Source organism: Clarias gariepinus, chromosome 10 (assembly GCF_024256425.1).
Source record: "Clarias gariepinus isolate MV-2021 ecotype Netherlands chromosome 10, CGAR_prim_01v2, whole genome shotgun sequence".
NCBI lineage: Eukaryota > Metazoa > Chordata > Actinopteri > Siluriformes > Clariidae > Clarias > Clarias gariepinus.
This window is the reverse complement of record NC_071109.1, coordinates 4862839-4913830: the sequence shown is the minus strand read 5'-3', so window position 1 is coordinate 4913830 and position 50992 is coordinate 4862839. Positions and strand designations below refer to the sequence as shown.

General features: G+C 37.9%; 2 protein-coding genes and 1 gene segment (V, D, J or C); all 3 read left to right on the top strand.

The window, feature by feature from the left end:
- The first annotated feature begins 10181 nt into the window (after nt 1-10181).
- Nucleotides 10182-12443, top strand: LOC128532301 (uncharacterized). Of its 3 annotated transcripts, none has more exons than XM_053506548.1 (6): nt 10182-10370; nt 10557-10931; nt 11093-11209; nt 11357-11446; nt 11536-11573; nt 11928-12443. In XM_053506548.1, exons 1-6 carry the CDS (start codon nt 10328-10330, stop codon nt 12072-12074), a joined length of 810 nt encoding a protein of 269 aa, XP_053362523.1. In that variant the 5' UTR covers nt 10182-10327; the 3' UTR covers nt 12075-12443. The 3 variants fall into 3 exon arrangements, with proteins under 3 accessions (XP_053362523.1, XP_053362524.1, XP_053362525.1); XM_053506549.1 differs by having other exon boundaries at nt 10184-10370; nt 11932-12443; XM_053506550.1 differs by lacking the exons at nt 11357-11446; nt 11536-11573 and having other exon boundaries at nt 10186-10370; nt 11928-12070.
- Nucleotides 12444-29848: 17405 nt separating this feature from the next.
- LOC128532304 (uncharacterized) lies at nt 29849-32243 on the top strand. Of its 4 annotated transcripts, none has more exons than XM_053506554.1 (7): nt 29849-29957; nt 30171-30221; nt 30705-31085; nt 31244-31360; nt 31507-31602; nt 31700-31737; nt 31973-32243. In XM_053506554.1, the coding sequence occupies exons 3-7, from the start codon at nt 30983-30985 to the stop codon at nt 32087-32089; spliced, it is 471 nt and encodes a 156-aa protein (XP_053362529.1). In that variant the 5' UTR covers nt 29849-29957; nt 30171-30221; nt 30705-30982; the 3' UTR covers nt 32090-32243. The 4 variants fall into 4 exon arrangements, with proteins under 4 accessions (XP_053362529.1, XP_053362528.1, XP_053362526.1 ...); XM_053506553.1 differs by having other exon boundaries at nt 30171-30340; XM_053506551.1 differs by lacking the exon at nt 30171-30221 and having other exon boundaries at nt 29861-29957.
- Nucleotides 32244-44679: 12436 nt separating this feature from the next.
- On the top strand, nt 44680-46535 carry LOC128532302 (T cell receptor alpha variable 13-1-like). The segment is given in 6 exon segments: nt 44680-44748; nt 44947-45330; nt 45545-45661; nt 45852-45871; nt 45974-46011; nt 46437-46535. Coding segments are annotated over 5 exon segments (567 nt in total).
- Nucleotides 46536-50992: the final 4457 nt, after the last annotated feature.

Sequence of the window (50992 nt, the reverse complement as noted above, 5' to 3'; positions counted from 1 at the left end):
GTAGATGGGAGTAATGAAAAAGTTAACAAAGTAATATTTTAAGGACAACAATCATGATTAAACACAATTAAAAGATATATTATTGTCACAGTGTGCGCATGTGGTGGGCATGCATCTCAATCTGTTTTCACTCCTCGTTTATTTCGTAGGCTCCCTATGTAGCCAGCCCCCCTTCTGCAGGTGCTGTGGGAGATTTTTATCTTCTACTGTTGATACTGCTTAAACAAAAGCTGTAATTCAAATTATAATAGTATCAAAAAACAAGACTCAGAAGTCGGTTAATCTGTAAATAGAGTTTATTGCCGCTACAAAGCCCAAGTGACCCAACACAATGCCAGTTTAAGAACAGGCTAAGGAGCCAACTGTTTCAAGAACGGGCAAAGAGCAATACAATGCACACACATTTTATAAGTGTGGGTTGAGGAAGGAACTCAACTGTCTCCTTCCTAGGTTTTTTCTTTTTTCTTACTTCTGGTGACCAACTTTGGTCATGGTTCCATTTTCTTGGTTTCTAATTTTTCATACTGTATACAGTACATATAATATTATATCATTATATGGCTTTTTAAAATTATTTAATGCTTTCTCTTCAACGGTCTGTATCTTTTTATTCATGCAGCTAATTAAACAGTACTTTGCACTAACCATAAGTGTATTGTGGTTATCTGGTTGTTCCTTGATAATAGATAATAAGTGCCTCTCAGGTACTCTTCACGTCCCACCGCCAGGGGGGAAAAGGCGGCTGAGTGGATCACGTTAGGGCCCCTGATCCCAGCTAGGAAAGCCGCCCAGCTGATGGATGTCATAAGGCACGCCTAGAGAGAGCTGGGAGGGGGTGGTCTTGGCCCATGTCAGTGGGAGAAGTTGTCTTAAGGAGCGTGCAGGAGCGCTACCTCTGCATGCTCCCATCGGTTACTCTGACTGCTGGCAGCTTTCGCCAGCCGTGTGGCCGCATGCCGGTTGGGCACTGCCTTCGGACCCACAAGGGCACCTTCACTTCTTTCCTCCACTTTCTAACCATCCTCCCTTTTTAAACCCTTTTCCTTCCACATTTTTAAAAATAAACTCAAACTAAAATTAACTTTTTTTTCCTTTAAGACCTTGCCTCGTGGGTATGTGTCAATTCAATCCAATTTTATTTATATAGCGCCTTTACCATTGGTCATTGTCTTAAAGCAGCCTCACAAAATGAACAGAAAATTTATGGAAGTGTGTAAGAGTGAGAACATGTGTTTAGAATGTGTGTCTGTGGTACCACCCTTACAAAAAGATTGAACCTGTTAAAGTCCGATGCACAATAAACATGTTTTAATCTAAAATGTCTGTGGTTTGATCATTCCTGTAATTTCATAATTAGGTCTGACAAATTAAGCATATAATTTGTGACATTCCCACTATACACCACACACCTTACCCTGCATGTCTCAGGTTTTGTATTCCTTTTGTACTCTATTAGAACAAAGAAAATTACAATGTCTGCATTGAGTTTAATCAAACGCAAAAGTAAATAAAAATTGCTATTTATATTCACGGCAACATTGTGTATGTATGACGGCTTCAGCTTACACTCGTACTGCCGAAGCTCAGAATCAAGTTACACAATAAAACAGAAATAAATAGATTTAAAAATATATACACACATAAAAATAAAAACTAATGAAGAAGAAAAACAAAACGGTAATAATAATAATAATAATAATAATAATATGCTAAAGCACAGTCAGATGAGAATCATTATTCATACAAAAGAAGGAGAGAAGAAAATAAAATAAAAAAAATAAAAATCCTAAATATAAAGTGTGATTGTGGTGCATGTATGATTGTGAATCTCTATTTATCTCTTATGATTGGCATCAGATTGATAATTGATGTCTTTACACAGCTGTAAATGTTACAGAATTATGCAAATTATTTTATAAAAATTATAATATTGTAACTTGTAGAGAACAAAGTAGAGTCAGCTTTGCTAATCCCTTTTTTCTCTTTTCTGCTGATTGTGTCCAGCATTGAATAACTGAAATAAAGTTGCTTAAATCGTGTGCACTTTCGCTTTGTAAAGATAATATAAACAGCTTGATTTCAGTGATAAACAGTGTTAACTTTTGCAAAGCTGGCGAAATGTAATATCAATAATAGTATCCCAGTACTCTGTAGTACTCCACAGCTAGGGAGGCGACCTGTTTGGCCTCTTTAGTTTTACTAAACTGAAATATACACTCGCTTGATGTGAGCAGTTAAATTTTTATGCTCTGATCACAAAAAACAACAACAACAAATACAAAAACGTAGCATATGTTACCGGTTTCATTATCATTTATTTAGGGCTCAGTTAGAGCATCGTTAAATTGGGCCGGATATTAAAATGTTATGTTGATAACATGTCTTCAGGCAATTTTAAATCGGGAGACGTCGGCAGAGGTTGGTAGCTAATTTAAAAAAAAATAAAGCCTGCAGAGACAGTTATGGATATATTGTTTAATTAATTTCAGACATTAATCAGTTAATAATACTTAATTATCCATGTTATCTTATATAACTTTTAATCACTTTTAATTATTATTATTATTATTAGTAGTAGTAGTAGTAGTAGTTTCAGATTGAAATGACGATCATCATATAATGAAAGGCAAGCTTTAGTACAGACAAGCTGATTTTAGATTAGAATTAAAATAAACAATGAGGTGTTTGTGTAGGCATGTGTGTGTTAAGGTAAACCACATTTTCCATTCTATCATAGCATCCTTGTCATTGAATCTCTTTGCAACACCAAAATACTAATGTAGAAATATGTGGGGTAGGTGTAGGCAGATCACAATACCACGTGTCTAAGTTTTTTTTTTAAACAACCAATCACACCATATGCTGAGGCTTGATCAGCACAGACAGCTTATAGTAGAAATTCAATCCATGCTTCAACAACATTCATATTCTGTTGATAAATAAGTTGCACACACTGTAAGATTTCTGACAAATACAAAAATGACTGGATTATGGATTTTAATTATGATTCTCAGCACCATGTGTAAGTAATATAAGCAATTATTTAAATTTAGTTTGATAAATTTAAAAAGCAAAAAAATCTAAATAACTTTGTATAGAGTAGTAACTCAAATATCGATCTTTTAATGTGATCTCTTGGGTTTTTATATTTAACACCATTTGAAATTAAATTAATTACTAAATTACTTGCAATTCAAATGTATTGTATTTTCTAGATACAGTCCAAACTGGTAGGCGCTGGGTTACTGCACAATCCCTTATAGAGTCACCAGTTTATCAGCCTGATAAAGAGCTCAGTGTGGATATCGGAGACTCGGCTACTCTGCGGTGTTGTATTTCTGAAAGTACAATTGGGATAATTGATTGGTTTAAACAACTAAAGAGAAAACAACCTCAGATTATGGTCACAATATATAAAAGTGCTGGAGAAACATTTCATACTGGATTCCAGGATTCTAATTTTCTAATAGAAAGATTTTCAAATTGCTTCAATATGATTATTTTAAAAACCAATCAGTCTGATGAAGCCATGTACTACTGTGCACTGACGAGACCAAACCTTGTGTTTGGAGATGGGACTTATTTAAAAATTAAAGGTATGATTTTGTGTTAAATCGATTAAGCCACTGGTTTAATATAGTAATATTTGTTCTTTTAAATAGCAACTTTGACCTAGACAAATAAAAGTGAGTAGTGAAATGCTAACTATTTTCTTTAAAAAAACTGAAATACAGACTGGTTGTATCAGTGATTCATGATAAATGCATGTTACTTTTGCATCAGAAACATCAAAACCAGCTCTGTTTAATAATTCAGTGATATGTGAAGAAACAACGCATGGCAACAGTACTAACATGAACACACAAGAGAAAACGGGTAATGTATAATCCATAAATAGGAAAATTTTATTAATTTATTTCTAAAAGAAAATATCAAATTTTTTTTCTTTCTTTTTTTTTTTTTGGTAAATGTAAATGTCCGGTGGTGAAAAACGGTATCAGAAATGACTTGATTTCTATGTTTAACAGTGCTCGGTTTAGGAACAGCTTTGGGCTTGTGTATACTTTTCATTTTCTGTCTCACTTTTTTAATACTGAAGAGAAGAAAAAGTGATAAAAGTAAGTAATTTTTTAATTAGGTTAATTAATAATGTATAAAATTATTTAATATTGGTTCTATCAAATGGACTAATAGATATGTTTTGTTATTAACAGCAAATTCTCTTACAGAGGATTCTCCAGGAGCAAGGCAGGTAGGTGTGCAGTAAACATTTATATTACTGTATTGTATACTACAGTACCATTTATTCATGCATGAGTCTAAACACTAATTTTGCTACTTATGTATATATTTAAAATGTTTGCCACATTTATATGCTGCATATTATAATATTCTAGACATAATTTAATATTAGTTTGCAAAGAGTTGGACAATTCCAATTGGTATAGTGCAGTTACTCATATTGTATGGTTATACAATTTTAATTCTTGCATATAATAATAATAATAATAATAATAATAATAATAATAATAATAAATGGTTATTATTATTATTATTATTATTATTATTTATAACATTTTTTTTCTTTTAGGAATCTGACACTGAAACACCCAATTATGCAGCTTTGAAATTCACCAAATCCAAAGCTGAAAAAAGAAAAACTGTCCCATCAGATGAAGACTCCTTGTGTGTGTACTCTGATGTGAAAAAGACTGTAAGATGCAACATAAATGATTTATAACACATCAACATCTTACACGGCAAAAACACTTTAACTTTTTTATTAAGTCAAAATATCTTTACTATATGCTTATTTATTTTATGTTTTTCGTGACTAAATAAAAATAAGCAAATAAATTGAAGTCTGGAATTAATTAATAAGAATAAATATATAAAAATATATAATAAGAATAAATAAATAAAAAAAAGAATATTTAAAAATATGTCAAGAGTTTTTTTTCCCAGCATATCTAAACCTTTATGGTACAAGTTTGAAGTCCTGATATTTTCCAGTTGTAATACTTGTAAATACTTATACAGTATTTGATTTAACTTGTAAAAAAACAGCATGATTTCAGATTTTGTGGCCTCCTTTTGTATGACTCTGACTTTGTTGAAGACAATAATAATGAACATAAATGTGAATTGTAACAAAAAATACATTTAAAATATACTGAAAATTTTTAGTTTATATAAAAATCATTTTGCATGATTGGTGTTTTTTTTCAAAAAGGTTATGGGTTGACCCTAAAATAAAAAGGTTGCCCACTGTGGTATTCACAATGACTGGAGGTCATGCCTTATTTTATCTCCCACCTCTGTGCACAGGTTTACAGCTCTATCGAAAAGACATTTATAATTATGCCTATAAATTGATTATTTTAGATGGCCAGATAGTAGTGGCAGGTTTTCAGTTACAGAATACAGTTGGGGGTTATTACATTGAGAATAAAAATAAAGCAATTGAAGCTGATGTCTTTATCCTAATCCATAATTTGTAGAAAAACTGCTGAAGTTAAAATGAACCTTAACTGAAAACAGATTCAAAAAAGGAAACTACATTATCTGGGTGACACATAAACTGCAATGCTTATGGTTGCACGACAGGTAAACCTGAGGTCAAGCACAGCACTACAGTCTAAGCAGACAGAACTGCAGCCACTTTCATACGCGATGGCTAGTTGATGCTGCCGAGAAGGTAATTGGAAGATATGCATGAAACCTAGGCACATGGCAACAAAGGCCTCGTAGACCTAGCATGCAGCGTGTGGACGTACCAGGTGTAGAGCATGCTGCTATGGTATAGGGTCAAGAGAAAAGAGTGTGTGAAGAGACAAGAGTGTGTAAAAGTTAAAGAGAAAACATTGTGTGAAAAAAGTGAAAAGAGCATGTTAAAGGGAATATGAAAACACAATAGAGAAACGACAAAAATGAGAAAAAATGTAAGAAAAAAAAAGAAAAGACAAATATTTTGTGATGAAATCAGAAAATTGAAATATATTTATTTTCTGGTTTAAGACAACACTACATTATATTAAAAGGAAGAGTCTTTCTGGCAGTCTGCACAAGCACCTCTACATAATTTTCCCTTGTTTGCTCATCCTTGGGCTTTCACATCTAAATTCACTAAACGTTTCGCATTTTTCGATCAAAAGTGGGACTCCAAGCAGAAAACTGTGGGAACAAGAGCATCTAGCCAATCCAATTCACCAAAACAGACTAAACTATAATCAAAAGGCTTGAATAAACAACCATGGTATGAGTCTAGTTGTAAAGAATATGACTGTATGTGAGTCCTGAACACTAATTGGAAGCCTACTTGGGGGCTTCTTGAATTCAATTTTTTGGCATGGTGTAGAGACAAACAGTAGGTCTAATCTCAGCAATCAGGAGGAAAAAGAAGTCTATCCAGGCAACATTATTAACAAGTTCTTTATATGAAAGCCAGAAGTGTTCAATCACAAGTCTTTTAGTTATTTAGGATATTAACACAAAACTTGATTAAACAAGTATGAGCTCTCAGTTTATTTGCCCATTCTTCAACCCTTATTATAAAAAGTACCAGGAAAGAGTCTAAACCTTTTGATTAGCTGGGCATGGTGGATGATACAAGGCCAAAAAGGTACTCAGGTATTATGCATGACTATTAAATCCTTTATAAATGAATAAGTATTTTATAAGTAAAACACATCTGGACTAACTAGAGCTTGTTTATAAACCTGCTGGAATATACAGACACAAATAAATTACAGTAATTAAACATCCACATAAAATAATCAACATGTACAGGTACCTGTAGTGACATTATATTTTGTGTCTCAGCTGACATAAGGCTTATCGTTCAAAATATGTGTTTTACTCCTGCACTTGAGGCTGTTGGAAGGTCATTCAGGGTAAAGAATCAGAAAACTTGTTTAAAATATTTTAATTGTCAGGGAAAACCCCTGAAGAGTGCTTTGCCCCCATTGTTTTTGTGCATGAACATTGTCGTATAAACATTATGTATATGGACATTGTTTATAAATGATATTGTGGAGTGTACTGGAGCAGGAGGAGTGAGATCCCGCAAAGTACCCTGGAGAGAGACTGGAAAGGTTCCTGTTCTTGATACAGTATGATTCACGCCCCTTAGGACATATCATGACGTTGTTCCACGTGACATGGCCCCCAGCAATGACCATAAGAATCGAACCAGGGGGTCCAGATGCAGTGTTGTCCAGGATGAGGGGAACCCCAGACTAGGTCTTGAAGCAGGCCAGAGGACTGAGCTTAGGAGTGACTGCAGGAGCTTCTGGAAGAGGATGCAGCACTTGAGGAGCAGCTTGTTCACCTGGAGGCACATGGGCAAACCTCCAATACCCAGTCTCAGCAACAGATATGTGCCCTATTTTTAGAGCCAAGCACTGTTAGCCCAGTTAGCCCTGGTAGCACAGTTTTGTGTGTTATATTTACCCTGAAGAAACTGTTGACTTTGTTTGCGCCATTAGCGTGTTTTGTGCTGTTAACCCTGTAGAGGACCCTGTTAGTGCTCTCAACCTGGATGCAGGCCCTGTTAGCTCTGTTAGCGCTCTTGAAGATCCTGTCTGTTCTGATAGCCATGAGTGCTCAGTGACTTCGACTTTCTTACTAGGGTTAAAAACACTGTCCTTGTTCCAGATAACCTGGAGGACCCTGAGAGGCCTTTAGAGAGTCCTGCACCACCTAAGCCACTCCTCGGCCCCCTGAGCCATGCCCCTTGCCACCTGAGCCATGCCTTGCATTGCCTGAACCATGCCCTAAATACATTGAAGACCTCATCCCTGCCCCACCTGAGGACATTATACTCGATCTGATAAGATCCTGTGTGAGAGAGCGAACAAGGTTGCGAACTCTGTGCTGACTTTGCAACCTGGGCACAAGGACTTTGTGTGTACTCTGTGGTCCAAGAATATTGAACCATGGTTCCATTTCTATGCCGAACCCCCACCCTGCCTTATGGACACTGTGTCAGAAAGTGTGACAAAAGATTTTAGGGGGCTGTCCTGCACCAATGGTGGTGCTCCAGAGTAGTGCCTTTTGGGGGGTTATGTCAGGGAAAACCCATAGAGGGCATGTTTAATCATGGGTGTATAAAGAGGCCTTGGATTAGTGTTTGAGTTGTCTTGCATCTGTTGTTAGTTAGTTGCTGAGTCTCTTATTATATATAAGTTTGGTTATTTTTCAATTTAGAAAAAATGTCTGTGTCTACTTACAATTATAGTTTAGAGAATCTAAACTGGTTAAAACCAAAAGGTCAATGGCACTGTGTGTAAAAATATATATAACAGAGTTCTCATCGGTGTGGCAGAATAATGACTAGTTTAAAGATTTCAGCCTCCTGAAAGTTTAACTGAGGAAATAATTATCCTTCGCACATCAATATACTTACTGGTTGGTTCCAACACACTTGCTGACCGGGAGAAAACACACACACACACACACACACACACACACACACACACACAAAAAGAACGAACCATTCATGAACGACCCATCACTAACACACACACACACCCACTCACACACACACACACACACACACACACACACACACACACACACACACACACACATAAACACGCACACACACACATAAACACGCACACAAACACACAAACATACTGTATACACACACATTTACATTTATGCATACCGTATAATAGTGTCTGAATGATTTTGGTCTCTTAATTATTCACAGAAATCCCGGGCGATGCTGTAACCTCTCGCAGCCGGAGGTCTCGAGAGAGCTGATTGGCCGAGCTCTCTCAGAAGGGAGGGATGACAAGTACTTAGTGCTCCCACATTAATCACGGCTGTACAGCCAATCAGGAGTGCCTGTGAGCTCACGCAAGCGGAAGGGACGGATAGCACTGTCTTTTGAGTGTGTTACTCCGCCCCCAATGGTGAATGAGCGGTTCGAAAAGATGCGGTCGACTGGCATCGCGTAGTTCGGAGGAAACAAGTGATAGTCTTTGGCCCTCCCGACTGAGTGGTAGTAGTAGCTTAATGTGGGAGCCCCCTAGTGATGGGGAGGAATTGGACACGGCTAAATTAGGGAGAAAATCGGGGAAAAATCCCAAAAAATAAAATAAAAATGCCCTGAGTAAACACATTGCATACAGTACCTAGAAAAAGAGGAAAGAGGAAGAGGAGGGGTAACAAAGAAAGAGAAGCTTTGGCAATGTAACTTTGTCTAGGTGAAAATGTAGGAATACCTTACCAAAATATAACAGACATTTCAAGTCAAAGTTGACAACTCATGGAGAATACTGATAAACCTATGTACAGTAGGGGAAATAAAATACATTTTACTTTGTGTCTTTGATACCAGCTTAATTAGATCAATTATTGGTAGAAGAAATGGATGGAAGACAGGTTTTTCTATAGCCACTTAACATTCTGAATACTTGGTGGAGACAATTATGTGGCATTAAACATTACAGCTATTGCAGCTATTGCATGCCACCTGGCCATGCAACTGCTAATTTGTCCAAAAGATTCAAGATTCATAGAACTTTATTAATCCTAGAGGGAAATTGCTTACTCTTGGTTACAGTTGCTCACAGTTGTTATCCAGTAGAAAGGAAACTTAATAAATAACTAAAAAAAAAGAAAAAAAAAGAGTGAGTGTATGAAAATGGCTGTAATTTCTGAATGGTACAGTAAACGCCACACTTTTGTCAAACTGCTTCCTTTAAAGCTGAAAGTCCTGACTTTGGTCACATCTTAAGTGTTTTATTTTAAATTCAATATGCGGGTGCAAAATGGCAAAAAACATCAACTTTGTTCCAAAAATTATGGACCTGAATGTATATGCTGTTTTTCATTTTAGCAATGATACACCACCTAAATACACTATAATATATGTGTTAGACAGGTTTTCACTTGCATCCTATACAGCTGCTATAAATATTAATTTAGTTTTCACAGTTTTCACAGTAGTTTATAAGCTTCTATAAAATTATGAGGGCAGCTACATACTGTATAGAACAATAAACAAAGACATGTTTGCGTAGGCACACTAAACCACAGAGTACCACTAAACCACATTTTCCATTGTCATAACATCTTATATATCTCTGTGCAACAGCAAAACTAAATGTGTGGGGCTTATGTAACTGTATGTAACAATACCACACGCTTACTTAGCATATCTGTTTTTTTTTTAAAATACAACCAATCATGTTCTGAGTTGTGCTCAGTACAGACCCACTATATTTTAGGTAGAAAATCAAACCATACTGCAAACGCATTCATGTTCTGCTGAAACTTCACAGACAAACACTGTAGAATTCATAGGAAATTAAAAATGACTGGTTTCTGGATTTTTGGTTTGATTTTCAGCACCATGTGTAAGTAATATGAACTAATTTTCCCCCTTTTGCTTGATATATTTAGAAAAAAAAAGAAGAAATCTTGTATATTATAAATCTTTTTTTCTGCGAGCTATATAGTATGCAGTAGTTACCCCAATATTAATGCTTTAACGTGATATTTAATACATTTATTTACTTTATTAATACATTTCTTTTTTTAAGATACTCTCCATCCTGACAGACACTGGGTTACAGCACAATCCCTCATACAACCACCAGTTTATCAGCCTGATAAAGAGCTCAGTGTGGATATGGGAGGCTCGGCTACTCTGCGGTGTTGTATTTCTGAAAAAGTTGAAATAATTGCCTGGATTAAGCAACCAAACGGAAAAAAACCTCGGACTATAGTTACAGTGCATACAACTTCTGGACAGGAGTTTTATAGTGGATCCACTAAGTCTTTTAAAATAGAAAGATCTTCAAACTGCATCAATTTGATCATTTTAAATATCATGCATTCTGATTTAGCCATGTACTACTGTGCACTGACGAAACCCAACCTTGTGTTTGCAGATGGAACTTATTTAAAACTTAAAGGTAGGATTTCCACACTGATTAAGGTACTGTACTGGTCTACTGTAGTAATATATTTTCTCATTACTATTGGTGTGTATAACTTAAAAGATATATATTTAAGTCATGAAATAACACTAAGACCCAAACCTTTTATTCAGTAAAACATTAAAATTTGTTTATAGGTGAGCATGTGACCATTGCATCAGAAACATCTAAACCAACCCCGCTTCATAATTCAGTGGTGTATGAACTGACACTGCCTGGAAACAACACTAACATAAACACTCAAGAGATAACAGGTAAAATGTTATTGATAGCTAAATTATCATCATTTAATTCCTAATGCCTAAAAACACCTAAAAAACTGAAATTAAACTTAAGTATGTAAATGTAAAATGACAAATAACTGCATCAGAAATGACTAAATTAATCTCTATGTTCGATAGTACTCTGGTTGGGAGCGGCTTTGGGCTTGTGTGTACTTCTGATTTTCGGTCTTGCCTATTTTATACTGAGGAGAAGGAAATTTGATAAAAGTATGTGCATTTGTGATTACATAAATAAAAAAGAAAAACACTTACCTGTAGTTCTATATAAAAGACTAATGGATGTGTTTCTGTAATAGTAAATGCATCTATTGAAAACTCTCCAGAGATGAGGCAGGTACTGTATGTGTGCAGTAAATTGTAAATTTATTAAATGTATGGATTGGTCTGGTTGTTTTTAGAAAATAATTAGAAAATTCATTTCTGCTTCTTATATATGTCAAATAATAATAATGCATTAATATTCTGCTCGTTATAATGTTTACAGTATAAGATATATAATTATTTTTAAAAGATTTCTGTTTAGTTGATGTGTATAATGCGGTTATCTCTATTATATGGTTATTACTGGTCATTATTATTATATTGTTTAGTTATGATGATGATGATATTCTTTTTATTATTATTTATTTATCATTAACATATTATTCATAATTTTCATCTTCTTTTTTTATTATTTTTTATATTTCAGGAAGCTGAAACTACAACAGTCAATTATGCAGCTTTGAATTTCTCAAAGCAGAGATCCAAAGCTGAAAAAAGAAACACTGGCTTATCAGATGTGTGTGTGTATTCCGATGTAAAGAACACTTCAAGGTTTAACATTAATGATTTATAATATGTGACACTATTACACTGCAAAAACATTAAGAATATTCTAGCAAGTGAAGAGTATTCTAATACTGTCTTGAGTATTCTAATGTAGTCCATGTTTTTGATTACAAGATAAAAGGAGCAATTCACATCTAAAAATAAAATAATGTAAAACATTTTTTGCAATGTGCCTAAATGTCTATCCCAGAGATTTTAATTAACTACACATGAATACAATAACTCCTGACGTGCGTTTCCACAATTATTTCTTTATATTTCAACTTTCAATAATTATGAACTTGTGGAAAAATACTGTACAACATTCAGAATTTGTGGCGTAGTTTGTATGATTTTGACTTTTGTTAATGAATCAATAAATGTAAAGTGCAATGACTTTAAATATAATTATGAAAATGTTGGAATTTATTAAAAATGAATTTTTATTTATCTGTGTGATTTAAAGATTTCGACAGTTGTGGGTTGTGACATTAACATTAACTGGGGAAGAGTCTACTTATCTACCACTGTGTTCATATTTACGGCAGTAGTGAAAGAACACGACCCATGACCCTGTACAGGATAAGCTAAAGACAATGAGTGAGTGAGCGAGTAGTTTTAATATAGCGGTACAGTACAGCCTGTTGTTCAATTATTACTGCACACAAATTGAACTATACACAAATTTATAAGCAAGTAAAAACTATGATCTTGCACTTTTTTATACATCAAAATGTGATAAACTAAGACTACTATAAGTTTCATTATTGAAAAAAAAAATCTGCTAAATGTTTGGTAATGCACTGTATTCACACAGGTCTAAAAACATTACAAAAGTAGTGCTGATTTATTGAGGAAAGTAAAAGTGCAAAAATAACATTATATGATGAATTAATCAACTGTTATATTTGCTTCCGAGGGCCGAGTATTTGTGAGTTTTACAATGTGGTAACAGAAGAAGCTGTTAGAGGGTTTGGTGTTTGTGGCTTAAATGATGCAGTACTACTTTTTAGATGCTAGTAGGCAGAAGAGACTGTGCTTAAGTTGGAAAGAAACTTTGGTTTTACAGTAATCTTGCTAAAAGGTTTAGTGATGTACCTGTGATGCTATAGATGGGCTTTTTTGTTTATTCTTTATATCGTATTACTGGTGACATAATAGACTTTCCTGACTCTTGAGACAGAATAGAACTTGTTGGGTTTTCTAGGTCAGGGAGAAAGTGTTGGTGTGGATGGTAGACCTTAAGCAATGTGCATACAAAAAAAGGTTGTATTGTGGATTAGTGTTAATTTTGTCAGCTACTTTTAATTTTAGTCTGAGTCTTATCCTATTTTTGTTTTATTCAGGTGTCTGATTTCAGGTACAAGTCTCAGTCATGTCACCTGCAGAAATTCTTTGATCTTTATTATTATTACTTACTTACTTATTATTACTTTTCTTGTTCCTTGGCTGTATTGAGCATGCTTGAGACAAAAAAATTTGAAAACCAATCCAAAACCTTACGGAACGTCGCGCAGTCATTTGCGATGGCTCGGGGTGCCTATTACCACATCAGCTTGCACATCTCACCTTGAGTCAAACTGCATAGGAGAGATAGGGGTATAATGAATGAACACTGTATCGCAGTGGATTGTGACAAAAATTAAATGTTGACAAAACTAAAGACATGTTTTATAAATTTTTATTTTTTTAAACCACATTTAAGTCCCGTCTTTTTTCGTCAATGATATTACATGCTGATTTTGTCATTGTCACTGTTCATTAATATTCATGATGTCTCGTCATCGTCTCATCTTACTCACAGGAAAAAAAGATCACCAACGAATATTTTTTGTCAAAATTAACACTACTGTGGATGTTTTCAGCTGATGACTGTCCAAAGATTTATAGCGCATGTTCTATTTTCTGTTTCCTGAAGGAATACTAATACTCGATATTCCTTGGTTTCTTTGAGTTTTTTTTTGTTCTCAGTACCAGCCTGCCAAAATGAACACCTTTCCCTTCTAAGCTGTTATAAAATTTATTACTATCATTTATTACTACACATATCAAGGCTCGATGCCCAAGCCAGTGCCCAAACCCCAGCCACTGGATGCAGTGCCAGTCCCAAGCCCAGATAAAATGGGAGGATTGCGTCAGGAAGGGCATCCGGTGTAAAACCTGTACCAAGCTTGTATGCTGACTGAGTGGTCCGCAACCAGCAACCCCTTGCTGGGAGCAGACGTTAGACCAAGAACAATAAATATAATTTTATCAGCAAAGTTTATAATGGTGTGGTGCTGTGTTTGTACAGCCATGACAAACTGAGCACACTTCCTTATGGGGCTGTGGTGATTGTGTTAATTGTATGTTTTTACATGCTGGTGAAATTTGAAAAGGAAAGTTCTTAGATTGGCATGTTTAACATTAACAATAATAAAAAAAGCGCTTTTAGTGCACTGTGTAATTCATTTACCAAATGTTAGGTCATTTACAATGATCAGTCATAACATTGCAAAGCAAAACCTCATGCCCAGTATTGTATAGACTTCCCTTCTGACACATGAGCAGCTTTGGTCCCTCAGGGCATGACTCAACACAACCTCTGGAGATGCATTAGCGATCTACTGTACATTGGCAGTAGATCCTTTGGACAGTGTGCGTTGTGGGGTGGGGCCTCTGTGGATCTGACTTGTTTGTCCAGCGCATCCAATCGGATTGGGGTCATACAACATCCAAACGTATGTCCAGTTTCATAGTACAGATCTTGGAACTTAAATTTCTTTATTTCCCTATTAGATTCTTTTCAATATAATGTTAATGTATATTGCAGTTATCCAGTATCTTTATTACTTGAAGGAGTTTTTTGGTGGTCATTGTTCGGCAAACTACTTTATGTGCATTTAATAGCCTAAGCAATAGCAGTTGAAGTTCCTCCCAGGCCATCAGCTTAGTTAAAGAAAGGAGAAAAATCTAACCAATTCCAGCATAATGAGCTCATGGCATAGACAATGAGATAATATGTTGATAAATACTGGGTAAAGATTGTTTTAAAATGTTCCTGGGATATGCAGTTAGTTAATATTTTGCCATCCAAACAATAAAATCCAGACATTCCAATATAATCCATTAAAGCCAGTGGTGCTAACTGTTTACCCAGGCGCTTCAGTTCGAGTATCCACCGCCAAAGAAATCTTGGAAGAAAAGAAAAGAAATATTCTTAAGACTAGAAGCCCCGCCAGTGTCACCTACTGTTAACGCGGTTTACCGGTCATTTGACCGCCTATTGTTTTGAATGGGAAGCTGTCGCTGACACACAATGATCGCTAGATGGCGCTTTCACCCAAAGCAAATAGTTGAGCTCCAACATGAACTTGCACTTGGGTAATGCGCCATTCATGCCCGCGTTGATAATCAGCGTTTTTTTTTTCATATTCAACTGAGAAAACCTACTACAGAGTCTCTAAGGGGAGTCACTAAGTCTCTACTTATAAGATAAATTATTTTATAACGTTTTGAGAAAATTCATTAGGTCGTTCATTCTATTTGAAGCTTCTGAACTGTTGGACGTTTTTTTAGTGTGACAGTGCTTTAGATGGAGCAGATCTATGCTTAAATAATGTAATGACCCTTCTTGAGGATATAAAGCTTTATTATTGAGTTTGAATAAATCAGATCTACCACAGCAGATAATAAACTATGCCATGTCATAACTGAAGCAAACACCATGATTATGCCTCATTTCGTTCGGTGTTGCTAGGCAACGGACAACGCGCCTATTTGGGAATGTGGAAATGTGGAAAAGATGTGTGGCCTCTCAATGAGAACTAACCCAAAGATTTTGGTAACTACACTGGGTGTAACATCTGCATAGTGACACTAAACAGCTGAACAACTTCAATTTTCTGTTTACCTTATAGAATGAACAAACGGATGAATTTTCGCAAAACGTTAAAAAATTATATATAATGACCCCCTGGGCCATATGTCGATTTTCTTAAAGAATTTGGACATCTGCTATCAGACCTATTGGTTAACTCTGACAAAGTGTTGATAGTAGAAGACTTTAACATTTATTTAGATGATGCTAACGACACTTTAGCCCTCGCATTTATGGATGCTAAATGCAGACGATCTAGATGAAGTGACTAGCAGCATGGCCACTATTTTTACCAGTACATTAGACACTGTTGCTCCCATCAGATTGAAAAAAGTTTGAGATAAAACACTTGCACCTTGGTACAATAGTCATACTCGCGCCCTAAAGAGAGCAACCCTAACCTTTAGCGAAAATAGAGAAAAACTAAATTAGTTTTTCGAATTGTGTTTAAAGACAGTATGTGCAGCTATAGACATGCTCTAAAAACTGCTAGGACCGTGCATCTTAGCCAACTAATAACAAGAAACCAAAACAATCCCAAGTTCTTATTTAGTACAGTGGCTCGCCTAACAAAACCTAAGATGCCTGCAGAGAGTACTCCACAACATTTTAGTAGTGAAAACTTTATGGACTTCTTTAATGAAAAAATCCATAGCATCAGTAAGAAAATAATGGAGGTTCAACCTCTAATAGCATCTCATGATCTAGTTCAGCCTAAAGTTTCACATTTAGTTTTTTAGTGCTTTACAGGTATAGGACAGGAAGAGCTTTATAAACTTATCACCTCAGCTAAATCAACAACGTGCCTGTTAGACCCAATCCCAACCAGATTTTTAAAAGAAGTGATGCATATGGTTGGAGAGCCACTTTTAAACATTATTAATTTCTCATTATATCAAGGTCACGTCCCTAAACCTTGGCAGTTATTAAGCCGCTTTTTAAAAAATCTAATTTGGAAGTGAATGAAATAACAAATTATAGACCGATTTCAAACCTTCCCTTTATATCAAAAATATTAGAAAAAGTAGTATCAGCTCAAATATGCACATTCTTACAGGAAAACAACATTCTTTAAGAATTTCGGTCAGGTTTCAAGCCCCATCATAGTACAGAAACTGCACTAGTTAAGATTGCTAATGACAAATGACTTGAGATGAGGCTGCATCTCAATACTAGTCTTGCTTGATCTTAGTGCTGCATTCGACACTATAGATTATAATATTCTCATAGATCGCTTACAAAATCACATAGGTATTCAGGGACAGGCATTAAAATGGTTTAGATCATACCTGTCTGATCGATACCATTTTGTAGATCTAAATGGAGAACCGTCTGGCATAATGCCAGTGAAATATGAAAACTGGGTCAGTTTTAGGACCTCTGCTGTTCTCAATATACATACTTCCCTTGGATAACACCATTAGAAGACATAGGATTAGTTTCCATTGTTATGCTGATGATACCCAATTATATATGTCAACAAAACCAGACGAAATACCTAAGTTGTCTAGATTAACCGAGTGTGTCCAGGACATAAAAAATTGGATGACCAATAACTTTCTTTTACTAAACTCAGACAAGACAGAGATATTACTCATCGGCCCAAAAATCAGCACACAACAGCTTTCACAATTCAGCCTGCGTTTAGAAGGATGTACTGTTACTACCAGCTCAACAGTAAAAGACCTGGGCGTAATATTAGACAGTAACTTGTCCTTTGAAAATCATATTTCCAATATCACAAAAACAGCCTTTTTCCATCTTGAAAATATTGCCAAACTTAGGAGCATCATATCCGTACCTGATGCAGAAAAGCTAGTTCATGCATTCATGACCTCCAGACTGGACTATTGTAATGCATTACTAGGTGGTTGTCCTGCATCCTCAATAAACAAGCTTCAGTTAGTCCAAAATGCAGCCGCCAGAGTTCTCACCAAATCCAGAAAATATGATCATATAACCCCAATATTATCATCCCTGCACTGTCTACCTGTTCAGTTTAGAATTAATTACAAAATAGTATTACTTACATACAATGCTTTAAATGGTTTAGCTCCCACATACCTAACCAGTCTTCTGATACGCTACAATCCACCACGCTTCTTAAGATCACAAAACTCTGGACTTCTTGTAATTCCCAGAATTTCAAAATCTACAAAAGGGGGTAGGGCTTTTTCATATTTAGCTCCAAAACTTTGGAATAGCCTTCCAGACAGTGTTCGGGGCTCAGACACAGTTTCCCAGCATAAAAGTAGACTCAAGACGCATCTCTTTAATCATCCTATAACTTCATACTTCAGTACATCTATCCTGAATGGCAACTACGCTAATTCTCTCCATCTGTTCTGTACTTTTCTACTCATCCCGAGGCATCTGGAGATTGTACCAGCTTCAGTAAACAAAGGCCAACCCTGCGAGGATCCTGAGGCATCCAGAGAAAGACCAGCTTCTGCTTTATGTTGGCTGGAGCTACACATCCTGCTCCTGTGCTCCCAGTGATCCAGACCCCATCTGCCCTCTGCACCTACTGACTCATCCCTATGCTGAACTGGACTTCATGTTAATTTAAAGAATTTCTGTTATATTGCACTTTCAGCTGCATAACACACATGATGTTATATCATCTCTATCTGTTATCACCCAAATGAGGATGGGTTCTCTGTTGAGTCTGGTTCCTCTCAAGGTTTCGTCCTATTGCCATCTCAGGGAGTTTTTTTTCTTGCCACTGTCGCCGTCACTCTTGGCTTGCTCATCAGAGACATTTTATTCATTCATCTCATTATTATCTAGACACATTTTTCTCACACATACACAATTTATTTTTATTATTATTATTATTATTATTATTATTAATTAATTAATTTATTTATTTAAATTATTATAATTTTTTAAAAAACGGAATTTCGTTTATTTTTGTGAAACTGCTTTGAGACAATGACTATTGTTAAAAGCGCTATATAAATAAAATTGAATTGAATTGAATATACTAAACTGTGCAACTGTCAGCGATTTCACGTAAATAAGAGCAAAATAGCTTTATACTGGCTTTTACTGGTGCAATTTTGAAAATGTAAGCATGCAGGTTAATTAAGCTCACATATCTAGGAAAAGTCATAAAAGGAGGGTTCTGGAATTTGATCGAGTGTGAAGTATTTTTTTTCCCCATTGCGGTCAAATGACCGGTGCACTGCGCTTCTAGTGTTAAAGAGAAAAGTATCATTTATTTAGGAAAAATAGGGAAGGAAACGTGCAGTTCCGGCATCAGTTCCCACATGGCTGGCGAAAGGCGGCGGTGGGCAGAGTAGCATAGGCGGGAGTCTCTCCTGGACATCCATCGGCTGAGCTGCTTTGTCGGCTGGGATTTGGAGCCTTAACGCGATCCTCTCTGCGGCCATTTTCTCTTTGGCAGCAGAGATGCAAGTCGGGCTCTACGCGAAAGTGAAGGTGCCGTGGGAGCTTAAGCAGTTCTTTCCCACCTCTTTTAAAGTCCCTGGGGTACGTCATATCGCACCGCTCGCTTGCCACTCTCTCATACTCCACCGCACGTCTCTTGACTTGCTTTTATAATGCTGAGCAACCCCGAGATCCTATTAATGTTAATTATCGGCAGCTGGCCAAAATAGACGGCCCCGTCCCTTCGAGCACCTGCAGAAGGTATATATAATAGATTTGGGTGCACGCCCAACACACGCGCCCTCAGTGACAGCCAGACAGAGATCTTTAGCAACAGCAGCACTTAACCAATTATTTACCTGTTGATACTGTGGTTGCCACAGCTCCAGAAATCCCACATACAGTTAAAAGTTTGGACACACCTAAATCAATGTTTTTTCTCCATGCAGATCTCCTCCAGAGCAGTGATGTTTTGGGGTTGTCGCTGGGCAACACGGACTTTCAACTCCCTCCAAAGATTTTCTATGGGGTCGAGATCTGAAAACTGGCTAGGCCACTTCAGGACCTTGAAATGCTTCTTATGAAGCTACTCCTTTGTTGCCTGGGTGGTGTGTCTGGGATCATTGCCCTTGCTGATGGAACACTGTAAACCCTAATGCTCAAAGTAATTGAACATATTGAGTACTGTTAACTTAAATAATTACAATTAGTTTACATTAATAGACCTTAATGAGTATTTAGAACTTTTTAGTATTTATGAGCGTGTAGAAATTACCGTTTTTAAGTTAGCTGAACAAATTTGTCATTTTAAGTCTGTAAGTACTTAAGTAACAGTAACTGTCACCTTAAAGTTCCACAAACTTAAAATCTTTCAGACTAGCGATTTTGTGTCTGATGTCATGAGGGAAATAGGGCACTGGTGGCTCAGTGGTAGGTGTTTCACGTTCGATTCCCATCAACTGGATGAAGTGCCTGTCCTGATCAACTGGATGAAGTCCTAGTCCTCTTTGTTGCCTCTTTGTAGGTGACCAAAAAACTGATTTTCCACCATAATTTGCAAATAAATTATTTAAAACTCCTACAATATGATTTTCTGGATTTTTTTTTCTTATTTTGTCTCTCATAGTTGAGATATATGCTGTAAACCCAAATAAGTTGGCAAAACTCAAAAAGATGAGGTAATCATTTACACCAGGAATATTATCCAGTTGTTGGGAATTGAACCCAGGCCTTTCGCATAGCTGGCAAAACACCTACCACTTGGCCACGAGTGCCCTCTTGCCCTGATAACATCAGAGACAAAATTGCTAGACTGAAAGATTTTATGTGGTGAAGCTTTAAGGTGACAGTTACTGTTACTTAAGTACTTACAGATACTTAAAATATCAAATTTGTTCAGGTGACTTGAAGGATGCCATTTCTACAAACTCATAAATACCAAAAAGTTTAAATACTCATCAAGGTCTGTTAATTTAAACTAATTGCAATTATTTAAGTTAACAGTACTCAATATGTTTAATTACAAATTACAAATTACATCACAATATCAACTGTTTAAAGGAGATTATTGCATATATTGGACGCCTTCAGCATTGTTTTACAGTGTAGGAAAAAATAAAAATCAGAAAAAAAATGGAATTAGAAAGAGTGTCCAAACTTTTGACTGGTAGCGCACCCCTTATTTTTATTACACAGACTGCTAATATAAAATATTACATATAAGGGGGACATTTTTTTAGTACTCTACGTAACATGAACCTGTTAACTGAAGAATTATGGATATTTTCTTATAAAGAAAAATGATGGATGTCAGCAGCCATGTATTAATAACTTTGGGCATAACTAGGAAAAAGTTCAGAGTTCGGAACTTTTATGAGGGGGAATTGTTGGAAAACATGCATCTCTACACCCACTGAGCAGTTGGGGAATGCTATGTGAATAGACGCTCTCAGCGCGCCACACTGATCAAAGACCGCTTTCGTCTGTTGACATTTTCTTTCTCACGCTGTCATGCTCTTTACCACGCTGGTTTGTTTTCCCACGCTGTATCTCTCCTAACATGCCCCCGGACCTTCTGATTTCTTTCAGCTTATAGGGAGGCGCAGCGCGCAAGCTTGCCGCTAGATTATTGTGTGTTTTTGCTGCAGTTTTCTCGCGTTCAGTTCATGATTCTTTTTACGTTACCGACCTTGCTTTGTTTCTCGTTTTTGCCTCTCGTCTCACGTTTTGGATTTATAACTGCACTCGGGTTTAATGGCTTAGAACTTTTGCTTTCGTTTCTCGACTACGGCTCTGCTTCGTGTTTGTTTTGGCTCGTCGCCCCTGCTGGCGAATTACATTGTTTTGGACTTCCGCTCTCGTCCCTCGACTTCGACCCAGCTTAGCCCCTGTTTTGGCCCGACGCTCTCTGCTGATGGATTGCACGGTTTTGAACTCTCCCTTTTGTCCTTCAACTATGACACCACCTCTCATCTCTTCTCGCCGCACAGCTCGCCCAACGCCTCACATAACCACCTGCTTCTCTGCACCTGGATCCATCTCTCCACCTGCTCATTTTGCCCTTCGTGACAGAATAATCTAGCCAAGTTATGGATCCAGCAGAGTACGACAGGATGAGAGTGGCTCTGGAGAACCAGGGGACTCTTCTCAGGAAGCAGCAGCAAGAGCTCCTCACCACCAGGCAAACTCTCGCCAGCATCACCACAAAGATGCAACAACTCCAGTTATACTCAGCACGATCCACAAGCTCTGAAGCCCAGCGCGAACCACGCTTGCCAGCCCCACCCACCTATGGAGGCAAGCCAGGTACATGCAGATCTTTTCTTGCCCAGTGCTCACTGATTTTTGAGCTAAAAGCCTCCACCTTCTTCTCAGAACAGTCGCGGATGGCCTACGTCATCACCCTCCTTAAAGGCAGAGCCAGGAAGTGGGGCACTTAATGGACTCATGGACCTCGCCGGCCGGATCGACGCGCGTCTCCGTTCAAGGCAGACCTCCAGAGAACTACCCTCTGCTCGTAGACCCTCTCCTCCCCGGACATCTCAAGAAACTTCTCCTCTGAAACGTCTCGGGTTTCATTGCTGTAACCCTGTTCCCTGAAAAAGCGGGAACGAGATGCTGCGCGAAAGCGCTATGGGAAACGATTCCTCGTGACCAGTTGTGAAGCACGTGTGTGTCAAACACGCCAAATATTTTGGCATGTATAACCTCAGACAGGTGACGTCAACCGATGAGGTGCGCCTGGAGGTTATAAATAGGCATGAACCGGAAACCTTCAGGTCAATTTTGTCTGAAGGATGTCCGGTCACGCATGCAGTGCGGCATTGGAGCGCAGCATCTGGTTCCCGCTTTTTCAGGGAACAGGGTTACAGCAAAGTAACCCGAGACGTTCCCTTTCAAAAGCTACACTTGATGCTGCGCGAAAGCGCTATGGGAACGAGAATACCCACTCCGCCGCACTGCAAGTGTCTGGACCCCCGGGGTTGTGTAGTGTGCGCACAGTACCCCCAAGGAGTCTTAGACATCATTCTGGGATTCTGACTCGAGGCCCAGTGAGCCTGGCATCCAACCATGAAGCCTGACAGATGTCTTGCGGAAAGGCAACCTGTCACATGACGTACTGGAAGCCCCTCTTGCCAGAGCAGTTGATGAGTCAAGCTTCCTGGTCGAATGGGCCCTAATCACTAGAGGCAAAGTGTGCAACGCGCCTCCTAGGCTTGGGCACTAGTCTTTATTGCCCGACTCGTGTAATAGCAGCTGCCCTTCGGCCGCGGCCCCAGGACGTATGAAACCCTGCTCTAATTTACGGCCCTGGCTTAATGCAGAGGTGCGCTGTAAATTGAAGAGCATGAGCTGGACACAGCGAATGAAGTCTTTACTGCCCCGGAGCTAGCGGCGGAGGGCAGAAGGCTTCGGCTGTGGAAGATAGTTGGGCTGGAATGTAAAAGATCCCGAGGGACAGATTTTCTCCTGTCCTCCTAGGCTAGGGCACTAGCATCTCTAACCCGACTCGTCTAATGGCGGCTGCCCCTCGGCTGCGGCCCCAAGACATATGAAATCTGCTCTGATTTACGCCACTGGCTAGTGCGGTGGTGTACTGTAAATCCTAAGGAGCATAAACTAGACACAGTTAATGAAGTCTTACTGCCCCGTAGCTGTAACGGCGGAAAACAGAAGCTTCGAAGACAACTGCAGAAAATAGTTGGGTGAGAATGCAGAATAGCTTTAGCTAGCCAATGGCAAAGCCTAAGCACAATAGAAAGGCTGATGAGGCCCGTGAATAAGCCTGCAACTAAGGGGTGCTTTCCACCAGCCCCCTCAGTCAGGACGTAGGCGAGGAGTGGCTACGTATGTTCTAAGTGCACAAGGGCAAAAGCCTAAAGTCAACTTTCTTGCAGAAGCTCCAGCACTAAAGCGGTTCGGCAGTGGACTGGGTCTGCATGTTTCGCCATGTCCTAGTGTAGTTTTCCACCCTAGGACATGTTAACCTCCTGACTGCTGGAGGAAGTATTTCAGGGCCAGAAATAGGGTCATCGTTTCGGGGCAATTGATGTGCCACACGAGCAAATGACCTCTCCAGATCCCTTGGGCTGGGCGGCCATCTAAGGCCGCACTCCGGCCCCTAAGGTAAAAACGTCTGCCATTAGCAACTTGCGATGACAGGACGGACCTAGAGTGGGACCCAGGGTCAAGGACGAGGGTCTGGACCACATAAAAAGGGTACGAAGCTCCCTGCGCGTAACCCTTATTACCTCTGGGGATTGGCCCTTGGATGAAATCCCCAGGCACTTAGCCACCACAGAAGCAGTAAAAGTTACTTCCTGCTTAGCTTGAACTCCTTTAGAGTGTTCAAAATGGACGCGCGCAGGAGACAGCTGTGCACGCATTGCGGTCGGATCTCACATGACACTCAGAGAACGCTTTCCGTGGCATTGAGACTCGATCCTAAAGAAAACGAGGTAAGCTACGATGACATGTTGATGCCAAGGCGCTAGCTCCATGAAGAGGGTACGAAGCTCTCGGCGCGTAACGCTTGTTGCCTCTCAGTTGCTGGAGGGAGTATTTCAGGGCCAGAAATAGAGTCATCGTTTCGGGGCAATTAATGTGCCACACGAAAAGATGACCTCTCCATAAAGGCGTAACCCTTGTTGCCTTTGGGGATTGGCCCTTAGATGAAATCCCCCGGCACTTAGCCACCACTAAAACCACTCTGGGAGCAGTAAGGTTACCACCTGGCCTAGCTTATACTCCTTTAGAGTGCTGTAGGGAATTCGGCGCACGCAGGAAACAGCTGTGCCCGCATTGCGCTCGGATTCCGCATGACACTCAACTTCATATCTCGTGCAGGAAGGAGAACGCTTTTGGGCGTTAGAACTCCGCCCTGAAGAAAAAGATAGGTGAGCTAGGGCTATGTGTTGGCGCCGGATGGCTTCGTCTGGGAGGGGAACATGCGCTATTGCCCCCTTTGCCAGCCAGCCTGTGATTTGAATTACCAGAGGTGTTCACTGTGGTTTTACGGAGGTGGAAACCCACGCCGTAGAAACACAATGGCTGAATCTTGTAGTCCAGCAGACATGCTTGGCAGTAGCTTCCACGCTGCCAGCTTCTCCAAAGGGGGGGTAGCTTTTCGCTCAGCTAGGCAGAGGAGTGGTGGTGATGGTGGTGGCTGTTAGGTGTTTGGTGTCCTGAAAACACGACAGGAGGGAACCGAGCACCTAACACTTTGTTGGAAACCGCTGTCTCCCGACACACCAGTAGTGGCGGCAATTGAACACAGCCTCGTGCTTAAAGAGATATAGCTGGCAGTAGGTTCCCCGCTGCCAGCCTCTCTAAAAAGTGCACGAACTTTGACACTCTGTCACGGTCCTGAGGCCTTTCTCCTCTCATTTAACATGGTCCTCAGGTCCGTTCTCTTCGTGACGGCTCGTAAAGTGCGGCGAGCTCCACCCCGATCTCCACGCGGAGGTGCTCGGCTCCCCACACTCTCCCTCTAAACCTCCCGCCTCTGGGAGTCCAGAGCTGGTCGGAGCTGGGTGGCCGACAACTCCGCCTGTTGAGCACGGCCGGGAAGGAACCTCCCAAAGGCTTCCTCATGGAGTTTTGCATCCCAAAACTTGTTCATGACTGTTGTGACAGCGTCACCGAACAGTCCGGAAGGCGAGATAGGGGCGTCAAGAAGGAACGCACAGTCCCTGTCTTTGATGCCCGTAAGATTAAGCCACAAATGTCTCTCTGTAGCCACCAAGGCAGCCATGGAGCGGCCAATAGCACGGGCCGTCTGCTTGGTTGCCCTAAGAGACAGGTCTGTGGCTCGGCGTAACTCCAAAAATGCCGCTTCGTTAGCAACCCCGTCAGTGCTCAAGTCATTTAGCAAGTCAGCCTGGTATGCCTGTAAGACCGCCATGGTGTGCAGAGCAGAACCAGCTTGACCTGCTGCCTGAAAAGCCTTCCCCACCAGCGAAGATGTAAATTTGCACGGTTTGGAGGGGAGCATGGGCTTTTCCAGGGAGGATGACGACCCAGGAGAGAGATAGCCCGCAAGCGTCTCTTCTATCTGGGGCATCATCATATAACCATGTGTATTTGCACCCACGACATTAGAATACATCGATGTCTTTGGCACAAACACACAGGATAAATATGGCTTCTCCCATGAACGGGTTAATTCGTCATGGAGATCGCCAAAGAAGGGGAGGGAGCGCTGATGAGGCTCCTGCCTCCGGCCACCTGACAGAAACCTGTCGTCTAATTTCGACCGCTTGGGGGAGTCTTGCTCCCGCGGCCATTCGAGGTGTAGGCGCTCGACAGCGCGTGTCACTACCTCTAATAGCTCCTGAAACGCCTGCTCCTCTCTGGAGGGGCGCTTCGAAGCGACAGTTTCCAGGTCCGCGGAAGCGAGAGAGGAAATTTCTTCAGCTACTTCACAAGAGGCGCCGGCGCGTGCTTGAGAAGTAAGCGGCAACGGCACGCGATTCGGCGAAAGAGCAAAAGAAAGAGAAAACTCGCTCTGCTGTACTTCCGCCAAATCAACACGCGAGCCCCAGGAATGCGCTGCAGCTCGTAGTTCCGATTTAAAGAAGGCAAACCGAGCATGAAGGACTTTAATAGGGAGGAGATCGCAATGCTCACATCCTCCCTCAAGCCCGAGGACAGCGTGCTTTTCCCCCAAACACTCAACACAATAAGTGTGGAAATCGCCGTCCGGGAGACTCCTCTCATACGGATAAACGCATTTCCTGCAGAAATCAGCCATGGTAAGTAAATAAATAGATTTTATTACTTCCCTGAAAGTCTGCTTACACACCGCACACACCACAAGACGGATCCTGAAGAGAAATGATCTGAGGGTGTTTCCGGTTCATGCCTATTTATAACCTCCAGGTGCACCTTATCGGTTGACTGAGGTTATACATGCCAAAATATTTGCCGTGTTTGACACACACGTGCTTCACAAACGGTCACGAGGAATCGTTTCCCATAGCGCTTTCGCGCAGCATCAAGTGTACCTTTTGAAAGGGAACAGTCTGATCTCATGTTCCAGTTCTTGCCTTCTCTCAGCTCTCCCTTCTGCTCCAACTAAGCCTGAGGATCCCCCGACATCTCTAATATTCCCGCCGAATACCACGATCTCAAGTTAGTCTTCAACAGGACTCGGGCCACCTTACTCCCTCCTCACCGACCCTATGACTGTCCTATTGACCTCCTTCCAGGCACCTTCCCTCCAAAGGGCCGTCTTTACTCCGTGACGTGCCAAGAGCAAGGAGCCATGAACGAATACATCACTGGGGCCCTCGCCGCTGGCATCATCCACCCGTCCTCCTCACCCGCAGGAGCGGGGTTTTTCTTCGTCAAAAAGAAAGATGGGTCCCTTCGTCCATGCATAGATTACAAGGGGCTCAATGAAATAACTGTCAGAAACCATTACGCCTTACCACTCATGTCCACAGCCTTCGAGCTTCTTCAGGGAGTCACAATCTTCACTAAGTTAGACCTGCGCAATGCATATTATCTTGTCCGAATTAGGGAGGGTGACGAGAAGAACCGCCTTTAATACCCCGACTGGGCATTATAAATATTTGGAAGTGCCTTTTGGACTCACCAATGCCCCCGCCATTTTCCAGAGCCTGATCAATGACGTACTCAGAGACTTTCTGAACCTTTATGTATTTGTCTATTTAGATGACATCTTGATCTTTCCTCACAACCTGGAGGAGCACTGGTGCCACGTTCACCAAGTATGACAGAGACTTCTCGAAAACAACTTGTACGTCATGGCAGAGAAGTGTGAGTTTCACACGACGACTACCACCTTTCCAGGGTTTGTACCACCTTTCCAGGGTTTCCAGCTGTTTCTCGCAGCCGGAGATGGAACCAGCCAAGGTTCAGGCAGTCTCCAACTGGCCAACCCCAGTCTCGCGATGAGATCTCCAACGATTCCTGGGTTTTGCCAGTTCATTCGAGGGTACTGCTCTGTCACCGCCCCATTAACCTCTCTGACTTCCTCCAAGATGCGCTTCTGTTGGAATAAGAAGGCAGAGAGAGCCTTCGCCAAGCTCAAGAAAAGGTTCAACTCGGTTTCTATACTAAACATCCCCGACCCTTCCCGCCAGTTCGTAGTGGAGGTGGATGCATCCAACACCGGTGCCAGAGGGATCCTGTCCCAAAGGTCGCCACAGGATAACAAGCTGCATCCCTGTTTTTCCCCCCCCATCGTCTGTCCCCGGCCCAGAGGAACTAAGACGTGGGCGATCGAGAGCTACTAGCCATCAAGCTAGCGCTAGAGGAGTGGAGGCACTGGCTGGAGGGAACCGAGTACCCTTTTCTAGCATGGACTGATCACGGAAACCTCTGTCCACACTCACAGGTCCTGGAATGGGGTCTTGGATCCAAGCTGTCCTGTCACCCAGGCTCTGCTCGGACACTCTTTATCCTTCAACAGCGCTTCTGGTGGTCCACGATGGGGGAATACGTTTCCAGCTTTGTGGCAGCCTGCGACATCTGCACCCGCTGCAAATCTAACAACCGCCCACCAGCCGGCCTACTTCAGACCCTTACCTATACCTCACCGCCCCTGGTCGCACATCTTGCTGGATTTGGTCACGGGCCTACCCTCATCCGATGGGAACATCTGTATCATGACTATCGTTGACCGTTTCTCCAAGTCCATCCACCTGGTTCCACCCCCCAAGCTTTTCTCCGCCAAGGAAACTGCTGAGCAGTTAATCCTCAATGTTTTCCATCTCCACAGTCTCCCCACTGACATAGTATCAGATCGTGGCCCTCAGTTCACCTCATGCTTTTGGAGAGCTTTTTGTAAACTCATCGGGGCCACCCCTAGCCTGTCTACCGGCTTTCACCCCCAGTCCAACGGCCAAACGGAACGAAAGAACCAAGCTATGGAAATCGCCCTCCGGTGTATGATCACCCAGGATGTTACTACCTGGAGTTATGTCTATGGACAACTGACTGCATTCAGACCAAAGGGGGCTGAATAATTACGCACACCCCACTTTGCAGTTATTTATTTGTAAAAAATGTTTGGAATCATGTATGATTTTTTTTCCACTTCTTAAGTGTACACCACTTTGTATTGGTCTTTCATGTGGAATTCCAATGAAATTGATTCATGTTTGTGGCTGTAATGTGACAAAATGTGGAAAAGTTCAAGGGGGCAGAATACTTTTGCAAGCCACTGTACAAGTGATATACATTTATGACACCTTGGTATGTCTGGGAGAGTGGTATGGGGTTAGGCGGATGAGGAGAAATGTTTTACAATTGCTTGTCTATGTTAGTAAGCTGTGGTGTACTGAGTGTTTGGGTGTCTTTCTTTTGTGGTGAGCACTGACTTTTTTCAGCAGGTTGTGCTACAGTACATTGGCTTATCTGTGAGATTAAACCAGACAGCCTGACCACAACCCTGGTTGCCCATGATGCTCTCATGAGTTTATTTGAATGTAATTGATAAAGTTAATGTTATGTGGCGTCAATGTTATGGCTGATAGTGTGTAGTTTTTTGTACCAAAATTTTGTACCATGGCATTGTACAATATATTTCTATAATAATACTGTAAATTATTCTTATTCCAGACTTGTCTCGCCAAAAAAAAAAAAAAAAAAAAAATTAAAGGATCTTCATGAGAGATGTCTGTAACTCTTTCTAGTTCACCTGAATTTTGACCTCTGCTGTCAGGCCTTGAGTAGTAAGCAGGAAAAATTTAAATGTATTGTACTCTTCTTTAACTTAGATTATCATTACTCTGTAGATTATCTGATCAGAGTAAACTTATTTAAAAGATGGCAATTAACATAAACCACAGTGAAATGTTAGTGTAGGTTCATGTGAGTGTATACAGTAGGTAAACCACATTTTCCATTTCAGCACATTTTGTACTTCTGTGTGAATATGGAAATATGTGGTATAGTTGTAGGTAGATCAGAATAAGTTGTGCTTCCGTATTGTGTTTGTGGGGCGTGCTCAGTACACACTGCCTATAGTATAAGTATAAATTCAAAGCAAGCTACAAGCACATACATGTTCTTTTTTATGAATGAGATCCAAACACTACAATTTATTTTTTAATATCCACGTTTTTTTTTTTTTAAAGAAATTGGAAATGTCAGGTTTCTGGATTTTATTGATGACCTTCATTGCCATGTGTAAGTTACATATTATTTTCTTTTCATCTTTTGTTGTGTTAATAAAATGCAGTTGTATGTAAATAGAATTCAATATCATTTCTTTAAAAAAATACAAAATAAAAATATTATATTATATGAAAATATATTACAGTATATACACTAACGTTCAAAAGTTTGGGGTCACTTTCTAACTCCATAATCCTGATTTTTATTTCTTTCTATATCGTAAAGGAATGCTGAAGGCGTCCAAAAAATGCATTAATCTCCTTTGAACAGTTATTGGTGAGATGTGTCTGCTACTACTGCTCTGTAAGGCTTCATAACGCCTCTAATCTGAGGTGCTGTTAATTGGTCACTTTTCAGGCTGATAACTCTAAATAAACTTCTCGTCTGCGGCAGAGGTAGGTTTTGGTCTCGCCCTCCTGGGACGGTCTTCATGAGAACAAGTTTCATGATGGTGCTTGACGGATTTTGCAAATGCACTTGATAATACTGTTATTGCAAGAACTATTACAGAAAGGCTAACCTCTGTGTCTTAAAATAACAACTAACTGTTGTTTTTGTTGTTGTTATGTAATTACCTAATTCCATATGTGTTATTTTATTGTTTTGAAATCCCCAGTATTGTTGTAAAATGTAGAAAATAAATCACTAAACAAAAACAGAGAAATTTGCAAGTGACACCAAACTTTTGAACAGTAGTGTATATGTAGTATACCATATGAGTTTAATTTTTAAACCTAATAAATGTATTTGCATTTTTAGATACAGTCCAACTTTTTAGATGCTGGGTCAGTGCACAATCCCTCTCAGAGTCACTAGTTTATCAGCCGGAGAAAGAGATCAGCGTGAACATCAGTGACTCGGCTACTCTGCAGTGTTGTATTTCTAAAACAGACTTTGGTACAATAGCCTTGTTAAAGCTAACAAAAAGAACAAAACCTCAAGTCATAGTATATTTCTATACACGCGCTGGAGAAACTTTTTACAATGAATCCCAGAAGTTACGTTTCAAAATAGAAAGATTTTCAAGCTGTATCAATATGACCATTTTAAGCATTATTAAATCGGATGAAGGCATGTACTACTGCATGATCAACTATCCGTACACTGTGTTTGGCGATGGAACTGATTTAAAAATTAAAGGTAGGATTTAATATACAGTATATTCATATTAGAATAATATACTGCTGTAATATTCAATTTGTAAGACACATATAAAAATAATGAATTAAAATTCTATGTATGCTTTCTTTAAACACTGACTTACAGGCTAAAAAGTCACTCATAATGCATCTTTATAGGTCAAAGTGTAACTAGTGTGTTAGAACAATCTCAACCAGCTCTGCATGGTAATTCAGTGGTGTATGAGGCTACATTGCATGAAAACAACACTAAGATGAACACAAAAGAGAAAGCAGGTATGTAGTTATATATTTAATGAATTATTGAATAATTATTCTGAATTCAAATTCACAATTCCGCTGGAAAATCAGTTGTACTAATAAACATTCAGTGCAGTGAAATAAAAGAATAAAAAAAATAACTAGATCTCTACATCTGACAGTGCCTGGTTTGGGAATAGCTTTGGGCTTTTGCATACTTCTGAATATTTGTCTCATTTATTTCATACTGAGCACAAGGAAAAATAAAATATTTATTCGTAAGTACTTTTCTCATTAGATTACATAAAAATTATTCCATATGTTCAAAATTTCTTTCTGTTAAAAAGACTAATAAGTGTGTTCCTGCATTAATAGTGAATGGTTCTACTGAAAACTGTCCCGAAACAAGACAGGTATGTGTGCATGAAATTATAGCATGGATGTTATACTGTTCTATTCTATAAAGGTAATTGTGTTTTTCTGTAGATACCACTAGATCTCCTTTAGTTGTCCTTGAGTCTGATTAATGTTACTAAATATATAATGATCGTAAGCTAAATTTGTAAGCTAAATGTTTTTGCATTATTATTATTATTATTATTATTATTGATTTTATTATTATTATTATTATTATTGATCTTTTTTCAGGACTCTGAACCTGAAACATTGAATTATGCAGCTTTGCAATTCTCCAGGATGCAAGCCCAAGCCGAAAAAAGGAAAACTGGATCATTGAATGAGTGTGTGTACTCTGATGTGAAATAAATCTGTATGATGTAACAGAAATGATTCATAACACACTGGCACTGTGACAAGACAAAAACCAAAATATTTTGAATATAATATCTGTTTTTTTAAAGCATAAATATTTATGTTATCTGTTTTTTTACAGCTATCAAATAAAATTAAGGTTTCTGTTTGTTGTTCTGGTGTGATATATATTAAACTTGATCAGTGATAGCAAACAGGAAGAGGTTAGGATTGCAATGATAGACACTCAATGTAGTGGAGAGAAATGGAGAACCATATAGTGGTTCTCATATGAAGGCAGCAAAGTCTCAAGAGGTTAAATACAAGTCAAGGATTGTGACTAGATTTGATGGTTAAACTGAATCATAAGACAATAAATATGAAACCTTCCAGAAATAGAAACAATATTAATTAAACATTAATAAGTAATTCAGGTCACACCGCATTTATCTTTCAGCCATTATTCATGACGCATGTAGTTTTTGTTTCATATTATTAATTTTATTAATATTAATTTAAATTATTTGACAATCTAAAGTATGTAGAATTTTACTAAAATATAATAGACTTTACTAAAAATAAATTTTGTAGAGAACACAAACAGCATGGGTGTTATGAAGTCTACATATATCAATTCGCAGCTATTAAAGGACTGGCTTATCTTCTGTGAAATTTCTGACCTGTGAAAATAAATATTAAAAACTAGTAAAGTATTATACTATTAAGTACACTTTGTTGACAGGAAAAGAGTTTTTAGACATAGTTAAAAGATTAAAGCTAAACGTAATCTGATCAGCTTTAATGTAATCAGTGATAATATTTCTGGTTGAAGCCCACGTACTTGTCTGACTGTCTTTCACAGTAACTGTTTGACTACCTTTTTAATACAAATAAATATATTTTTTAATCAAGGTTGACACCTTGTTTACGCTAATTTGTACTTCTTTTGCCGTCAGTCAAATATGTTAGGTGATCGGAGACTACAACATTAAGTTTTATCTTAAAATCACTTCAGCGCATAAAAATTTTCTTATACTGTACAGTACCACTTTAGTAAAAAAAAAAAAATATATATATATGTATATATATATATATATTGATCTGGAGTCATACCTGTTAGGCAGCTGAAAGTTTATTATGACAGAAGAATTTTAAACTTAATATGGAGTCCATTTCATTATTGAAGGGTCTGGTACTTAACTGTAAAAAATTCCAGTGCTGGACTATTAATGGAACCGCCCCAAGTTATGCATCTTAAACAGACCACATGGGGCATCCATGTGATAAAATCTCAAACCAGAAGCACGACACCAGGACGAGACAGGTCCAGAGGGCAGAGGGGGTCTGGATAACTGGGTGCTCAAAATAAGAGAGAAGAGAAGAGAAAAGACACATAACTTCTCAGGCACAGGTTTAATATAGACGTACTGCCAAAGTTATATAATTCAAATTATATAAATTGAATTAAAGACATACAGACATACATTTTTATTAAAACATTAAGATATAATTAAAAAAGTGAGATCAACTCAATGTACAGACAAGACCTTTCTTTTATTTATATAGATAATAAAAAACTTTTTGATATTGTTAATTAATTCATACAGGTACATCTTCTCCCACTTTTCCTGTGTACAGGGTCACGTAGGCCTGGACCCTATGCCAGGAGACTTTGGGCACATGCGCCCACACTACGAATAATTAGGGAATGCCAATTACTGTGGCAGGAGACTGGAGTACCAAACATGAGAAGAACATCACAACTCTGAAAATCAAACCTTTGACCCTAGACCTGACTTGCATAGGCAGCTACAAATATGCTGTTTTTCATTTTGGCACTGAAACACAATAAAAAATACCAACAGATGTCATATACATTTTATACAGCTGCTATAAATTATTGGTTCTTTTTTCAGAACTGTACACAAATAATCAGTTTTTACTCAGTCCCTCATTCTTTACACCTCTTATCAGAGTCATGGGAGGCCTGGAGCTTATAATGGAGGACTCAGGGCTACAAGTCAGGATACACCCTGGATGGGGTGCCCATTCACTGGCAGGCAAAATAGGTTTTTATTATATTTTTTAAATGATTTTGTGTCAAAAGTCAAATGCATTCTCTGGAAGATACTCTTTTTTGTTGGCTATTGTATCTAACCATATCCTCTGTATCCTCTTTACTCACACCAATTAACTTCATGTCCTTTCTCACTGCATCCATAAATCCCCTCTTTGGTCTTTCTCTAAATCTCCTGCCTGGCAGTTCAAGGCCCAGCATACTTCTACCAGTATGCTCACAATCTCTTCTCTGACCTGTCCAAACCACCTCAATATGGCCTCTCTGACTGATGAACCTTTCCATCATTGTCACCCCCAAAGAAAACCTCAACATCTTCATCACTGCTACCTTCAACTCTGCCTCTTATCTATTTTTTCAGTGCCACTGTCTCTAAGCCATAGAGCATTGCTGGTCTCACCACTGTCTTACACCTTTCCTTTCCTTTCCTTTCCGCTGATACTCTTTTATCACATAACACACCTGACACTTTTCTTTACCCATTCCAACCTGCCTGCACACACCTTTTCACCTCCTTTCCACATTCTCTGTTGCTCTGGACCATTGACCCTAAGTACTTAAAATCCTGCACCTTCTTTAACTATGCTCTCTGTAGCCTCACCATTCCACTTGGGTTCTTCTCATTCACACACATGTATTCTGTCTTGCTATGGCTCACCTTTATTCTTCTGCTTTCCAGAGCCTATCTCCACCTCTCTAGATGTTCCTCCACCTGTTCTCTGCTCTTGCTGCAAAGCACAATGTCATGTGCAAACATCATAGTCTATGGAGACTCTTGTCTAACCTCATCTGTCATTCTGTCCATCACCAGAGCAAACAAGAAGGGACTCAGAGCCGATCCTCGATGCAGAGCCACGTCCATCTTGAAACCTTCTGTCACACATACAGCACATCTCACCACTGTCCTACAGAACTCATACGCATCCTGCACCACTCTAACATACTTCTTCATACTTTTTTAACCTTGCTTTCGCGCCTCCTTCCCAGAGCTTCATTGTATGGCTCAATTATATCAGCTTTATTCCTCTGTAGTTGCCACAGCTCTGCATATCTCCCTTGTTCTTAAAAATCAGCACCAATGCACTTCCCCTCCATTCCTCTGGGATCCTCTCACTCCCCAAGATTTGTTAAACAGACTACTTAGAAACTCTACTGGCACCTCTCCTAGGCACTTCCATCAGGAATGTCATCAGGTATGTCATCAGGACCAATTGCCCTACCACTCTTCATCCTCTTTAATGCCCTCCTCACTCTTGATTTTTGCTACCTTCTCCTCCACGGAAATTATTGTGTTACAGCAGCAGCAGGTTACACAAATAGCAGTAGGGGAAAAAAATAGCAATTCAAAATAGGACAAAGAAATTAAATGTGCAACTTGTCAGTATATGTATAAGTGCGTAAAGTGACAGTGAGTTTTGTCATTATTGTCACCTGTAAGCCGTTGTACAGTATGATGGTGAATAGTAGGAATGATTTCCTGAACCGTTATTTGTGATAGCAAAGCTGGATCAGTCTTTTAGAGAATGAACTCCTCTGCCTTAGTATGGGATCATGTAGTGGGTGGGATGGATTTTCCATGATTGAGCAGAGTTTGTTCAGTGTTCTGTTGTCCCTCACTTTCTCTGACCTGTTAAGTTTGTGTCGAATTATGTATTTAGCCTTGCAGATGATTTTATTTATCTCACCTGCATCACTGGCACTCATGCTGCTCCCCCAGCAGCCCACAGCACTATAAATGGCACTAGTCACAACAGACCGATAAAACATTTTCTGCATCCTGCTGCATACATTGAAGGCTCTGAACTTGCACAGGAAATAAAGTCTGCTCAACCCTTTCTTATACACAGCATCAGTGTTTGTTCTTCAGTCCAATCTCAAGTGAACACCCAAGTATAGTTGTCATCTCCTTGTTTTTTATAATGTTTAAAAGCAGATGGTTTCTGGAGCACCATTCCACAAAGCTGTCTAGAAGGCCTCTATACTCTAACTTTTGTCCATCCTTAATACACCCTACAACTCATCAGAGAGTCATCAGAAAACTTCTGCAGGTGGCAGAGTTGTACTGGAAATCTGAGGTGTATAGAGTGAAGAGAAATGGAGAAAGAACAGTCCCCCAAGGTGCTTCTGTTACTGACCACTTCTGTGTTACTTCTTTTCTATCTATTTGTTAAGAATAAATATTTCATAAGTTATGGTATAGTGTAGTTATTATACTTAATAATTATAATAATTATAATAATTTCTTCCTTTCCTTTAGAAAAAAATTACATTATTTTACAATCAAGTTGAATTTTGAGGACAATTAAAATCAACACAGAGATATTGGTGTGGGCACATGTTCGTGCAAAAACAAACTACAGTTTCCATTCTGACATAATTCTGACATTCCCATGTGTCTCTCTGTGCATCAGCAAAATGCAAATATGGAAATATTTGGGGTAGATGTGGGCAGATCAACATGTCATGTGCTTACACTTCATATCATATCATATTCTGGGGCGTGTTCAGTACCTACTGTCTAAAGTATAAGTAGAAATTCAAACACTGATTCAAGCACATTAATATTCTGTTGACGAGTAAGATACAATTACTATAAAGTTTCCTGAGAAATACAAATGTGTACTTTTTGGACTTTAATCTTCAGCACCATGCGTAAGTAACATGAGCAAATTATTCCCATTAATTTAATTATATTCAGGAAAAAAATCATGGAGACTATTACTCTAAACCACGTTGTGTGAAATATATGTAGTACTAACTCTATTTTTTATTATTTTATTTATTCTATTTAATTCTATTTAATATTATAATATAATATTTTTCTTTTATTTTTATATAGTTTATATACCTTTACAATATAATAAAATATAAAGAAATATTTAAAGACATATTTATTCTTAACAAATATTTGTGCATAGTAATGTCTAAGTCACATTTTAAAAAATTTAAACTAACAAGTTTTTTTTTTTTTTTTTTTTACACAGTCCTACCTGGTACACACTGGGTTCCTGCACAATCCCTCACAGAGCCACCAGTTTATCAGCCTGATAAAGAGCTCAGTGTGGATATCGGAGACTCGGCTACTCTGCAATGTTGTAGTTCTGAAAATGAACTTGGGACAATTGTTTGGTTTAAGCAACCAAGCAGGAAAAAACCTCAGATTATAGTTACTATATATAAATATGTTGGAGAGAAGTTTTACAATGAATTGAGTAAATCACGCTACCAAATAAAAAGATCTTCAAACTGCTTTATTATAATAATTTTAAACGTCATTCAGACTGATGAAGCCATGTACTACTGTGCAGTGATGAGACCCAACATTTTGTTTGCAGATGGAACTTATTTAAAGGTTAAAGGTAGGATTTTCACTAACGTTAGTAAAGCTGCTGGATGTTGTAATACTTGTTGTAATATTTTTTTCATTATTATTTTTACCATGTAAACCCAGGAAGACAAATATACAAATTATAAAATAGAACAACGCTCACTTTTTTTTTTTCTCAGCAACACAGAAAAACAACCTTTTTAGTAAGTTTGCTAAATGTTTATAGGTGAGCATGTTACAATTGCAGTAAAAACATCTAAACCATCTCGGTGTAATGAGACAGTGGTGTGTGAACCAACACGGCATGGAAACAAGACTAACATGAACACACAAGAAACAACAGGTGAGAGTTTATAATTAATTCATTAATTATCCTTAATTTATAATGAATAAATCATCCAAATTAAACTGTACTAATATAAAGTATAAGAGTTAAAAAAAATCCCTACATTTAACAGTGCTTTGTTTGTGGACGGCGTTGGGCTTGTGTGCACTGTTGATTTCCTGTCTTACTTACTCAATACTGGGGAAAAGAAAACATGTTAAAAGTAAGTACTTTTGAGCTTAGAAAAAAAAACAGGTGCATTTAGCTACAAAAACAGTCTAATAGAGATGTTTCACTATTAATAGGACAGGCTTGTATAGAAGATTCTCCAGGATCAAGGCAGGTATGTATGTATGCAGAAAGAAAAGTCTGATTAGTAATCTTGCACCCAATTTTTACAATCAATTATATTACAATCAATTATGAGATTTGTCGAGCAAATTCAAGATTTTTTTATTGGAATCCTGCTCTTTTTTTTTTTTTGCTACTGTGTATAATGTGTTGCGCATGTATTATTATTATTTTTTTACTGTTACTATTATTTGTTTTTTAATTTAATATTTTTTATTATTATTCAGCAATCTGAAGAAGAGCCACTAAACTATGCAGCTGTGCAATTTATAAAGAGAAAGCCTGAAAAAAATAAAAATGAGTGTGTATACTCTGATATAAATAAGACTGTATGATATTGAATAAATGAATCATAACACTGCAAAAACAGTGAAAATGTTATAATGTTTTAATAAAATATTTTTAGTATTTTCTCATTTGTTCTATTTTTGATACTTGTGTATTAAATGAATTGTAATTTTTGGCTTGATTTATATTATTCAATTGAAATATGCATATTTTTAGATGTCCAGAAACAGAAGAGTCAGAAAAGAAATAGGGAAGCCTGAAAATAGTCAGATAATTATTTAGGATTCTTTTGTTCACTCATCTCTGTACTTATCTTTGTAACCCTAAAATGATGACAGGATATTTATTATCACAGCTTATAAATGAATTAGGGTCACATAGTGTTGGGAGGTGGGAGGTGCTGGGTTATTAAATCAGTACATAGGGCAAAACGGCATATCGAAAGTGGTGCTAGTAACAAAGCTAAAATACATAAATAACTTTCACCTTAAACTTATACGCTATCAACTTGTGTTCAAAAACATCAAGGTGAAATTAAGATATTAGAGAGAGAATAGGCTGTGGTGTAGAGTTATAGTTGTGCTGTGTTTGTTGGAATTTATCTTGCTGTTTATCTTTATGTTTTAAATATTCTTGATAACGCCCTTGAAATTACAGTCAGTTCAGTTCATTTTTCTTTTTATAGTGCTTTCATGAATGTAAATCTTTTTAAAGTAACTTTACAGAATAAAAAACAATATAAAATTAAAATTTTAATATAACCCCAATGCGCAAGCCAGAGGCATGAGCAGCAAGAGAAAAACCCCCTGAGGTGACAAGAGAAAGAAACCTCAAAAGATACACAATCATCACCTGGGTGACACTGGATACTGTTATTGTAAAGAATTTTACTTGTATGCAATAAAGTCATTAAAGGCTTACTTTTAGGCTTCTTTAATCAAACTGTTCTTAATAGAGACTTGAAAGTAAATTGTTCTTTGCTGTTGGTCTTAGGCTATCCATCTCAGGGTCCTCTTAAACCATCTTTAGGTTGTCTGGTTGGTACAATCCACGGTAAACCCAGGGTTATCTGTCGGCTATACTGTATATGTGAAGCCATTTTCAGCGTCAATAGGTGATTTTCAGGTAATCACAGATTCAAGCAGAATTTTGGTGGGCAGAAGTGGTCAGGATCACTGGTATCATGTAGTCTCATGTAATTGTTATCATGCAACATGTAGCTTGAGAGAAAAGAGAAAACAAGAAATAGCATCCATTTGATATCTGACTCTTTTAAAGTAGATTGTACAAAGTATAAGCAGGGTTCCAGCAAGACTAGACATTACAGCTTAACTAATGTAAAGAGCCAGAAAGAACAGTAACACAGACATCAGCCAGTTCAAGCTTATAAAGTGACCAGCCACTCCACCACAGGAGTTACTGTAGCATGTGGCAGCGGGGAAGAGATAGCATCAAAACATCCCAGTTTACCAAAAAACTAAATACATGAATCTTCCAGATCTACTGTATGCCTTTAAATACCTAAAAGACTATTAACAAAAGGTAAATCAAACAAATATGAACTCCAAATGTCTTTGCCCTGCTGTACCATATTTGAGTGTACCAACAAGCTTTAACCGTTTGACCGTCTGTGGACCTTGTAGGATTACATCTGTCTTACCAGAAATTAAATGGGCAGAACTTATACAGCATTTTTTTTTTTTTTTTACTAATTTTTCAACTTCATTTAAATGGCATCTTTCATCCCTTGGCTGGGATTTCTGTTTCCAAATATTTATCTCTGGAGCAGATTCATTCCAATAGCATACCTTTAACCAAGAAAGAGCAATCAATTGTCATCAAATTCAGCCTAATTTATGCTTTTACACCCATACTTTGTAATCATTAAAAATAAATTATATTGATTGACTGAGCACAGTTTAACTAAAAAAAGAAATTACCCAGTTTTTGTTTCTGAAGAGCCATTTGGAAATATCATTTAAAATGATATTATCATAGGCCTTTTCATCATTACCTCTCATCAGGCCTATCAGCATGGTGTCATCTGTGAACTTGACAGTGCTGTTGAAGGCATAAACAAGTATGCAGGGTAAGAATGGAGTATAAGTTAGGGGACAATGCACATCCTTGAGGCACTGATATTAGCAGAGGTGAGGTTGTCCGGCCAGACAGGTTTTTGTAAAAAATTTCAGCATCCAGTTAGAGAGATATATGCTGATGCCAAGCAGTGTCAGCTTTAACTTTACTTTAGATGAGCTCATTGTGCTAAACGCTGAACTAAATTCAATGAACAGCAACTTGGTATGTGTTTGGGTTGTCCAAGTAGGTCAGGGCACAATGGAGTGCCTTAGAGATGCCTTCTCTGTTGGCCTACTGGCACAGTAACCAAACTGGTATGGATCCAGGGTGACAGGCATGGAGGCTTTATCATGGGTAAGGAACAGCCTTTTAAAGCACTTTGCAATGGTCTCTTTGCAAATGGGTAAGTAAGATGGGACAAAAGGTGAAAGGACTGTCAAATTCAAGAAAACAGATAGATAAAACTGCCTAAATCAAGGACAATTAAAGATGTTCATGAAGACTACCAATTTGAGAGCTTGTAGAGTCCAGGTGGCAAAACAGGACAAAGTCTTAGAAAGACAGCAAGGTCATGACCTAAAAAATAAGTGCCAGAATGCAAAACAACAACAACAAAAACAAACAAACAAAAAAACAACGTAAATGGCACACAATAATCTGGTGGAAAATGTTTGTTTGGGAGCATGTTAAACTGGCAGTTGTGATGAAGTTGAAATTGAAACCAAGGAAGCTTGTAGCAAGAATAAGGTGGCAAAAGGAAGGATTGGAGTGAAATGAGAGTGGAAAGGTATCATGACTTTGTTTGAGATTGAGGTGTAATCTGGTGTGCCATGGCAATACCCTCCCCCTATGAATGCATAGAACTTTGAGTTGATGAGCGGAGGTCATTTTAACATAATATGGGTTGATGACATGAGTGATTGTAAACAGACTGATGAATCTTGGGGAAAGCTTGACTCTTTGGCTGATGTGGTACCAGGGGGGACACTTAAACAATGGCAATTTGCCTTGCACTGAAATGTGCTCCTCATCCAATGTGGTTGGGTGTGAACTCTTTGCCATATCTTTTACAATGACATATAAAAACTTAGGCTGGAGGGACCAAAGTTGATACCCAAGGTAGCATTGTAATGGAGACATTCCAGTGGAGAAGGTGGGGAGAGAGTTGTGGGCAAACTTTACCCAGGGGAGAAATTGGCTCCAAGAAGCTGCATCCAGTAAAGCCATGCACCTCAGTGAGTTCTCGAGTTCTTGATTAATGTGTTCGGTCATGATGAAAAGCTGGATGTGGCAATGATAAGGCTAAAAAGGCCTTTCAGATTTGTGTTGAGAGCTAAGCTCCCCTGTGTGAGTGTATGTCCACCAAGATTAAAAACTTGGGAGATCATACGTTTGGTGTTTTTTTTGCCAGAAGGAAATTTGGTTAACAAGATGAAGTGGGCTGACTTTGACCAGTCAACAACAGTAAGAATGCATGTGTTGTTGTTTTATGGAGGTAACCCTATTACAAAGTCATGGGAAACCTGATCCTGGGGCGATGGGTATTGGGTAGGGGTCTGAGAAGGCCCTTGAGAAGAAGGTTTGTAGCCTTTTTATAGAGCAGATGTTACATGATGCCACAAAGTTCTTGATGTCCTTCTTGATGTCTTGATGTAGTTAGTCACTAAAAATTTAGGTGTAACAAGGATAGGGTGATGGTTGGCCCCAGTGCAATATTTGAGTGCAAATGGAGACTGGAATGAAGAGGAGTCTAGGTGTGACCTTATTTGGGCCTAGCTCCTGTTTAAGGAATTGTAAGACAAGGTTCTCCACTTAGAGTTGGGGTGCAGCCATGAGACATTGGTAGGATGTTCTTAAAGGTGGCATGTCCTGAGGCGATATGGAGAACTATTGGAAGAGGGCATCGGGTTTAGCATTCTTGAAGCCCTTCTCTAGTCTCAAGAAGAAGAGTGACCAGCATGCCTGACCTGACTTCAGCAGTCGTCAGGGATACCTAAGGGTTCTATGATCTGTCCAGATGAGAAAAGGATGTTAAACTCCCTCCAGCCAGTGTCTCCAGTTCTCGAATAGAAGCTTGGCGGGTAGTAATTCACAATCCCCAATGTCGCAGTTGCACTCGGGGGATGTGTTGCTTTAGCCATGTTAGTCTTAGGGCATTTGGTGCATCAGGACTCTTGATGATAGGAGGAAAATGGCCATGGCATTATTACCAGAAAATTGTAGTATGACTGGGACAGAACAATGGGTCAGATATAATCTTGAGACAAGAAACTATGGATGAAGAGATAAAAATTTTGTCCGCTCTGAAATCCACATGAACATTCTTGACTTGGGACTGTTTATGGTGGTTCAGGTGTACAGAAAATTGGGGTCATCTATCTGGGAATGATATGGAACCCTAGGATCACCAGGGACCTGTGCCTTTATTAGAAAGGGTTATACAAAATGGCCACAGTAGAAAGGTGATTGTCACGTTTTTTAAGGGAGGGTTGCACAGCACCAATTTTAATCCCAAATGCCATCAGGGCCAGATGCTTTCTGCACATTCACTCTGCCCAGGGTAGCACAGAGAGGCTTTAGTGGCAGAGAGTGATGGCTCACCTGATAGTTAAGCTGAAGGCACCATGCTGGGTGCTTTAAAGTCTGTGATAGCCTGATTTCCTTTCTACATTTGTTAGGGCCAGCAGAGTTGAAATGCTCCTCAAGCCGCTGTTTGTGCTCATGTTAAGCAGATTCCTTTCCTCAGTTTGGCCCTAGTGATGCTTTAGGCATGCCAGCACTGTATATATATTTTCCTCGAACCTGGACACTAGACTCAGACAACTGGGCCTAAAAAAATCTCTGTTCAAATTAATGTTCTTTTTCAAAATCATAAGGTAAGGATGGGACCTATTTATTTCACCATCTCTCCACTAACACTTGGTACAGGGATGTATGCTATCCCTGTGTCCCTGTTTAATGTCTCCTCTAATCCTTAAATCCAAAGTCAAAAGTGCTGATGGTCATAGATCCGATCTTAAATGATCATGGGATGACATGCTGGAAGAATTCCATTGCACTGTCATATCAGTGCCAGGACAACAAGCCTTCCCTTAACATGGAGAAAACAAAGGAACTGGTCATAGATTACAAGAAGCATGATAAACATACTGTACAAGGCACTTACAACAAATTAGGCAGCAGTGGAAAGAGATAGCAATGGCAAACTCTTCAAGCTTCGCATCTTTGAGAATATGACATGGTCTTGTCCATTGGGGAACTGCACTGCTTTTTAGTGCAGAGCTCTGCAGTAGTTTGGGCTTGATGTTTTCCTTTATAATAAAAAACAAAACATTTATCAATTAAAAATAATTTAGCTCTAAATAAAGTTACCTGGCAGCTGTCAGATAGCATCACATGATTACCTTTAACCTTTTAACATGCCTTGGCTAACAGAATTGTGGAACACTGCAGGCGGACACTTAGTGGGAGGAAATTTCTTTAAATTTTTTTTAATTTCCTCTAAAAAAAAAGCTATGGACTGAAGCAGGGGAATAAGTGGGAACTAAAGTGGAATTATATGCACAGTGTTTGGTGTATTTCATATAATGTGTTTTTACAAACATGCATGTCTCCAATGGTACAGCTGTGTAGCGCGGTGAAAATCATGAGCAGGTTTTATCGGTCACCTTGTTTTTTATGTTCAGTAACTCTGTCATGGTTTAACAAAGGACCATTTACACCAGAAGCCAAAGGTTCAAGGCAAGTTACTTTCCCACAACCTTTACCCTTCTAACCTTACACTACTGCACACTGCTAGGCCACAAATACATTACCTCAATGCTATCTCTCTATCTACACCATTTACTTTGGTGCTAATTGTAAGTGCTGATTTGCTTTATCTAATAATATTTTTGCACATCACTGTAAAGGTAAACCTCATTTTCCGTTTGTCATAACATTTTTGTTAAGATATCTCTATGCAACAGCAAAGCACAAAAATGGAAATATGTGGGATGTATGTGGGCAGATAAGAATACCACATGTTTACCTATTATGTCTTTTTTATTTATCACAACCAATCACGTCATATTTTGTGAGCATGCTCAGTACAGACTGCCTGAAGTATAAGAATAAATTCAAACCGTGCATTAATCACATTCATATGAGACCCAATTACCATCGAATTTCTGAGAAATTAAAAATGACTGGGTTCTGGATTTTAATTTTGATATTCGGCATTATATGTAAGTAATATGATTAAATAATTTTTATCTTGTTTGTTATACTTTTGAAAATAAATATCATGAAGACAATTACTCTAAACAACTGTGTGTGAGCTGCATTTGGTAGTAACTTCACTATTAACACTTTAGAGTCATCTTTATTGCTTCTTTGTGTATGATGCTATGATAATTGCAGTAATTTATTAATTTTATTTTTAGATACAGTCCAAACTGGTAGACGCTGGGTTACTGCACAATCCTTCAAAGAGTCACCAGTTTATCAGCCTAATAAAGAGCTCATTGTGGATATCGGAGACTCGGCTACTCTGTGGTGTTGTATTTCTGAAAAAGAAGCTGGAACACGAATTGCCTGGTTTAAGCAACCCAAAGGAAAAAAACCTCAGATTATAGTAACAATATATAAAACAGCTGGAGAAACATTTTACAGTGAACCATTTGCATCACAGTTACAAATAGGAAGATATTTAAACTGTTTTAATATGACCATTTCAAGGGTCATGACGTCTGATGAAGCCATGTACTACTGTGCACTGATAACACCCAACATTGTGTTTGCAGATGGGACTTATTTAAAACTTAAAGGTAAGAATCTATCAAAAGAATTCTAGACCTTTAAGAATTCTATCAAAACTAATTAAGCTGCTGGTTTAATGTTGTGCTATTTTTCCTATTAGCATTTCCATGTTTATCCTGAAACACAAATATACAAATAATATTGTAGCAAAATTTAACTATATTTTCTCAACAACACAGAGTTATAGAATTTATTAAGTAAATAATGATACATTTTTTATAGGTGATCATGTTACTACTGCACCAGAAACACATAAACCAGTACTAAATAATAATTCAGTGGTGTGTGAACCAACACTGCAGGGAAACAGCACTTATATGAACACACATGAGAAAACAGGTGAGAAGTAATGCAAAAATGAATTTGGAATTTAATTTTAGAAATTGTAAAAAATTATTTGTACTAATATAATATCAGAAATGACTTTTTATGTACATTTGACAGTGTTCAGTTTAGAAACGGCTTTGGCCTTCTGTGCAGTTCTGATTTTTCTGCAATTTTTTGCAATTCTTACCTATTTAATACTAAGGAGAAGAAAATGTGATAAGAGTAAGTGTATAATAAAAATATATATATTAAAAATAAATAAATAAATACCGGTGCTGTAAGGCTCTATCTAAAAGATTAATAGGTGTTTTTTTATATTTATAGTAAATGCTTCTGTAGAAAACTTTACAGAAACAGGGCAGGTATGTGTATTCTATCTACTTACATTATATATCTATCTATCTATAAAATCTAGTTATCTATCTATAAGATTTGTGCTATATATAGCTATGTATAGTTAGTGTTCTGCATGGACTCAGGAATATAGTTAGTATTCTGTTTGTTTTTGTAGAATGGAGGCCTACTTACTGTACATATAGGAAATATTGTTAAATTGAAGTTTTGCTTTTTATAAAGTTCTAAATAATTTTTTTACAATTAGATTAATGAGATGTGGACAATCCAAATTGAGATCTTCATAATGCTCTTCTTTTATGTAGTTAGTGTGTATAGCAAATGGTTTTTATTATTATTATTATTATTATTATTATTATTATTATTATTTATTTATTTATTTATTTATTTATTTTAACTGTTATTATTATTATTTTTATTGTTATTATTTCAGGAAACTGAAATGGAAACACTGAACTATGCAGCTTTGAAATTTTCCAAGCAGAAAGCCACAGCTAAAAAAATAAAAACTGTCTCATTAAATGAGTGTGTGTACTCGGACGTGAAAAAACTGTAAAATGTGGCTTAAATAATATATATATGGTACTATTACAAGCAAAATCTGTGAATTTGATCAGGTGAACATATTGTGACAATTTGCCTATTTATTACATGTTTTTTACTATAAGATAGCACATATTAAATAAATAGTAATCATATTTTTTACTGAAGGATGCAAAATTATATTGCATTACATTTTTTAAATTATTCATGTGTAAAGTAATTTCTGCTATATGTTTCCACCATCATTTCTATCGAGTTTTATATGACTAACTTTTGACTTAGTAATTATAAACTTGTAACAGTAAACAATATATTCATAAATTCAGTTTGTGTCATCATTTGTATTGCAATAAACATAAAGTGCAATTTAATCCAAAAATGCGACAAAAACAAGTCTTGATCAAAGTAATAAAAATGAATGATAATGAATTATTTTACAGAGTTCTTCAGCTTAATTGGAGAGTTTAATTTTGTTTTCTTACTATAAGCAGGTAAAAACTGCAGTATGATCTTCCACTTTTTTTTGCACAATATAAAGCTATGGAACAAGTGAAGACTACCAAATAAAGTTTATTAATTGAAAAGATATTTCTGTGTGTTTGTGAATCTATTCCATGCACAGGATTAAAAAGAAAAAAGATTGACACTTGTTATAATGCCAATTCTTTTTGGAAACCTTCACCTCAGTAGAGCAAACTACTGTATAACCTCATATTCAAACACTGGATGTTATAATGAAGATGAGACAAAGAGACCACACAGTCTTATCCTATTAATATCCTAGTAGTAAAATACTTTGCTGCTGTAATGTTTAACAGTATTTATAGTGTAAGGTGTACACACATAGGCAAAAACTTTAAAAATAACTGAGTATAGTGAAAGCGAATAAATTCATTTATAACTGTATAAATCTAAGTACAGTACAAAAAGAACGTTTTCCACGTAGTATATTTAATTTTGTGTTTAGAGGGCTAAGAAATGATGACTATTACATCCTGTTTAAAGAAGTCTCGTGGTTTAAATGCTGCAGTACCACTTACCAGATGCTAGTAGGCAGAAGAGACTTAGGAAGTATGGATGTGTATTGTCACGATTAACATCTCTGGAAATAATGATAAGCACTTTTTGTGCTATTTGTTGTTCCAAATTACCCTGCCTAGCTAAAAAAGTCACACACTCTAATATTTTGTTGGACCGCCTTTTGCTACGATTATGACATTTATTTGCTGTGGCATCATTTCTAAAAGCTGATGCAATGTTATAACATTTATTACATTTAATAAATTTTCCTCCAAGGTCTATTGATGATGGAAGATCTCGTTAGACCGCTTTGTAAAGTCTTCTCCGGCACATCCCAAAGATTCTCAATGGAGTAAAGGTCTGGACTTTGGACTTTTGTATTAAGGACTTTGTGGCGGCCAATCCATGTGTAAAAATGATGTTTCACGCTCCCTGAACCACTCTTTCACAACTTGAGCTCAATCAATCCTGGCATCATCATCTTGGAAAATACCTGTGCCATCAGAAAAAAATCCATTTTTTGGGCTCACAATGTTGCTGAACCTAGACCTGACCAACACAAGCAACCCCAGATCATAACACTGCCCCCACAAGCTTGTATGGTAGGCACTTTGGCTGAGGAGTGCCTCTATTCTTAGCCTGATGCACCCATTACTCTAGAACAGGGTAAATCTGGACACAACAGGCCACATCACTTTTTTTCCAATGCTCCACATGTCATTCTTAATGCCTGGCAAAAGCAAAGCCTTTTTCTGATTAGCCTTACTCATATGTGGTTTTCGCAGCTGTTTGGTCCTAACTGCTTGAGTTCTCTTTGCATTGTGTGTGTGGAAAGATTTCTCTCATCTGATACCGACATCTGAATGTAAACCTGACTCAACCATCCTGAAGTGTTTTCCAGACATCACAAAAATAAAGAGATCGGATAAAACTGGTATCCACCTGCTAAATTATGCCGTCCCAGTACTGTGGCACCAATGTTCACCCAAAGTACCACTATACCTGGAATTAACCAGCTGATAGGGGAAATCTGTCTACCTTGTCTTATCAAATACATGTCTGTTATGGAAAAGAAGATTCAGCAGTGCCTTATGCTTGGGTTGGAAAAATGATTGAAGTCTGCAGCCATGCACACATAACTGCAAGCATAATTAGCCATAAATAAATTCCAGTAAACCTTGCCTTTTTGCCAGTTATATTGTCTGCAGTTACAGGTTTTTGGAAGAAGTACAGTACTGTATGTGGAAGACCCCTGCCACTTTGGACTCTGTGAATACTTAGTGATGCTATACGTTTTAATAAATGCCACAATCGTGTCTTAGTCATTCATTGATATGATTTACAAGTGGTTTACATTTATGACATAATGTACAACATAGAGTCATAAGCCTCACATATCAAGGGTTATGAACCCCATTCAAAAGATACAAGTAACCTGCAGTCAGATTGATAAACAAGCAACACATTTTACATATTAACATTTAATATAATTTTTATGAAAATAAAGGTGACAGAGCTCAACGGTATGACCAACACCAAAACAATATAAAACGCCTTAACTTTAAGACATGCATATAACCATGGAGTGACAAAAATGTTTCCTTCACACATTACACATTGTTCTCTCTTGAATGTTGACAATAAACAACATTGAGATATTATTTTAAGTACACGTGAGTAAACCACATTTTCCATTTTGTCACGATACTTCTTTCTGTGTGAAAATGGAAATATGTGGTGTATGTAGGTAGATCAGAATAATTCGTTCTTCCTTATTGTGTTTTCGTTTTCTACACGTCATATTTCGGGGCGTGCTCAGTACACACTGTTCATAGTATAAATATAAATTAAAACCAAGCTACAATCATATTTATGTTCCATTTATAAATGTGACCCAAATACTAGAAATTTTCCAAGAAATTAAAAATGTCTGGTTTCTGGATTTTATTGATGACCTTCAGCATCATGTGTAAGTACTTTATTTAGTAAATAATCACATCATTTCACGTGTCACTTACAAGTCCAATGCAGTTGTATGTGATTCAAACTCCAATATTATTCCTTTTAGATAATTTTAATGAATCGTTTTGTATAATAATATATAAACATCATTTTATAAAACCTAATTAATGTGTTAACTTTTTTAGGTACAGTCCAGCTTTCAAGACCCTTGGTTACTGCACAATCCCTTACAAACTCAAAAATTTATCAGCCTGAAAAGGAGATCAGTGTGAACATCGGTGAATCGGCTACTCTGCAGTGTTGTATTCTTGAAAGTGCTTTTGGTCTAGTAGCTTGGTTTATGCAAACAGATAAGAAAAGCCCTCAGGCTATAGTCAATTTCTTTAAGCATGCTGGAGAAACTTTTTACAATGGATTCCAAAAGTCTCATTACCAAATAAAAAGATTGTCAAACTGCTTCAATATGACCATTTTAAATATAATTAAATCCGATGAAGCCATGTACTACTGTGCAATCGTCTACCCATACTCTGCATTTGGAGATGGAACTTATTTACAAATTAAAGGTAAGATTTACATGTTGACTATAAACACTCTATCAGTATCATTATCAGTAATGCTGGAAATGAAAAGTAAAATGCTACCTGTGTTCTCTTTAACAACACTGAGTTACAAAGTAAAAACTTAATATGTCTTTAAAGGTCAGAATATTACTAGTACATCAGAAAAATCTCAGCCAGCTGTGCATTCTAATTCAGTGGTGTGTGAAGCAACACAGCATGGAAACAACACTAACATGAACACAAAAGAGAAAACAGGTTAGTTGTTATGCAATCAATTACAAATTCAAATTCAAAATTCCACTGGAAAATCATTTGTACTAATAAAATTAGTAGTGAAATAAGAGAATAAAAAAATAACCAGATCTCTACATTTGACAGTGCTCGGTTTGGGAATAGCTTTGGGCTTCTGTGTACTTCTGAGTGTTTGTCTCACTTCTTTTATATTGAGCACAAGAAAAAATAAAATTTGTAGGTGTAAGTACTTTTCTAATTATATTACTTAAAAATCATTTAATACATTTTAACTTTCTGTTTAAAAGACTAACGAGTGTGTTCCTGCATTAATAGTGAATGCTTATATGGAAAACTGTCCTGAAACAAGACAGGTATGTGTGCATTAAAATGGATTTTATACTGTTACATTCTGTAAATGTAATTATATTTTTCTGTAGGTACCCCTAGATTTCCATAAGTCCATAATGCGTATATACTGTACAGCAATAAATACAGTAAGGTTAGGCAGATTTGCATGTGACTCTGTTCTGGTATGTGTATTTTCTGTGCATAAAGTGGTATTATTATTATTATTGTAAGTTATACTTATTTTCATGTTTATTAATTATTATAGTTTTTGTTGTTGTTTGTTCAGGAATCAGAAACCGATGCACTAAATTATGCAGCT

Excerpts from the sequence above, each read along its gene's own strand:
- LOC128532304 (XM_053506551.1), top strand. The coding sequence starts at position 29,915 with ATGTCAGGTTTCTGGATTTTATTGATGACCTTCATTGCCATGT. Across the intron at positions 31,361-31,506 it reads GAACACAAAAGAGAAAGCAG|TGCCTGGTTTGGGAATAGCT; the intron begins GTATGTAGTTAT and ends TACATCTGACAG. Across the intron at positions 31,603-31,699 it reads GAAAAATAAAATATTTATTC|TGAATGGTTCTACTGAAAAC; the intron begins GTAAGTACTTTT and ends CTGCATTAATAG.
- LOC128532301 (XM_053506548.1), top strand. The coding sequence starts at position 10,328 with ATGACTGGTTTCTGGATTTTTGGTTTGATTTTCAGCACCATGT. Across the intron at positions 10,932-11,092 it reads AACTTATTTAAAACTTAAAG|GTGAGCATGTGACCATTGCA; the intron begins GTAGGATTTCCA and ends ATTTGTTTATAG. Across the intron at positions 11,447-11,535 it reads GAGAAGGAAATTTGATAAAA|TAAATGCATCTATTGAAAAC; the intron begins GTATGTGCATTT and ends TTTCTGTAATAG.